Source organism: Cupressus sempervirens, chromosome 4 (assembly GCF_028749045.1).
Source record: "Cupressus sempervirens isolate cs-2001-9-10 chromosome 4, ASM2874904v1, whole genome shotgun sequence".
NCBI classification, from domain to species: Eukaryota; Viridiplantae; Streptophyta; class Pinopsida; order Cupressales; family Cupressaceae; genus Cupressus; species Cupressus sempervirens.
The window spans coordinates 35,065,888-35,137,976 of NC_143121.1; positions in this window are offsets into that span (position 1 = coordinate 35,065,888).

The window sequence follows — 72,089 nt, forward strand, 5'->3', positions numbered from 1 at the left end:
CTATTAACAACTCCCACTGCATGTGCAATATCAAGCCTAGTACATACCATAGCATACATCAAACTTCCTACAATTGAAGCATAAGGTACCTTGGGCATCCTTTCTTCCTCTTCTTGTGTCTTGGGAGACATCTTCGTAGTCAAATTCAAATGACTAGATAAAGGTGTGTTAATAGCTTTATCATTCTCTATAGAGAAATGTTGCAATACCTTCACAATATAATCAGCCTGAAATAATGTCAATTTCCTATTCTTCCTATCTTTTCAAATCTTCATACCAAGGATTTGCTTTTCTGCCCCCAAATCTTTCATAGAAAATGCATGTGCTAACTAGCATTTCAACCCCTTAATGTGATCCATGTTAGACCAACAACAAGCATATCATCAACATATATACATAAAATAATGTAGCTATCATCATCCAACCTCTTAAAATAAACACAATGATCTAAATGACACGTACTATATCCATGCTCATGTATAAAATTGTCAAATTTTAGATACCATTGCCGAGGTGCTTGATTCAAGCCATATAAACTTTTCTTCAATCTACACACTAAGTTCTCCTTAACTTTGACCTCAAATCCCTATGGTTGTGCCATATATATCTCTTCACCCAAATCATAATGAAAGAAGGTTCTTTTAACATCAAGCTACTTCAAATTAAAATCTTCAGTAGCCACAATACTTAAAATAGTGCGAATAGAAGTCATTTTTACAATAGGAGAAAATATCTCATCAAAATCATTGCCTTTTTTCTATGCAAACCCTTTTACCACTAACCCAAATTTATATCATTTCTTACCTCCATCCTCTTCTTTTAACCTACTAACCCATTTATTTCATAAAGCTCTTTTATCGATGGGCAACTTACATAAGTCCCATGTCTTATTCTTCAGTAAAGAGTCCATTTCATCTTTCATTGTAGACTCCCACTAAATCTTTGTATCCACCTACATAGCTTCATCATAACATTTAGGTTCACTAGCATCTATTAGTAAAATAGAGTATAAAGAAGGAGAGATTTTTTCTAGAGGTCTACTTAGCCTTGTTGACCATCTAACATTCATTAGGGTGTGGTATTTTTTGTTGCAATTGTTGCAGATCATGAGGAATTGCTAGAACATCATGTTTTGGACTATTATCTAGAATTACATAATCATCTTCTTTCTTCTCATGTTGCTGCAAAAGATCTTTGTATAACACTTTCTCATTGAATATGGCATCCCTTCTTCTCACAATTTTATAATTTGTAAAATCCCAAACCTTATAACCAAATTCATTAATGCCATATCTAAAAAAACCACATTTCTTTGACTTATCTTCTAGCTTGGTTCTATTTTTAGAATGAGAAAATGCTTCACACCTGAAGGTTTTGAGAAAATAATAACTCACCTTCTTACTAGTCCATTCTTCTTCTAGAATACCATAAATTAAAGGAGTAGAGTGACCTCTACTAATCAAATATACAATAGTATTGATAGTCTTTGCCTACATGTTTAAGGGAAACCCAACATACAACCTTATACTTCTTGCATGCTCCATTATAGTCCCATTCATGCATTCAACCACTCCATTTTCCTATGGAGTCCTTCAAACAATTTTTTATCAATGAATACAATTAGTGGAGCAATAATCTTCAAATTCATGACTGCAATACTCACCACCATTATCAGATTTGAGACATTTTATTTTCTTACTAGTCTCATTTTCAACCAAGCATAAAACATTTCTTAAAAGTTTGAAATACATCAAATTTCTATCTAAGAAAATAAACCCATATTTTTCTTGTTGTATCATCATTAAATATAACATAATAATGAGAGCCACTAAGGAAGGATACCTGAGTTGGTTCTCATACATCTGTATGCACAAGCTCTAATCTCTCACTTTTATTTTCCTTCATAGTCTTCACAAAACTCACTCTGTTTTGTTTTTCATACACACAACTTTCACATAAATCCATATTAACACATTTTAGACCTAGTAAAACTTGACTTGAATGAAGTACTCTCATACCTTTCTCACTCATGCGACCAAATATTTTGTCTCATAGCATTGTATTAGAATCTACAACAATCATTTTTTCTCCCTACTGAACTGCAACAATTGTTCTTGAACATTCATCTTTTTCTCAAAAAATCAAAGTAGAAGGAACAATATGACATGTTAGATTGTGGTGACTGATTAGGGAAGTAAGGAACCCTAAAGTGACAAATTAATTGTATAAAAGGGCTTAGGGTTAGGGATTATTTCAATTTGTGGGTGATGCAAAAATTTCTTCTTGTGGTGGTATTGAGTTGTAAGGGATTATAGATTTAATTAGGCTATAATCATTGGATCATAATAATATTGGAATTTTTTTTGTTGAGGTAGCCCAGGGTTTGGATGAACCATGTTAAATCTTGCTATCTTGTATTCTCTTCTATGTGATTTACTATTTTCTGATATTATTTATATTTACATATAATTTTTATTTTTGACTAAGGTTTAATCCTAGCAAGTGGTATTAGAGCCTAGTTTTTTTCTAGTTATTCTCTATAGGAAAGTCTCATAGTTGAGTGGTAGTGATGACAGATGAGGGTAAGTTGAGGGCTGACAAATTTAATGGGTGGAGTTTTTAGTTATGGAAAATGCAAATGGAGGACTATCTTTATCTGAAAGATTTATGGAAGCCTTTGGAAGGAAAAACTAAGAACCAAGGAACTATAACAAATGAGGACTAGGAAATTTTAGACTAAAATGAACTTGGAAGGATTTTATTATGCTTCACACCATTTATGACATTTAACATTACAAAAGTGAAGATGATGGAAGAGTTGATGGAAGCCCTAGAAAAATAATATGAAAAGCCCTTTGCTTCAAATAAGGTATTTCTCATGAAGTATTTATTTAATATGAAAATGACAAAAGGTGGATCTATTGCTGATTATTTAAGTGATTTTAATACTATTACTAATTAGTTATCTTCTATAGGTATTAATTTTGATGAAAAAATTAGGGTTCTCTTGATTTTGTGTTCTTTGCCTAAAAGTTGGAATGGCTTGGTAATGGTTGTGAGTAATTTTTTCTAGATCTAATACCCTAAAATATGATGATGTGATCAGTGTTATTTTGAGGGAGGAAACTTGTAGGAAAACCTTAGGTTGATGTACATTAGGAAGTGCTTTGAATGCACAAAGCAGAGATAGAATGAGTGACAGAGGAAAAAATTCTCAAAATCATGGGAAATTAAGAGAAAAATCAAAGGGGAAGAGGTCTTAATCAAGAGGACGAAAAGTATACTAGTACTATGGGAAAGGAGGGTATAAAAAGAAATATTGTTGGACTCAAAAGAAAAATGAAGAAGAAAAGCAAGATGGAGACAAGGAGGCAAACGTGGTAAGTAATAAATCTAAAGAGAATGCTTTGCTTCTTTCTTTAGAAAGTGTTGATGATTCATGGGTTTTAGATTCTAGTGCTTCATTTCATGCTACACCTCATAGATGTGATTTCCTTGATTATGTCCAAGGGTGGGGGATAATGTTAGATTTTTGGAAAGGGAAAAGTTAAGATTAAGTTGTTGAATGAGAATCACTGGCTACTACATGAGGTAAGACATGTTCCAAGGTTGAATAGGAATTTAACTTCAGTAGGGCAAATTGGTGATGAGGATTGTGTAGTTACTTTTAATGATAAAAATTGGACAATTTCAAAAGGTTTTCTTGTAGTAGGAAAAGGTGTGAAAGTAGGCACCTTATATCTTTGTATAGGTCATATTGTTCCTTCTATTTTTATTGTTTAAGAGAAAAATGAACATTTAAGAATAGTTGTTGTAGTTGAGCAGGGAGAACAAATAGCTATTATAGATTTTGATATAGTGCTATGGAACAATAGACTATGAGATTACTTCATTCAAAGTAATTTTTATGAGGTATGAAATGTGTTAATATGGATTTCTATGAAAGTTATGTGTATGAAAAAAAAAAGAGTGAGTTTTGCGAAGACTAGGAAGGAAAATAAAAGTGAGAAATTAGAGCTTGTGAATATAGATGTATGGGGACTGGATCAGGTATCTTCCCTTAGTGGCTCTCATTATTATGTTACATTTATTGATGCTGCAACTAGAAAAGTATGGGCTTATTTCCTTAAACAAAAATATGATGCATTTTAAACTTTTAAGAAATGGAAATGTTTGGTTGAAAACGAGACTAGTAAGAAATTAAAATGTCTCAGATCTGATAATAGTGGTGACTATTGTAGTCATGAATTTGAAGATTATTTCTTTGATAATGGTATTCATAGATAGAAAGTTGTTCCAAGGACTCCATAGGAAAATGGAGTGGCTAAACGCATGAACAAGACTATAATGGAGCATGCAAGAAACATCAGGTTGCATGCAAGGTTGCCCTTAAACATGTGGGAAAAGGTTATCATTATTGTTGTATATTTGATTCATAGAGGTCCCACTACTCCTTTGGGATGTGGTATTCTAGAGGAAGCATGACTGGTAAGAAGGTGAGTTATTCTTTTCCCAACTTCAGTTGTGAAGCATTTTCTCATATAGATTCTGAAAATAGAACCAAGTAGGATGGTAAGTCAAAGAAATGTGTATTTTCTAGATATAGAATTAATGAATTTTGTTATAGGCTTTGGGATTTATGTGTATTCGTTGGATATGGAATTAATGAATTTGATTATAGGCTTTGGGATTTTGAAAATTGTAAAATTGTAAGAAGTAGGGATGTCATATTCAATGAGAAAGTGTTGTACAAAGATCTTTTGCAAAAAAATGAGAAGAAAGAAGATGATTATGTAGTGTTGGATGATACTCCAAAAGGTGATGTTCTAGCAATTCCTCATTATATGAAACAACAAAAATAACAAATACCCCACACACCAGTGAATGTTAGATGGTCATCAAGGCTAAGTAGACCTCTAGAAAGATTTTCTCCTTCTTTGTGCTCTATTTTACTAACTGATGCTAGTGAAATTGAATGTTATGATAAAGCTACACAAGTGGATAATAAGATTTAGTGGGAGTCTGCAATGAAAGACAAAATGAACTCTTTTTTGAAAAATAAGACATGGGATTTATGCAAGTTGCTTGCAAGTAAAAGGGCTTTACAAAATAAATGGGTTTATAGGTTGAAAAAAGAGGATGGAGGTAAGAAAATATTTAAAGCTAGGTTAGTTGTAAAAGGATTTTCATAGAAAAAGGGCATTGATTTTGATGAGATATTTTTTCCTATTGTTTTTTATTAGATAAATAGGTTTTACAGGGATCCTAAAACTTGAGAGTTAATACAAATCAGGCTGAAAATAAGTGTTAGAAGTCTGGCCACAAAAGAAACAAGTCTAAAGGCTGAAATAGCACAAGGCCCAGCCAAATAAACAAAGGCCAAAGAAAAGGCCAAACCAAAAAGACAAAATGAAAGAGTCAAAAGCTACAATAAAAATCCAGCCAAAAAGGCAAATAACAGGAACTACTCCTCAATCTTTCTTTCCAGCTCTTGCATGACCTGTACAACCTCTTGTGCCATCTTGTTCTCCTTGGCCTCCTACTGGTGAGTCCTAAGATCTTCCTAGTCCATAGTAGAAAAGGTGATACCAGTGGTATTATCTTCATCAGATCTGGTTTTGCCCCTATCTTTTTTTTCCACATCCCCCTGCATGCCTCTATCTTTAAGCCACACAGTTAAAGATAAAATGTATTTATTGATCGAGTTGAGAAGTGAGATCATCTGGCTTGACAGATTGTGATTATAATTTTCCATATTGTGGATCCCCCTTTTCGCCAGGCTATTCCTATCATCATAATCTATCCCTTTCTCAAGGCCCTTAAGATTCTTGGCTCCTTCCATTTGAACCACCTTCTCCTTAACCTCCTCTAGCTCATGAAAAAGCCACTTGATTGACCTGAAATTATCAACCATGCTATTATAGGCATTGCTCAAGAGGTTCATCCCAGATTCCTTGGCATTATTAGAGATAGCCACTATCATAGGGTTAATGAGCTCTTCAAGATGTGCTTCCTCTTGATTGTCCACTAAGATCTGGAGGTTCATCACTTCCCTAAAAATACCCATTTTTGAGGTCCTCACATTAAAATTTCTCCATGCTTTCTTCCTATCTTTGGCTAGCACCTCCCCACACTTAGCACCAAAACTATCCCGAGTCTGCTCCTCTACATGGGCCTGGGGATGGATAGGGGAGAGAGGGATCAAGGAAGAGTCTAGGTCCTACTAAAACCTCTCATCCTCCATGCCCACCCTCTTGCATTTCTTCCCACCTTGGGAATCCATTTTTTCCTCCTACCTTTCCTTTTCCTCATCTTCAGACTCCATCACCTCCTCTTCATCATTGGTGTTTTGTTCCTCCTTCTTAGTCTTCTTCTGACCATGATCTCTAGGGCTAATTCTTCTAGTGATGATGGGGGAGGGAGACTTCTTAACATTTGGAAAATCTTTTTAACCCACAAAGGTAAGCCCTCCTTCCTCAAAACTAATGCTCTGAATATCATCCAAGTCAAAGGAATAGCTAGAGCTATTGATTTCCTCATTCCTAGCTTGCAATAGGATGTTACTAATTGTCTAAGCCTTGAAGTGCTCATAAATGAGCAGTAACAGCCCCTCATGTAGAGTAGGGTTAGTAGAGGGTTTCTTTTTGAAGATTGACACTGCCTTGCTCATAGAATTCAATAAATAGAAAGGTGAAAAAACTTTTCTATAATGACAAAAATGATTCAGAAGAACAAAATGGTGGGTACGAACACGATCAAACCTAGGGTCAAGAGTAATGTACTCAATGAAAATGCACAGAACGTACCTCCAAATTTTTATTATAGCCTCTGGATCATAAAACATATCAACATTTTTCAGGGCATTCAGCTCCTTAGGATTGTTGGCAAAGTCGTTCACAACACTAGCTAAAAGCTTTTTATCCCTAAAGAACTTAAAGCCCACAATTGGAATCTTAGTCATAGCCAAGATCACCTCCTCTGTTATTAGAAAATCTATCCCATTCACCTTGACTCTACCATCCTTCCACAAATTGACCATGTTGTTAGTCACATTTTTGTTGTAGCCATGCAACTTCATGATATACCTTGAAATCTTTCCCTAAACCAACTTCTCCCAAAATTTCTCCCTGCTTCTCCATTTCTCCATTTTTCCCACCAGTTCTTTTCTACACCTTTCTCCTGCAATTTTAGTACTTTTCTCTCCCACAATTCTCATAAGCATAGCTCTCTAAAACCTCACCACTTGATAGGGTTCTCTGTGTTTTTAAGGGTTGTTGAATAAATAGTTCTTTTCTTTGCTCAAATTATGAATGCAACAAAAGACTCATGAAGTGTGTTGAATAAAATGTAATAATTCCCACTTCTTGCATTTACCAATGTAGCCTTTATGAGTTGTACCCTTTCCCCATAAGCCTTTCCTATTCATAATAGTAGTTTGATCTCCTCCCTACTCCTTTGGATCTTATCTAGCTCGATCAGACTCTTAACATTCATCGAAAAACTCTTTGCTGGTTGCCAAGTCATTTTTTGGTTGGATTGGACACCATTATTTGCAAGCCAATCTGCCACCGGGTTTGCTTCCCGAAAAACATGAGTGACATGGACTCTTTCAAATTTAGCAAGAGTCTCATGTGTCTCATTAATAAGATTTGCAATCTACAAAGAATAATAGGATTTTCCATTTAAACTCTTAATAATATTATTCAAGTCGCCTTCAAGCCATAATATTTTCTCCTATTGTTAAAATGACTTCTATTTGCACTATTTTAATTATTATGGCTACTCAAGATTTTCATTTAGAGTAGCTTGATGTTAAAACAACCTTATTTTATGGTAATTTGGATGATGAGATATACATGGCATAGCCACAAGGATTTGAGGTCAAAGGTAAGAAAAACTTAGTGTGTAGATTGAAAAAAAGTTTATATGGCTTGAAGCAAGCACCTCGACAATGGTATCTAAAATTTGACACTTTTATGCATGAGCATGGATATAGTAGGTTTCATTTAGATCTTTGTGTTTATTTTAAGAGGTTGGATGATGAAAACCACATTAATTTTAATTTATACATTGATGATATGCTTGTAGCTGCATCTAACATGGATCATATTAAGGGGCTCAAATGCTAGTTAGCACATGCATTTTCTATGAAGGATTTTGGGGCAACAAAAAAAATTCTTGATATGAAGATTTGTAGAGATAGAAAGAATAAGAAATTTATATTATCTCAAGTTGATTATATTGCAAAGGTGTTGCAATGTTTCTCTATGGAGAATGTTAAAGTTGTTAGAACACCCTTACCTGGTCATTTGAAGTTGACTAAGGAGATGTGTCTCAAGATACAAGAAGAGAAGGATAAGATGTCCAAAGTACCTTATGCTTCATCTATAAGAAGCTTGATGTATGCTATGGTATGTATTAGGCCATATATTGTACATGCATTGGGAGTCATTATTAGGTATACGCATCATCTAGGAATTGAGCATTTGAATGTAGTAAAATGGATATTGATACTAGGTGGAGTACTATAGGTTATGTATTTACTATTGGTGGGGTATCTATGAGCTAGGTTTCTAGGTTATAGAAGGTTAATGCTTTATCCACTATAGAGGTAGAGTATGTTGCTGCTACAAAAGTAGCCAAGAAGATGATATGGCTTGAGTTCTTCTTAGAAGAATTGGTGTTAGGAATAAGGTGTCTCAACCTTGGATAATTCCTATTCTTAATATTTGTTTTGTAAATGCATTTTTGCAAATAATGTAATTATTTATGAGTGTACATGTCTAGTTGGCATGTTGATGTGTCACTCCACTTGCATGTGTCGACATCTTGAATTGTGTCTAAGTAAATCATGACTAAAATGGTTATAATAGATTCCTATGATGCATAAGAGCTATCTTTGGAAGATTTAATTGTGTGGAAGGAAATCATGACTAAAATGGTTATGACAGATTCCTATGATGCGTAAGAGCTATCTTTGGAAGATTTAATTGTTTGTAATAAAATCATGATTGAAATAGTTATGACGGATTCCTATGACACGTAAGAGCTATCTTTGGAATATTTAATTGTGTGTAATGGAATTAAGACTGAAACAGTTATGACAGATTCCTATGATGCGTAAGAGCTATCTTTGGAAGATTCCCTAAAAATGGAAAGCACATTATATAAGCACTTTGAGGGATATAGATAGGTAAAGAGGGTGTGAGTATTATATTTTTGGTTGCTACTAGATAAGTCTTCCATGTCTTGAAAGAGCTTGCACTATAAGTGTGTTGTAATCTTTGAGTTGAAGATAATGCATTGTGTAGGTTTTGGTAGGGTGGGGTTGTTTTACCAAAAGGTTTTTCCCCACTAGAATATCTTTGAGTTTATGTGTTATTATTTATCTATCTATTTTTGTATTCATGGTTAATTGCACTATTGTTGTTTTACCGAAAGTGAATATGAAATTGAAAGGATTTTAAAAGAATTTGCATAATACTTTCCTTAAGAGATTAGTGTAGGAAGTTATTTCCACACCTCATTTTTCTTACAAGTGGTCTTGATCAAATTTTGATCCTAATTGTTGGGTAGGGTTTTTTGAGCTAATCTTAAGTTTGAGTGGGAGTTTTGTGCAGAGCATTTTGAATCTTATGTGCAAATTGAGATGGCTAGTTCATCATATGAAAAAATGGAGGTGGAGAAATTTGATGGCAATAATTTTGAGTTGTAGAAACTCAAGATGGAAGACTTTCTTGAAGATCATGATCTATGGAAGGTAACCTCACTTGATGTGAGACCTATAACAATATCTCAAGTAGATTGGGATCTCAAGGATTAGAAAGATAAGGGTCTCATTAGACTCTACTCACTGATTCAGTTTTCCTGAATATTCTTGATGGGAAGACTGCAAATAGTTTGTGGACACAACTTGGGTCTATGTATCAGGCCAAATCTCTGGTGAAAAAGTTGTTCCTAAGGAAGAAGTTGTATTCTTTAAGAATGGAGGAAGGAGGATTTGTTATAGATCATCTAAATGCTTTTAATTTTTTGATTGCACAGTTGACATCATTTGGTGTCAAGATAGAGGAGGAGGATCGATGTATGACCCTGTTATGTTCCTTGCTAGATTCATGGGACCATCTTGTGATGGCTCATGAAAGTAATTTAGTCACTTTCAGAATGGATGATGTGGTATCTTTTCTATTATTTGAGGAGAAGTAGAGAAATTCATTAGATTTAGTTAAGGAAACTCTTTTTGTTTGTGATAGATCCAACAACTACATTCATCTAATGATGCGTGGTTGATAGAATTAGATGCTTCTTTCCACATGACCTCTCATCAAATTTGGTTCCCAAAGTATGAATTTTTTGATGGTGGAAAGGTGTACTTGGGTTATGATTCTCACCTAAATATAGTTGGACAAGGACAGGTCACTATCAAATTCGTTGATGGATGAGTAAAGGGGAACAATGGGGTAATGCGCATCCCTGATTTGGCATGAAACCTATTATCTATAAGTATGTTGAATGATGTAGGTGTGCAAGTTGTTTTTCTAAAGATGATGAGAGGAGCTATGAAGCTTCCTAAGGGCACTAGGAGAGGTACTTTTTTTTAGCTTGATGCATGCATTTCTTAATGTAATAGTTCTTATATTTCAAGGAAGAGAGTAGCTATCACTTCATCCCCACCATCATAACAAGAAATAAAGAAGACTGTGGTTATTGGTTTTGATGGCAGTGCAACATGTGTACCTAAGGGTGCAAACACATTGGAAGGAAAGCTTCTTGTAGAAAAGACAATGTTGTGGCATATGAGAGTTTTCCACATTGGGGAGAAGGGTCTCAGAACCCTAAAGAATAAAAACATCATTGAGGGGTTAATTATTACAATCTTAAGTTTGAATTCTATGAACATTGTGTCTATGGTTAAAAAAATTGTGTTCAATTTTATGCTAGTTCTCACAAATCTACTAATGTTTTGGATCTTATTCATTCTAATATGTTTGGTCCTATAAAAGTTCCTTCAATCTCCAAGTCTATGTTTTTTTGTATCTTTCATAGATGATTATAGTAGAAGTACATGGATTTATTTCCTAAAAAGTAAGACACAAGTCTTTAGTTAGTTCAAGGAATTTAAAGCCCTTGTGGAGAATTAGACGAGTAAGAAGATTAAGTGTGTGAGAACTAACAATGGTGGTGAGTTTTTCTTAGCAGAGTTTGAATAGTTTTGTAAAAAAGAAGGTATCAAGAGGTATAAGACAACACCTTCTACCCCACAAAAAAATGGATTTATAGAAAGAATGAATAGGTCACTGATGGAGAAGGCTAGGAGTATGCTTAGTAGAGCTAGTCTTCAACAAAAGTTTTTGGCTGAAGTTGTGGCCATTGCTTGCTATTTGGATAATAGATGTCCTACATTAGCTCTTGTTGGTAAGACACCCATGGAGGTTTGGTCTAGTAAGAAGCCTTTAATTAGACATATTTGTATTTTTGGTTGTGAAGCTTATGCACATGTTCCAAAGGAGAAAATATCCTAGTTGGAAAACAAAGCTATCAAATGTATTTCCATTAGATATGGTGTTGGTATAAAAGGATACAAGCTTTGGGACCTTGTGACTAGTAAGGACTTGTATACCAAAAATGTTATTTTTAGAGAGCTAATGTCTTCTCCTATTGTGCTACAACCAGATGAAAAAGAAAATAAGGAAGATATTGTTCAGTTGCCTCCTACCCCTAAGAAGATTGAACAAAAAGACCACGTTGGGTCTAATGATGAGGAGATCTCTAGTAGCTCTAATAGTTCAAGAAGAACCTCAACCTCAGCCCTTGTGGAGGTCCATGAGAGTAAGAAAGGAGCTAGAAAGGTTTGGTTATTCTATCTTGGATTCTAGTTGTGCTTTTTCTTTGATTACTAACACTAATGAGCCTAGATCTGTGAAAGTGGCTTTGGATATGGTAGTTGTACATTCCTAGATTGAGGCCCTGGATGATGAGATGGCTTCATTGGATAAAAACAAAACTTGGGACCTTGTACCTTTGCATAAAGGATGGAAACCTATTGGTAGCAAATGGATTTTCAAGAAGAAATTATGTGTAGATGCTAGTGTTGAAAGGTAGAAAGATAGATTGGTTGTGAAGGGGTATTCACAAGTAGAGGGAATAGATTATGGTGAAATATTCTCTCCTATTGTAAAGTTGACATCCATTAGATTTCTATTATCCCTTGTTGCATCATATGATTTAGAGATAGAATAGATGGATGTGAAGACAACTTTCTTTCATGGTGATTTGGAGGAAGAGATTTATATGTCACGGCCTAAGAACTACATTGTTAAAGGTAAAGAATATTTGGTTTTTAGATTAAAGAAGTCTCTATATGGTTTGAAACAATCTCCTAGGATGTAGTACCTTAAGTTTGACACCTTTGTGTTTTCAATTGGATTTAGAAGCTCAAAATTAGATCAGTGTGTTTATTTCAAATTTGAAAATGATTGCCTTCTTATTGTTGCATTATATGTTGATGATGTGTTGTTTGGGAAGGGTAAGGGTTTGATTTATGATTTTAAACCTCAATTGTTAGCATAGTTTGAGATGAAAGATCTTGGGGTAGCAAGGTACATCTTGGGTATGAAAATCAATAGAGATAGGTCTAACAAAAACTTTTGGTTGAGTCAGAGTAAGTATGTGAAGTCTATGTTGGAAAGGTCCAGCATGGAAAATTGTAGACCATTGTGTGTTTATATTTCTATGGGAACAAAGTTATCTAAAAGTGATTATCCAAAATCTCCCAGTGAGGTGGAGGACATGAGTAGAGTACCTTATGCTAGTGTAGTTGGTAGTCTTATGTATGCTATGGTTTTTACTAGACCAGATATTGCCCAAGTAGTGGGATTTTTGAGCCAGTTTATGGCTAATCCTAGATGGGTACATTGGGATGCAATTAAGTGAGTATTTAGATATTTGAGGGGTACATAAGATTACTCCATTTTTTTATCATGGTAACTCTTTTGAAACTCCACATTCAATTTGTATTGTGGGTTTGTGGATTCAAATTGGATAGGTGATATTGACAATAGGAGATCACCAGTGCTTATGTGTTCACTATATTTGGTGGTGCCATCAGTTGGATGAGTAAGTGACAACCTATGGTTTCTTTGTCCATTGTAGAAGCTAAATACATGGATGCTACTCATTCTTGTAAGGAATCCATTTGGATTAGGAGATTATGTTATGATATTGGTGTTGATGTAGGATAGATTACTATTTTCTATGATAGTCAGAGCGCTATTTTCCTTGCAAAGAATCCAACTTTCCATGCCAGAACAAAGCACATTGATGTGCAATTTCACTTTGTGAGAGATATGGTGGAAGATGGAAAGGTAAATTTGGAGAAGGCAAATACTATAAAGAATTATGTAGATGTATTGGAAAAACTAGTGGGTATAGAGAATTTTAGATGGTGTTCAGAGTCTATGGGACTTTTGGCCTATAGTAGTTAGTTCTTGTTATGTTCCTATTGCTCTTACAAAGTGTTTGACAAGTTAAAGAATGTGAGGAATAAGGTGTATCAACCTTGGATAATTCCTATTCTTATTATTTATTTTGTAAATGTACTTTTTGCAAATAACATAATTAAGTGTGAGTGTACATGTCTAGTTGGCATGTTGATGTGTCAATTCACTTACATGTGTCAACATCTTGAATTGTGTATAAGAAAATCATGACTGAAATGGTTATGACAGATTATTATGACACGTAAAAGCTATCTTTGGAAGATTTAATTGTGTTTAAGGAAATCATGACTAAAATGGTTATGATGGATTCCTATGACACGTAAGAGCTATCTTTGGAATATTTAATTATGTGTAAGGAAATCATGACTAAAGTAGTTATGATGGATTCCTATGACACTTAAGAGATATCTTCAAAAGATGCCTTGAAAATGGAAAGCACATTATATAAGCACATTGAGGGCTATAGATAGGGAAAGAGGGTGTGAGTAGTGTATTGTTGGTTGCTATAGGATGATTTTTCTATATCTTGAAAGAGCTTACACTGTAAGTGTGTTGTAATCTTTGAGTTGAAGATAATACATTGTGTAGGTTTTGGAGGGGTGGGGATGTTTTACCAAAAGGTTTTTTGCCACTGGCATATCTTTGGGTTTATGTGTTATTATTTCTATATCTATTTTCTATATTCATAGTTGATTGCAATGTTGTTATTTTACTATAAATGAATCTAAAATTGTAAGGATTTTAAAAGAATTTGCACAATATGTTCCATAAGAGATTAGTGTAGGAATTTTTTTCTGCACCTAAGCTTCCTTACAATTGGGACACCCTCAGAGGCCCTTTCCTACCCTTTCCTATTGACTGAGGAGCCTAGACATCCTATCCTCGGGTTTATGCATTATGGCTTTGAAGCCTAATTTATCACTAAACCCCCTAGCTACATTGCTCTTAATAATTCTTTCCTTCTCCATGGCAAGTATGAGCGTTCTTATTTGGTGAACATGGACATCCCCAATAATAGAGTCCCTAAGGCCCTTAACAAAATATTGTGTGAGGAGTGCTTCATCATGATGATAACTTGAATATTGACTCAACCAAAGAAACCACTTCTTGTACTGATCCACCAACATATTCCCCTACTTGAGTTCATGAAATTCATTAGTATGGGCCTCTCAGTACTATGGAGAAAGGAATTTCTCTTTGAATATCTCCTCAAAGATCTCCCAAGTGAGATCCACCACATCGATATGAAGCTTCTTGCTCTTCATATCCCACCAAATAGATCCATGGTCTCTCAGTTGTGTGATAGCACAATGGGCCTTCACATTGCTTCCATAGGGTAATAAAGAGAAGCAACACCCCATATCTAGCAACCAAGCCTTAGCCTTGAGCCCCATCCCTTGGCCATAAAACATTGGTGGTTTAAACCTTTGAATTTTCCACATGATTTGTTGGTCATATTTTAGCCTTATGTTTTTTCTTTAATATGTCATTCTATGAAATTTCTAGGTTTTTATGAACAAATTAGGGTTTTGTCTTATAAAAATTGGTTAACCCTAGGAAAAACCCTAATTAAAATAATATTTTTGCCCTAAGTGATCCCCTTAGGTCATAGGTTTCACCTTTGAAGATCGAGTGGGAAAATCATTTTTGAAAAAGGTATATATTTTTGGGAACCTTTTAAAGAATATTCATTTTTGCTTCATTGTTCCCTGAAAGGCTCCTCGTGTTAGATCTTTTTAAGATCTATGGTGGTCTCTATGTCACATGTGGGAATTATAATAATTTTAAGAATCATGACATGGTGACCTCCCACACTAGTGAAAAATGGTGGGACCAAATCTAAAGACAGGCACGAGGATTTTGGTCTATCATAAATGAGCTTCGCTAGTATGATAGAGTATTAGATGTGTTAGGCACAATAAAGGAGGTACCAGGGAAAGAACATGCCATTTTTACTTTTCATGATGCCAAATCTCTGTAGAGTCATGGTGGTCACTATATCACCACTGGAACTTGTGAGAACTTCACGGGTAGAAACATGGTGACCTGTCGCAAAAGTGAAATGCAACGGGGCCACCATTGAAGACGGGAGCCGTAAAGTTTCTTTGTCATTAATAATCTATGTCATCATTATGGAACATTAGATGTGTAGTAAATAAATTATCATAACAAGAATATTCTTATTTCATGATGCTAGATTTCTTTGAAGTATACAATGGTCGCTATGTCACCACTGGTAATTGTGAGAACTTCACTGGTAGTGACATGGAAACCTCCCATGAAAGGAAAACATGGTGGGATATATTTTCAAAAAGAAACACCAAAAGGATTAACTATAATGAATGACTATGCTAGTGTGTCAAGGTGGTCTACTATCACATTTCGTGTGGATTGGCACTCAGAAGAGAACTCATGTTGATTGACATCGTTAGATCTTCTTAGATCAATGGTGGGTGCCATGTCACTATAGGAACTTGCTCGATCTTTAGTGCATGTGACATGGAAACCAAAGGAAAAATGAGAAGGATCCACCATAGTTGAATTAAAACACTTGTAAAATGTACATTGTTAGATCAAGGATGTATCAATGATGGTTGCTATGTCGCATGCAAAGGTTTCTCAATATTTATGCATAGAAACATAGAAAGAGTGTGACACATGTCCACAAGCATCAGTGGGTCTAGAATAAGTTGCCAGAACTGGAAGGAAAAGCTTATGTGGAGAAACTTGATTGGGTTGACTGCCAACCTAGCAAATTGAAAGTGACTCATTCATGATTTTATTGCTAGATCTTCAAATTTTTTAAATCAATGGCATGTTTTCAAAATTAGAAGGTGATGGCACCCTATTTCTCCTTACAATTCATTTATGTAATTGAAAGCTCCCCATGTGAACTAGAACCAGAGATTTATTGCAAATATATTGCCATTTCTTCTCTATGCAAACAAATTTTAGAATTTTAGAGAACTAAGAAACATTGAAGAATTGTTCCTTGTGTGATTAAAGTGTGAAAGAACTTCTAGTATCCATAGTGTGTGCAGAATTACAATGAAAGAATAACAAACAACCAAGTAACTATCCAAATCCATTAGATAGTAAAGAATTCTGGTATTTTGTGTCACTAGTAAACATGCCTTCAAATAAAGTTTTCTCAAGAAAGGTAGATTATGCAAGTATAAATATACATATTGACCTTCTTGAACTATTGCCTAAGTCTATAAATGAGCCTGCCCAAATGAAAAAGCTAATTTTTGTGAATCTTAGGCTCAAGATTGCAGATGGCTTATATGATAGAGAGAATTGGGTTAGGGATGTTAATACTACTAAAATAGGGCTCCATCTTTTTTAAAAGTTGTTTTTACAAAAAATATTGTGTTCTCTTCATAGAAACATTTGAAATTTTGATTTGGGAAAACTACTGGTCCTTGGTCTTTTCATGGATGCTGACCTACTCATGGCCATTGCCCAAAATTATGATCCAGCAACTAGGATAGTGAGAAGAATAGATGGGGAATGCTTGGTAAGAATAAATGTTGAAGAAATTCAAAAAAATGTTGGTTTAGAGCCATTTTCAGATTATCATGTAACTATTGACATGCTAGGACTAAAGAAATAATACATGTCGAAGAGGGATAAGATTGAGTAGGGTGCACTGAGGGCACACTTGGGCTCAATTGAAAATTTTCTAGTAGTTACAACATCTACTAGAGAGCCTTTTAAGAAGGAATTTTTCACTTCTAGGGAAATAGAAATATATATGACTTTATGTAGGGTTTTTGGTGAGAATGAGCAAAATTTTGTGCCAATAAAATTTATGTATATGTTGACTCAGATCTCTTCTTTTGGTGTCAATATTATTTTTGATTTTGCATCTTATATAGTAGAAGAGATCCACATAGGATTAGTTGGAATTACAAAGAGCAAGGTGGAAAAGACTTTTGGCCATTATTCACTACTGCACATGTTCCTATTTAAAGGGGTTACATATTTTGAAAAGGAGATGCTCCTAAACCAAAAGTATGAAGAAGAGGCTCTGCCAATCCAGTTGCAGAGTGCAAACATGACCTAAGATGAAGAGGAGGCTAGTTTTGTTAGGTTTGATAGGTATTTTTCCTCTAGATTTTTAAGCCTCTTATTAAGGGACAATCCTAGAGTCCCCAAGGCATTGATGGATTTTATCAAACCTATGGATAATGCTTTTGATTTGAAAGTGTCCCATAATAGGCCAAATATCATACCATACCATGTTTCAAGTTTTTAGGGTTTATGGTTTCCAAGGGACTTCCCATGTACTACCCTACTAGGTGCCTTTAAAGGTAGGAATAGTTGAGATATTGTGGAAGATAGGGGGATTGGAGGAAGCACAATTGGTTAGAAGAAACAAAGGCTCAATTTCCCCACTTGTATTGTGGCCCACCATTTCATAATCACAAAGGGTGGTTGGTTATTCTTGTATAAATTCTTTGACCAGTACAAGATGGTTGTCTCTTATCCCTATTTTTGTGACACTGAGGGATTCTTTGACGTGTTCAAAAAAAAGGGCTAAAGTTGGTGTAAAAGTCCACCAATTCTATTTTATTGAAGATATAATATGAAATGAGTTCTCTTTGCAAGAGCAAGAGATCAAGAAAGGAAAAGGGAGAGTTTATTCTAGAGTTTTGGATTTCATTCTTTTTTTTAATAATAATTACAAGCCTTTAGTTGATGCAAAAATAGAGTTAGATAGGTTAAATAAACTAATGACCACTTTTTCTAAAATTATGGAGCTCATAAATGAAAAGAAACTATTCTTTATCAATTATTTTCTAGAAAAAGACAAAGAGGTCATGAGGAGATTATCTTTTACTCCTACAATAGGATCAGGGCATTTGATTGTTCAAAAGAGACTTGGCTATAACGTGATCCAAAATAAAATAGCCATTGTAGATAAAGGAAAATAGATAATGGGATCAACACATGTTATTCCTGAGGAAAGACCTGATGAGCCCTCGCCCAAGAGGTAGAAAATAAAAAAGGAACAAACACCTCAAATTGAGGAATATTCACCCACTCAGTCCCCATTACAAATAGGAGATGAATAACTCACTAGAGAGTAGGTGGAGCAGTTGGGATCCCAAGGGGGAGTATTCATTACTCAAGCAAAATTAGAAGGGGGAAATCCTTAGGAACCTCCAATGCCAAACCTTGAGTTAATTGTGGTAGATTACAAAGGAAGGGAGTTGGACCCTATAATGGAATAGGCTTGCCATGAATTCATCTCTAATGATGATTTTATCAAATCCAGAGCCTTTTACCAATTTTCTTGGAGAGAAAACATTGGAGTGTTTGAGGAAAGATGTAGCAAATTGAAAATAGAGCATCCAAATATGGATGAGGCAGATGTGAAAAACTAATTTAAAGAAGAGATCATGCAAGAATTCAAGATCTTGACCCTTGAAGAAGTGAGACAAATGATAAAAGCATGTAGGGTATTATTGCTACCCAATTGGGATATTCCATATGCTATGGTTTTTAATTCTATTACAGATAAAATGAGTGTAGAGGAAAAGGGGAAGAAAGAGATGAAAGGTGCTAAATTCAATAAAGACCATGCTCCACTAGTGATTTGGTCAATGACAAAAGGATCCAGGATTGGCTCTTCTAAGCTTGAAGTTACTTGCTTGATAGGAAGCTTGATTGTGAAGAGAGTTGAAGAAACTACCACTGAAGAGGTAGAAAAGCTAGGAGTTGAATTAGCCAACCTCACCTTAGCCATAGCTCAAAGAGACAAGAGAAAAAAATTAGAGCTATAGGAAAATTATGAGAAAGTCTTGGCTGCATACAATAAAAAATTTCAAAAGAGGATTGAATTAGAGAATAAAGTGATGGGATGACTCGCCAGGCCAAGAATCACATATCCTCTCCCACCAGTGGAGCCTTTTAAATTCACTCCTCTCATTGAAATCTCAAAGACACCACAAAGGTCATAGTATTATACTGCAGAAGTCTTTGAAGAATAAAAAAGCAAATTATGGGCACTGCATGTGGAACTAGATGTACAATATGAGGATAAGAAAAATAAAGCTCTCATATAGTTAGTTAATAAAATTGATTGGCCCTCATTTTATGAGCAATTAACAAAGACAGTAAATATATGGGATGAGATAAAGGAAAATGATGAAGCGTTGAAGCCAATTGTTAACAAATGGAGTAAAAGGAGTAGAAAGGTTACTCTTTTATGTTTTTTTGTCATCAGTTTATCATATGAACATATAGAAAAGACTTATGACATTGCCAATGATCTCTCAGAATTTGATGATAAAAGAGTTGAGTTACAAAGGAGAATTGTCAGTTATCTGGACAAGTACAAGAGTGTTAAATTTGATTTATTCCCACATGCTTTAGATAAAAAGAATAAATTGAAAAATAAGGAGGAATGGGCCCAAGAACTAGATGACCTATTTTTTCTAAGGATGAATAGAGTCATAAATGAGAATGGAAATGCATGGTGGCCTATTACAACTGAAGAAATTGTAAAGGTTCAATTATTCTTTGATTTTTTAAGACAATATTTTAATGAAATTGACAAAGTTGCAAAATATGTGATGAAAAAGTAGCAACATCTTCAACAATTTAACTAGCTAGATGACACACTTTTTGACAATGGATGGTAGAATTCATTGATGCAAAGCAGTTAGAACATGTTGAAACTCATGATGAAGATATGGAACAAGATGAAGTACAAATTATTGACACATCAGTAAGAAAAGAAGAGAGCAAAGATGAGCAACTAATTTTAGTTACAAGCATAGAAACCCTGACTAGTGACTTGGTAGAAGAGAAATCATATATTAATATTGTCTTATCAGTTCATGATGATATACATGGAGAGCCTCAAGTGGAAGTTAGCTTGCAACAAGAAAAGCTAGGTATGTCACAATCAATCCCATTGGCTACAAACTCTAAGGAGAAACAACAATAATAAGGCCAATCATCAAAAATTTCACTCACAAAGGAATGCAACGAAAAGTGTAACAGAAAGTGGTCCTACAAAAGAATGTTATGATGTAAAGTTTTCTTGTTGCACAAAATTTTTGTCTTTTATACTGAAATTGTAGATATTTTCCTATCCTAAGGATAGCTATCAATTCCTCTATAGCCTAAAGCTTGTTCCAAGTGAGATTCCAAGGCTAGAGGAAGGGTCTGAGTCATTTACAATTTTTAGTATTACTTAGTATTGGTCAGTCCAGTTTCTAGGTGCAAATTTTATGATTTTTTTCTTTGCAAATATCTAAGAATACATTGATTATAATAGGATTTTAATGCCTTGTCCTAAGTTATTTTGAGTTCTATTACAATTGATATATAATTTTCAAAGGAAATTAATACAAAGATGAATTGTCCCCATATCTTTTCTTCCTGAATCTTGTCTCCATTTTTATCACCTAGTTATCTTGAAATTGTATGAGCAAAGTTGGTATCAATTGAATGCAATTAAATCAAGTTGTGTGTCATTTCACTATTGCTTTTAATTCAATAAATTAAGTAAATGCTTCAATGAAGTTGATAGGATTTCCATGGTAGTAGGAAGGATGTGTATAAGAATGAGTTTCAATAAGAATTGTTGATAACATTGATTGTAATGTAGTCAATTAGGTCTGGAAATTGGGTAGACTTTGAATTCCAATAGATGAGGCACTGATCTATTAGTTCAATCTATAGATGGAGAAACCATGAATTAAAATCAAATCAAATCAATTTTACTTTAATGTTTGAAGAATGTCAAACATGGTCAGCAATTGTTTACGTTTAACCTCTGAGTCTTAGTTATCTGCTATTGCCCATAATTACTTGTAAATCTAAGAAGAATTGTGACCTATCTGCTATAAGGGATGTGTATTTTGTAAAATTTCATGGAATGAGTGAAATATTCATGTAGTGTCAGATTGAACATCTTTTATCCCTCAGGTACACTTGTCTTGGTTTTGCAGAGCCAAAAGAGTAGAAAATCTTGAATGATTTTGTTGAAGTTAGGTCCAGATCTGGAGAATAGATAACTATTTATGGGAAATAGCTAATCCTTAGGTTATTTTGATCTTTATTATCTTGGTATTAAGTATTTTGTTGCTTGATTGTGTAAAATCTCCAACATGATCTCCACCTAGGTGAAGTCATCATCATCACAACCACAACCCCTCCATCAGTGCCCTCTACCACTAGGTGGAGTACAAGAATGTTGATTCCCATAGCCATGTTCCTCTTCTTCCCTATGATCTGACCGATGGGAATTTCCATGATGATATCCCTCTTCTTTCCCGTGGTCACATTGGTTTTCCTCTACACAAGGTCCCAACTGAGCTATGATCTCCTGTAGTAAAGGCATCAATGCCCCAATGCCACCCTGATCATTATTACCCTACTCTTCCCCACCAATGTGACATTCTTCCCCTTAGTGTTCTTCTTCATAGTTATTCCACTGATTACTACCTTGACCACTAGGTCTATGTGTAGGAGGAATCACTAAGGAAGCAACATGATAAGGTCAAATTCATACGTCACAAGCATGAACCACAAAAAGATATCAAAATAATAAACATAAGATAACAACATACACACTAAAAATAATAACATAGTGGGAGCATAACATAGAGATCCCAATGTTGAAACATGATCTCTTATAACAAATGTAATGCCTCACTCATAGATCCCTAGAAAAAAGATAAATAAAAGACAACATATTTTTAAAAAAAGTATGGATGCATGTGAAAATCAACATAAAAGGACAAAAAAGATTGCAATAGAAGACTTAACCAACAATCCTGACAACCAACAAATCTCCAAGTGCTACTACGAACTGACATGCTCAAAGTGAAAGACAAGAACTAAGGATGACAAAAGAACATAAATCTCTGATTTGTCAAAGCTTGGAAAATAAAAGAAATCCTAAAGGTTACTCAAAAAAACTAACTTTATTATCAAAAAAACAACTGAGATACCCCCTATTTTTTGTGTGAGGAAAAGAAACCATAGTCTCATGCAATGAAGTTCACCTTCATGTGAGGAAGAGCACCATGCCATGTGAGGAACTACCCTCTCGTGCGAGGAAACATTTTGGAATAGCCAATAATTTTCTCCCCTCTAGTGCTAAGGTTCATGCAAGAGAATTCCTACAGCTACATGATGAAGTGCCAAGGCTAATGTAGGAGAGAGTACAATCTTGTGTGAGCTTCCACCATACTTTGTGTGAGAGAATTTCTTCTAGTGAGAGAGGACACATTCTCATGCAAGAAAACACTTCTCTGATGTGAGAAAGTATAACAATAAATACAGAAAATGAAGGAAAAAAAGGTAGGAAAAATGATTCCTCCACACCGAGGAGTACTAGATCCATAAATTGAGGCTTGGACACTCAAACACAACAACAACAACAAAAACAAGCCAGAAGAACAAACTAACCATCTAAACCATAATAGTATAAGGAATGTATTAAAAGAAACATTACAATGTACAAAAATGACTAAACTCTTGTGCGGTACCTCCTAATTGTCATAGCATCATGGTATTTTGAAGGTCCTAGCCATCCCCCATGCATAACATCCCAAACTACCAACTAGATAGTTGAAGTTGTTTAATGAGTGTGTCACTACTAAAATGTAATAACATGATAAGAACAAGGAAATTTAACATGCTAAACCAATAAGTAATAGATACTCCAACTAAGTGAGTCACATCATCTAATCATATACTAAACATCATAATCTAAGAATGCATCAAATAAACTAATCATCATTTAAACATGATATCCAAGCATTCTAATGAAAGCATAAATCACAAGGAAGCATACCCCAAAATCTTGAACATACCAAGTGAACATCAAGCATCAGTCATAACTAAAAATATATTTTTTGTGTACAATGGTCCCTAGTAGTGGTATAGATAGTTGTGCCTCCCAACCATGTGAAACCCATAGGTTCACTTCTATTTTTCTGATGGAGATGATGATCTAACCACAAGAACACATAAAGAAAATGTCCATGGCTAATACTCATGCCAAATAGTAAACATGATTGCAACCATGATCATGAGACAATGCAAGTACAAAAGGTCCTGGTTAGACACTTAATCGGTCACTATGTAGGGGCTCATTGGAGGGTAAGTACCTTGGCATTGGGTAGCCCAAGGTAGTATTGGTAGCTCACACTCCCTAGGGAGGAGCACAATCCTATGTCTTCAGACTTAATCAGGTGCTCACATAACATTTTACTATCTTAAATTTATTACCTAGTTAATTTATTTAGTTATCACTTGTTTAGAACTTCTTCACGCTAACCTCTAGGATATAGTCACCAGGCTATGAGAGAATCCCCCTCCATGCTACCCTACCCTACCCATACTCATCCAATGATGAGTGCCCATAGACATGCATATTCCCAACCCAACCTCAAATGGACATACTCACCAAAATACAAATGGGATTTTAGGCCTCACAAGTCACTTGATAAATGCACATGTGTGTGCTCATGGTGTGGCACACCACCATCACAAAGATCATAAAACATGGGTTGTATGAAAACACAAGCAAAAATAACACTCAACTAAATACAAGTTTGGGAGCATAGATGTAGCATGCATCCCAATGCAACATAAAAGTGCAACAATGGTTTGACTAAGATCCTATAGATCATCCAAGTCTACAAATAACATCATGCAAAGAAAACCTAATAAAACTGGGTGACACACAAATTGAGGGAAAAGCCTCAAAACTCAAAAAAATTGAAATTAAAACCATTTGGTCTTAGGGCACAAAGGCCACCAAAATCCAATAAAATTTAGGTTCAGACACTCTATGCAAAAAAACAAGCATAGTAGTGCAAAACTCCAAACTCTCATCCCAAAAATTAGGGAAACGTTCATACCTAACCAACTGGGTAGAACTAGAAATAAAAAATGGAGGGGAGCACTAGTTCTTAGCCTACTAACATATAGCTAATACAAATAGAAGAGAAAAAAAAAACTAAAACATAAAAATAGGAGAGTCGTACCTGATAGTCAAAAGGCTAAAACAAGCATTATCCAAATAAAATAAATATTCTACAGAAGTTGTCCAAACTTGTGGCAAACCAAAGTCTCCCCAATCTAGATCTAATGAGACTTATCTTTCAAAGATCCCAAGCCCATAGCTCCCACAATGAACAAAAATGCAATCCTCCAAAAGAGGATTTTGGAAAAAGCTCTCAATTTTCTAATTTCCAAAAGTGAGAAGTGAGGAAGAAATTTCCTCTTTGGATACTTATTCACTTTTTGATTGAATAATTGATTAGGGTAAATAACTAGGTAACCTAGTTAAACCCTAAATCAACCCAAATGAAAATAGACTATTCCAAGTAATTGGAATTCATCTATGGAAAAGGTGCCAAAAACTAAATTAATTAAAATAAAGCCTAAAAACCCATAAACCAAAATCACATAATTTCTTAACAACTTTTGTGACAATGCAAACCTTTAAATGCATAGACACATTAACAGGTCTAATCACATAAATAAAATGAGTTTGGATTTATTAAATCACCAAAAGGTTTAGTTTAAACAATCAAATATGATACATCAACCATATAGGGATGACATTGGTTTAATATGAATGGCTATAAGACTAACTCCATGTAGCACTGCTAGGGATATAAATCATGCACACTAAAACACATGATCAAGTGCAATTGCATATATAATAATATAGGAAAAGAAATAAATGCATTAAATAACCTAATTTAACCATTTATTTAATTATACTGAATTTATCCATTTACATCACTCACATGTACATAAAGCATAACAAATAAAGAATGAAGTAAATTACCATAATATTAAATCCAACATATAATATAATCAAAGATATGTCCAAATATCAGATAACTAGATATCATCATAAAACATACTATCATCTCAAAAGGCGTCATCATCCAAATATGATTAACTAAACAACATAGTAATCTAACATCTATGATACTAGAAATTAAAGTATAACATCTGTTGGTGTTTTTAAAAGGATTATAACCACTAAGCAACAAAATGCTTAATACCAAGATGATAATACTCATACAATCTAAAGGTCAGCCAATTATTATTAACAATTGCATGTGTAAAGCATTTGGACCCAACTTCAACAAAACCAAAGGTGGTTTTCTACACTTTTGGCTCTGCAAAACCAGGGTGGGTATACCCAGGGATGATTCAAGACTGGGAAACCTGTATGAGGATTATTTTTAGTTTCATTTTGATTCTCATCTCAAAATCCTCAAAAACATAGATAATTCTTAATAACTTGATAAACACATCCCATATAACAGATATGTCCAAAATTTCTTCTATAGATCTGCAAATGTTCTCAACAATAGTGGCTAACTGAAGCTAAAACATTCCATGCAGACAAGTATTGGCCAACCTTTGAAGATCTACAAGAAATAAAAGTAAAATTTGATTTGATGTTGCATTTTGATAACCATTTATGATATATTTCTCCTTTAGCTGAATCAATTTGATTAGTGCCTAATCCATTCGGGTTCAAAGTCTATAGCAAATTCTTAGATCTAATTTGTTGCCTTACAACAAATTCTATTAGCAATTCTTATCAGAATTCATCATTCAAAACCCTTTCCACTACTGAAGAAACCTTATCACATTTACCAAAGCTTTTATTTAATCCATTGAATTAACAGCAGTGATAAACAGATATACAACCTAACTGGATTGCATTCAATTGCACAAGCCTTTACTTATACAATATCAAGATAACCAAGTAATAAAAAGGAGACAAGATTTAGAAAAGAAAGATATGGGGATAGTTCACAATTTCTATTTATTTTCTTTGAAAATTGTATACCATTTACAATAGACTCAGAACGACCTTCAGAAAGAAACACAACTCAGTCTATATTCATGTATCCTTAGAGAATTGACAGAGAAAATACATCATGAATTTGCTTTCAAAAATTTGGACCAAAGATAGAATAAGCATATTACTTAGAAAAATAGAATTTAGACCTTTTTGTAGCCTTGGAATCTCACTTAAATAATGTGAGATGCAACAAGCTTCAGGCTAAAAGAAAGTGACAGGTGTCTTCTAAAAGATACTGACATACATCTATCATAAAAGACAAAAGAAAATAACAAAAAGGCTATTACATCAAACATTCCTTGGTGGGTCACTTTCTGTTATGCTTCTCAATTGTTGAGACAAGAAAATATGATCTGATTCTTCGTTTATTCTTCATCCTCGGAGTAAGTGGCCATAAGGTTAAAAAGTGATGTATCATCTTCAACTACCTGCAAACTTACTTTGATCTAGGGATTTTCCATGTCTTTATTACTAACTATGAGGGTAACTTTTACTTTTGTATCTTCCTCCTCATCATCTTCTGACATTTGTACTAAGAACTAATTTTTACATTCATTATAAGCAGCATCATCTAGCCAAAAAAAATTTAGAGCCTCTCTTTGTATAATCACTAAAGAATTTTCCAATTCCTCTAAATCATCAAGCTCTTTTCTAATGGCATTATAAAATAACTATATCTTTACCAACTCTTCGTTTGTCCTTGCCCAAAACTAGTGACCAGTTTCACTCATGATGTTCTTGATCCTTTCATAAAATATTTCATCTAACTCTTTTTTCCACTTTTCTTTTTCCTTTATTGTGTCAACAGATTCTAAAGCACAAGGAAATAAAATGAATTTTTTAGCAATATACTTGGAAAAACAATGTGTTAATCTTTTTTGCAAAGAATCCCTTTTATCATCAAAATCTTCTAACTTATTTAATAAATCAAAAATTTTCTCTACTTGATGACAAGGCATTTGGATGGAAAATATACACATGAATGTGATATCATTGTTTCTCTCCCTCCACTTCTATGCCAGAGGAGTCAATTTAACCTCATCTCTGTTCAACTCATCCATGAGAGTTGTAATTCTTGTCAACTGATCAAAGAAGTTTGACCATTGTATTTTATCCCTCAAATACATCACACCCTGCTTTAATTTTCCTTCATATTGATTCTTTAATTCTACCTGCAACTCATGTAATTTGGTTTTTTTCTTCTTCAAAGTCCTTTGCAGTATAGAATTGGGGCCTTTTAGGGGTATCTGGTATTTCAACAATAGGGGTTGCTCCAACAAATGACTATGAAGGGTATGCAATTCTAGGTGCACTAGATTCTCCCACCTTTCTCTTCCCAAGTATCTTCTCCATTTGAGACACCTGATTCTCCAAATTTTGTATGTGTGTGCCCCTCTCTTTATATGCCTTCAGCACTTCTTCAAATCAAGCATTTAGCTGAGCAAGTTTATCTTCTTCCTGGCCAGATACCACATCGCCAAATTTTAGGATTTCTGAAGCCATCCCCATTATCTATTTACTACCAACCTCACCAGCCCTGTATATTGTTAATGCACTAGTATGTTTTGCAGTAGTGATTCCCTGCATCCTAGTTTTATCCCTTTTCTCAATTGACCAAATTACAAGGGCTTGGTGATCATCACTAAATTTGACTCCTCTATGAGCCTATAATATCTTTTCTTTAGTTTGTAACTGGACATCCTTTTGTTTTCTTATTGAATCAAAAACCATAGCATTCACTATATCTCATTCAGGTAAGATAAGGACTCCTAATTGTTTAACTAATTGCCTCCCAACCTCAAGTGCAAAATTGGGCAAAATCATTCAAAAATTTAGATTTTACCTCTTCTTTAATAATAGAGTCTGGCTTATCTAGTTGCTTTTCTTTTATTTTTTTACAAGTATTTTCAAAATGGCCTATATTCAACTTCCACAAAAATTGTGCAAATGCTCTAGATTTCACAAAATTTTCATCATTTACAAACCTCTTAGAGGCTTGGGAAACTATAGGATCAATTTCCTTACCTCTATAATCAGCAACAGTAAGCTCCAAGGAAGGTGCAAGGGGTTCTTGTGGTTCCCCAATCTCCAGATCTATGGAAGTAACAATTATATCCCCTTCTCCTCCAATTTGTCTCAATTGTTCCCCTAAAGATGCTTCATCATCTATCCTGATTGGGGATTGGCTCGAGGAGTATTGTTCTGGCAGAGAAGAAGAAGATCCCTATTCTAGCTTCTACCTTTTTGGAGCACTGGTTGTAGATGGACTTCTTGGTCTTTTTCTTTGATGAAGAGGACCCTATTGCACACTTTGAATCATTACATAACCTAACCTTTTCCGCAAGGTATATTGGCCAGGAGCTACTATGTTTTTACTATTAATTCTTTTTTGCACTTCTGCAGCCTTGTCTGGGTATGCCCTAATGTATGTAGCCTTTTTTTCATTCATAGACTGTGTTATCTCAACAAAATTATTCATCAAGGCCTGCATCTTGGCTCCCAAGTATTTCTTTTCTTTCAATGGGTCATAGTGGGGATCAAAAGCATTAATGAATTCAAGAGTTTTGCTAAACACCATCCACTTTTCCTTTCTCAATTCTTGTTCTTGCAAGGTGAAAATGTTTCTAATCACGTCTTTAGGATAATAGACTTGTTGGACCATGCGAGAAGCTTTTATTCTCTCCCTGAAGATATTATAGAAACCTTTAGGATCAATAAATCTAGCATGAGATTCTGCCATGTTATATTTTTCTAAAAAAAAGTTTAGATGTTTCCAACCTTTCCTTACAAGGACAAAATCATGGGCCACATTGACAATTGGAAAAAATGTGCCCTTCCTAGTCAACTCTCTCTCATCTATGGTACTTATCTTCCATAATAGCTTAGCTATTCCTATCTTCAAAGACACATGAAATGGTAGCACATGAGGTTTTCCCAAAAAACCATACACTCTTATTACTATTGAAACATTGTAGGGAATTATATGCCCCCAGTTATGATTGACAAGTAGCCCTTTAACATGGTCCTTGGGTCTGACCAATTCTAACAATGTTTGTGGGATTCTAGGGCTATCTCCTCTTAAAAGCAGTCTAAGCTTTGATGCAAAATACCTATCAAACCTCACATAACTAGCACCTATGGCTTCTGAGGTCATATCCACACTCCACAATTGTACTAGATTCTTCTCCCCCTCCCTGGATGTTTCCAATTCCATACTTGTGGAGAAAAAGGTAAATCCTTTGTACAAGCACATATGAATAAGCAATGAATACCAACAGAATGGTTTATCTACTTTTCCTTTTGCTATCCCAACCAAACCATTGTGAATTTCTCTTGCAAGAAATGTTACAAAATCTAGGATAGAGCTCATTCCAAATTGAAGATTTTATGCCATGATGAGGACAATTAAGCTTGGAATTTGTTCTACCTCATCTATTCCAAAAATCTTACAAAGAGAAACATATAATGCCTTAGCCCTAATGTTAAAATGTCTTTTTAATAGTGGCTCTGGGGTGCTGATAGTAATTACAAACAAATTACCAACCTTGGCAGCATGATCCTGTAGTGGCCCTCTTGTCAAGTAGTTTTTTTGTGCATCATACCTTGCTTGTAGGTTATCCATGTCAATGGTCTCACTTATTCAAACTAAACAAACCAATGAAATTCTTTCTCTTCGTTCTTTGTCATCTAACAACTGCCACAGAGGACATATCATTATTACTTTTTTGCAAAAGGCAAGCCCATGATGTCACCATTGCCACGCGTTGTGAGCCCACTTCCCCACATTATTTAAAGACTGCACATTTTGAAAATGCGAGAACGCGAGAACCGTAGATCTAAACAAGATCCACAGTTGATGAATATTGATCATAAGGTGAAGTTTCATTGATTTAGACAACCAATGATAGCACAGGAAAATAAAACGTGTCTTGATCAATCTGACAAATTTGCAAAAAGTGTCCTAACCCATGCTAACATACCAGACCTTTTGTGGTGCACTAAAACTCAAAAACCATCAAGGGCTACATGTCACAAATCTATTTTCTTGCATTATTTAAAGACCTCGCGACTTGAAAATGCGAGAATATAAAATTTGTTGATCTTGAGAAAATCAATGGTGTTGAAAAACATTTCAACTTGGCATCCTTTTTGAAATAAAATATCCAATTAAAGCACATAAAAGGTTTATCATAAGGATAAAAAGGTATTTTGATGCAAACAAATCTTTAAGATAAAATGCTGCACCAAAATATTTGAAACAATACCTTTTGAAAATTTTGAAAACTAGGGCAACAGAAAACAAAGGTATAAGGGTTTTTACACACTTAGGGCCTTTTCAAGGATGATATGAGAGACAAACCCTGAGAATTTAAAAGGAAAATACAACCCATAGAATAGGACATAACTAGGGTAATCTAACAATTTTTCAAGATTTCAAAAGATAAAACCCTAATCTGCAAGAATCAAAGATTTAACTAATTTTTCACCCAAATATTAGAATTTTTTTCTATACTATGAAAAATCACACCAACAACATCTAACCCTAAGGTCATCTCAAAAGTTTTAAAAAAAAAAACACGAGTAACAAGTATCTCTTAGATCAAAATATAACAAGGTAAAAAATGCAAACATGAGAGGCACTACAGAGAAGATGAAGACACATCTTCTATGGATGGGTCTAGGATATGGGTTGATCACTAAGAATGATAAGAACATAGTTGAAGAAAACAAGCTTGAAGAATGTGGTGAAGCTGAAAGAGATTTGTTCATGTGTAACATGCTTACTAGAGAAGCACTTCTGTTATCTCTTCCTAAAACTATGTATATTCGGGTAAAATTATTGAGGTTATCTTGTGAAATTTGAAAATTCTTGGAATATAATTTTGAAATTGATAAACATGCTAAAATGATTAGATTACAAAATTGGATATTGTTAGAAAGAAGCTCGACATGTTAATGCTCGATATATCCAATAGTCTTATAAAACCACATGACCTAGTTAAGCCATGTCCCAAATCCTACATGGGATTCTAGCCCACTGCCAACAATCCCCCTCCCAATGTCACTCATCATGGCTTGTGATATTTGAACCTATGACCAAGCTCTAATACAATTTTTTAGAAATAGGGAATACTAAGAGGAAGGGGTGGGGGTGAATCGGTATTCTGCAAGCTTAAACCCAAAACTAGATATTATTAATTTCCTTATAACTTTCATATGAAAGAAAACTAATTATACTCAATATTAAACATAAAAATAAAATAAGAGAACTTATAACACCATATTTTGTTAACTAGGAAAACCCTGGCCAAGGGAAAACCCCAGCAGGGATGGTACCCACAAAATGATACACTAATCAAAAGTATCTAGCTAAAGATAATGACCCTATTTGAAGTCTATTACATTCATATAGTATCTTAGTGTTCATTAGAGGACTCAGACCTTGTTAGAAGCTTCAAATCTTCTAGGAGTTGTTATATACATCTATAGAATGTATGCAAGAAGAGCCCACTACCCAAACATGCAATATATAATGTAATTCATTGATACAAAAACATCTTGCTTGTTGTTGATATCTTCAATATCTGATATAATACTTGTTTCTCTTTGTAAAACTCATAATCCTCTGTTCATACATTATAACATTCATTTCATAAAGTTTAGATAGTCTTCCTTAGAAGTAGACTCGACTTTGCATTTACAAACTTTCCTTTATACCTTTGTAATTCTCAAAATACTATCCAGTGGGCCTTCAAACTTTCACACAGTTTACAAAATAAAAATAAACTCTTTCTCTCTTAGGTTTAGCATCTTGGATGTCATCCCTAATTAGTCAAGTAATTATTTTGTACACAAAATAATTCCTTAACTCACAATCAACCATTTCCTATCATGATCTATTATGTGTGTATATTTTTGCAATTGATAAACCTATTATATCTTCTTCTATACTTATAATATTGACTCACACACTTGAACATATCATCCTCACACTCTATTATTTCCATACCTAATTGTGCATGTGCCAAAATTGCCTCAGTCAACTATACATATCAAACTTGCATCCACTCTACCAGATAAACTAACTGATACTTAGAGAATTTTCTAAGTATGAATGCCATAACTTCATCTTCAAGGTTTTTTATTTTTCATACTGAAGATATGTTTCCATAAATGACAACATTTAATATCTCCCTTAGCCAAATTTCCAACAATATCCCCCTTTCACATTGATGGAAACATATGGGAAAATTGACTAAGTCCTAAAAACTTACAACATCAAAGCTTTACAAAATTGGTCTTACCAAGATTTTCAAAATTCAAAACTTGTGGATCATTACATTTTAACCATCTTTTCTCATATCTCCTAATTATATTGCATAACTCCCCCTTTGACTATAGTTTTAGCTAATATATTACTCCCCCTATCTTATATCTCAATACATTTTTTCACACATATACCTATATAAAATTTTCCTTATCTCTCCCCCTTTGACATTAACGAAAAAGGTGTCAAATATATATATATATATATAATTCAAAATTTGGATATATACCTATGCATTAGGTAGATAGCAATACTACACAATTATCAAAACTTGTCTTTAGATTCTTGAAATTCTTCTCCCATGAATCTTTAACTCCTTTAGATATATTGAGAAGGGTACAAAGTCCATAGGATGCAATTACATCTGCATTCAAGTCTAAATAGACAAACTTCTCAAAAGATGTCTTTTCCTTAAGGCATTCCTCTACTTGTCTTTCCAAAGTTGTTATTTTTAAAAACATATTTCCTCTGAGAAGTGAAAATCTTTCACTAATTCTCTCTTTATTTTTTAGAAATTTTTAAAATAACTAAGAGGGGTAGTGAATTAGTTACTCAAGGTCCATGTACCACTTGAAAAACAAAACATTAAACACATCACTATTATGCTTATCCTACATATCCTACCATTGCTCTATCTCTACTGTAAAAATGTCATAAACTTTAACTTGCATTTATTAATGAAAACATCATCACATATAAAATATTAATAAGACATTCATCATAGTTTGATGTTAGAATTTTATGTGGAAACCCAATTTGAGAAAAACCACTAGCAACATGTCACTCTTTATCACTCTTTTGAAGTGAGCTCTATTAGGAGCCAACCCTATTAAAGGTGGAAATACACACTATTAATGTGACCTGGTTAGAGGATTTAATCACCTTATTAGAAATGTCAAATGACTATTAGGTCAAACTCTAATAAAAATATTTTGATACAAACTATTTATAATGATAAGAAAGAAAATAATAGGTTTTGATTTGTGTGGTTACAACTAACTTTTTCTAGTTCATATCTATGTTTAGTCCTTATGTTGGTTCCTTGATAAGCCTTTCATTGTCACCTCTGATCTTGATCTACTCTAACACCCTTCAAGCAATTAGTCCACTCTTCTCATTAACACTTAAAGCCTTCTGCTCAAATTCACTTATCAACAACAACATCATATCTACAAGCTTTTCTATTTTAGTTTTGTATCCACTTACTTGTGTGTTTTTGATCAACCTTTCTTTGTATGACTTCCTTCACATAGAAACTCACACACACACACATTGGTTGGGGCTAGACTAGGCACCAAATGTTCATTTGTGTATCACCTTAAATAGGAAATCTATACTTTGCCAGTTTCTACATCCACCGTAAATCTTAGGATTTAAGATCATATTCAATTTGATCCAATATATCTATAAATCTTCTTGATCATACTCTACAAACTTCTCTAGAATCCTTCAATTAGATCATTACCTAATTATCACCTTGAATTCAGCGATCCAATTCATAGATATCTTATCTTCAACACATTTTACATCTATTAAGAAATCAACTGAGTTAGCTTGATCTTATGATTTCTTTGAATTTGATCTTCTACTGTCACTCGATAATCACTAAATTCTCACATTCAATCAATACTAAAATACTCAGTCATTCTAAAGATTTCTAGCCCAGCATCAACTAGGTTGCTTAGTCAATGCTAATTCTTGGTCATCACTAGATTTTCTTGACACTAACTATGGCTCGATTGATACTAGCATTACTCAACACTCCTTAGTATTTTACTCTTTTTCTTGACTTGGCTTAGCTTCCTTGACATAAACAATTACTTTTCTTTATCAAAACCCATCTAATCAAATTGATGTAGGAGCATCTTGCTATAGAAAATAAAGAGGGAATTTTTTTTTAAAAAAGTGGAGGAGAGAGAAAGTGATGAAAATTAGAAGAAAATAAATTTAAATAAATAAAAATTGGAGAAAAGAGAGAAAAGACATTTAATAGGTGGCATTATTAAATGTAACTTGTGGCTAGAGGGTTTATTTAATGTAAATTGCTAAACTGACTTGTGGCTTTAGGGTTTATTTAATGTAACTTGCTAGTGGCTAAATTGTGGCATGGTTTAGTATAAGTAGAGGGCCTTGTCTTGTCATTATTCATTTATTCATTTGGAGGAGTGAGTGTAAAGAGTAGCTGAAGAGCACATTTTTCCTAAGTCTGTGGATAGAGCATCAAATCTGAGGCAATTTATAACAAGATTGTGATTAATCATCCAGCTTGGAGAAGAGCATGGAAGATGGAGTAGCTAAGTGAAGTTTTCCAGAGTCTCTGGATAGAGCATTGAATGTGAGATAGTTTACACTTGGATCTTGGACAAATTTTGAGAAGGGCTAGTAGTTGAGGCTTGGAAAATAAGAATATTTCTTGGTGGGCTTGCGAGTACAAGTTGAGATCTTTCTTGGAGGTTTCGACCAAAGTGTGGATCTAGAATAGCTAGTGTTTGGGTTGGATCTTGAGGGATCTTGCAAAATTACTATTGTAATTGCTTTGTATTTGGCCATAACTAGGAAGGCCTTACAACTTGACACATTGCATGTAAATAGTTATTTCATGAATAAAGAATTGTGATTTGGTGTTAGATCTTGCATTTTTGTTTTGTTTCCATTGTGTGGTTATTTTCTAGGGGCTAGGACATCTTTTCTGGGGATTCTCCTGCCTTGCACTGTATCAAAAATGTCTATTGTAACTTCTTTTTCATTACTTCAACCTTTCCTCTAGGTGTTATAGTTATGAGTAACACTCAAATCCTCTTCATAAATCAAATAGATATGACATTTAGATTAGGTATTAATATGTCTCATCCATAGATTCTACATCAATGACAAAACAATAATTATTCCAATTGTAAGTTTCCAACAATCTCCCTCTTTGGCATTGATGGCAACATCTCAAATATCTAAAATACTAACAATATCTTAGTTACCATAAAATCCAAAAAAATTTACTTCCATGGGTGACCACTATCCTTAGTTTTATTATGATTCACATCCATTCAAATTTTCAAACTCCCTCTATCAATTTTCTCTCTTTCATGATTCTCTTCATTTGAGATTTACCTTGCTTTTCTTTGTTATCTTGTCACTTCTTAGTAATCTCTCCCTCTTCCATCTTAGATTCTAAATAATGTCTCCCTCTTTGACAACAAGGCCAAAGATGTATATTTGTCTCAACTTCAAATTCTTCATACATATAAATTATGTAGATTTTACATGTCTGGTTCATACTTCTCATCTGTTTATGATTGATATTTTATTTTGTACTAAAGTATTATACCTTAGTCATGTCTCAAAGTATAGTTGTATTGCACCAATATGTAGAATTTTTTGTTTAGCACATATGATGTAATGCACCTTAGCTTCTTAATTAGCCTTAGGAGGATAACCCCTAATTTATCTCTAAGACATTCATCAGCATCTTTGGGTAATAGTTTTGTAAATATGTTAGCAATTTGTTCCTTTGTATTCACATATTCTAGCTTTACTTCTTTTTCTTGAACTAATTCTCTCAAGTAGTGATACTTGATAGAAATGTCCTTTGTCTTAGTGTGCATCACTAGATTCTTTGAAATGTTAATAGGACTTGTGTTATCACAATAGATAATTTTTATCACAAAAGTCTTCACCCTTGCATGAAGTATTTACCTAAAGGAAACCTTGTGAAACATGGAAACATACTCCAAGTTGTGGGACTTGAATAGTGAGGTTGAGTCTCTAGAGAGGGTCAGCTTCCATTGCTATTAGGGCAAACCTAACTACACTTGGAGAAGCAAATAGGAGAAAGCATGCATAAAACATCTACTTAATCTATCCTAAGGAGGTGATGCACCAAAATAGAGTGTTCAACCTAGTTTTTTCCCATAAATGCATAGCTAAACTATCATGACATCAAAAATATATAGTTTTAGACTTGTTATAATCCAATAACCACACGCAAATTAGATAATTTACAAGCACGCCAGAACAACACCAAAGGAAATGGAGAAGAGTCCATTGTTACAAGGATTTAGAAATGAGTCTTTATAGATTAGACATAACCTTTGGATTTCTTTACAACATATCCAATGCGTTCAAGACTGTCAGAGGATGATTGGATACAATCTAGACAATAATTTGATCTACTACATCTTTAGAGGTGGGAAAATCATCAAAACCATGACCTAGAAGAAACCCTGAAGTCACAGAAATGATTCCATTAATGCTCTAACTAGGTAAATGGATAACTAGTTGGTGGATGGATGTCATTTGTATTGTTACTAGTCTTGTATTCATTTAGAGTGGTTGAGATCGATCAGATCACATGGGAAAACCAACTTCTTTCATTCTTGGCTTGACAAATCATCAAAGTTAGCATGTCAACTAGGTCATGCACCTAGAATGAGCCTTGTGGACCAATGGTTTTGTTTCTTTTTTCCAACTCACAAAGTCTTTGAGTGTTTGACCACCCTCCTAGTTCTACTAATCGCTTGCCTCATGAAATCATGGATTTAATCGCAACTAACTGTCAACTGCTACCACCACTTACCACCTAGGTTTACAAGGACACGTATCCTCATGTTGCTTCCCCACATTGTCTAAAAATATTGCATCTTCAAAATGCAAGAAAACAATGATGTTCAATCACCAAATTATCAATAATCATGAGAGCCTTTAGTATTACAGTGTTTTCCTTCAATATTTTTGGTCCCACTGAAAACTCAATATACACCTCATAGAAAATGTAATCTTCCTTGTGAATCAAAATGAACTATTTGACACATATTCCACCTTAGCTTCACCTATTTACCTCTAGAAAAGATGACACCACATGACCATGAGTCAAGATATTGCTTCCCCACATTACTTAAAGTTTGAGAAATGTCAAAATGTGGGAAAGTGACTGTCGTAGATCTGCACAAGATTTGGTGGTAGAGAAAGTTGTAGGGCCAGAAAAATAAACTTAGGTTCATATGGAAATATTAAAGCTTTTTTTGTTTATTTTCAATTTGAATATTTGAATATTTAAATATGGAATGTGACTGAATTACCAAGTTGTCATCATTTGAATTCAAATATTTGACAGGAAGGCATTTTGGTTAACATTTCTAGCAACTTAGAGAGAATGCAAGTCTATTATGTATTGAGAAGTGACCATAAAACATCCATTGGGATATGGAGTCATAAAATACATGAATATCCTCTTTGTAAGAAACTAGAACACTAAAGAACTATGACTCCATATAACTACAACAAACTTAAGAAATTCAGCCTTTGTGCAACCTCCTCAAAACTAGTTATTCAAGAGGTACAACACCATGTGCAACCCTACACTTCTTGGAAAATAGGAAAGAACTGAAGGGAGAACTACGCTAATTATATACATGAAAACTCTATTCCATTAGAAGCATTTGCCTATTTACAACTGATAATCACATAGGGACCACACCATAATGCATCAAATTTTGAGTTCCTCCCTAGTTTTTCTCTATCTACATCCCATTTTAGAATAAGATCTCCTTCCTTAAAATTCCTATACTTAGCCTTCCTATCAAAACACCTTTTCATCTGCTACTTTTGTGCTTCCAAGGTCTAGATTGCTTGATTTATTTTCTCCTCCAACTCCATCAACTCTACTATTCTTGTTGTTATAGCATCATTTTCAACTAACTCAAGTTGTTGAGACAATTCAAGAGTAGGAAATTCCAATGAAATAGGAAGCCTATCTTCCTTTCCATAAACCAACATGAATGGGGAATTTCCTACATCCCTCTTAGGTGTTATCCTATCAACCCATAGAGGTGTTTTCAACTTATGGTGCCAACACCTCTAATTATCCTTTATGGTTCTTTTCATTATTTTGATCAAATTCTTATTGGATGACTCAACTATTCCATTACCTTGAGGGTAGTAATTGGAAGTACTCAAATAGATACCATGATCTACTACTTGTGCACAAATCTAAGCTCCAAAAAATGATTTTGCATTATCTAAAATGATGGTGAAAGGAGTATCAAACCTTGTGATGATTCCATCTAAGAACTGAACAACTAAATTCTCAGTAGCATCCTTTAATACAATTGCCTCCATCTACTTGGTAAAAAAATTTGCAGTAGCCAGAATCCATTTATGGCTAGAACTAGGAGGGTTAATAGGAACTATGTAATCTAATTCCCATTAGGCAAAAGGTTGATCCACCTAAATAGGATGAAGTGGAAGGGCTGCAAGTCTTTGCTTACTTGAAAAGAAGGAACATTTTTCACACTTTCTCACATACCTATGACAATCATGGAACAAGGATGGCCAATAGTAACGTACCCTAATTATCTTCATGGTAGAAGTTCTTCCTAAAAAGTGGCCACCACCAAGACCATAATGAAGCTCCTTAATCATTCTCTCTTGTTGATCTACATCAATACATCTTAGCAAAGCTTCATTGAAGTCCTTCCTAAATAGAATATCATCATCTATGGTATAAGGAATTGACTACAGTATGAACTATCTTCTTTTAGCTCCATCTAATCCCTAAGGATATCCATTTTATGATAAGAAGGCCATCATGTCATTTATCCCACTCCTTGAATTATCATCTCTCACTTCTTTCTGATCTATAAATACCAAGGTAACTTCTTCATCTAATTCTTGAGATAAGACCACCTACTTGTACAATCATTTCCCTCTTACCAACTTGGTAATTTGGATGTCCACATCATACTCCATCAATTTAGTGATCCAACCTGCTCTTTTCTCATTAATATCCTTGCTCAAAAGGAAGTCCTTTACACTTGTAGGAGGCACTAGAAAATGGATCTTATTGTGGGATAGAAGATGTTTGAATTTCCTCAAAGCTATGACTATAAGGGCTTTCTTTTCCACATAACTATTATTATATTCACACTCCTTAAGCCCTTCACTAAAGAAGATAATAGGTTGTTCTTCATTCTTATCATTCAATCAAGTAAAAACAACAAAAATAATTGACTCACCGCTAAGGTGTAGAGAATGAAATCCTTCTCAAAATTTGGATTGATGAGAGTAGGAGCTAAGGCTATGACTGCTTTGATCTCTTCAAAAAATGCTTTCCCTTCCTTGGTCCATGCAAAGACCATGTTCTTTTTTAGCATAGATGTAAAAGGTTTCACCATGGTAGCTAAATTAGTAATAAATATCCTCACAAAATTTATCCTACCAAGAAAACTTTGTAGACCTTTCTTGTGGTTGGGAAGAGAGGGAAAGAATTGATTTTGTTCTCTTTGGATAAATAGTTAGACCATCCTTGGATATAATGTGTCCTAACAACTTTCCTTGGTTAGTGGAAAAGACACACTTACTTGGGTTCAAGGATACTTCATACTCTCTACATCTAATAAACACCTATCTTAGATGGTTGAAACGATCTATAAAATTCTTTGAGCATATTGTAATGTCATCAAGATAGACCAATATAATTTTTTCTATCATATTCTTAAAGGTAATCTCCATTGCATTTTGGAAAGTGGCACCTGCATTTTTTAGCCCAAATGGCAACTTACTATAAGCATAGATGCCCCATTTTGTGGTAAATGTAGTCTTGTATCTATTAGCTTCATTGACCAACACTTCATTGTAACCTGAAAATCCATCTAGGAATGAGAACCTTTCTAAACCATTGACCCTAGATAAGGTTTGTTCCATGGAAGGAAGGGAATGTTGATCCTTAAGGGAGGCTTGGTTAAGGTCCCTAAAGTCTACATATAGTTTGATCTCTCCACTCTTCTTCCTAAAAATGACAAGGTTTTCTACCCAAGAGGAATGCTTAATTGGGAAAATGATGTTGACCACTAATAGCTTGGATAAATCCTTTCTCATTAATGGTTTAATCCTGGGATTCACTAGCCTCTACTTTTGTCCTACTGGTTTGGCATCTTCTTTTAAATCTATGGTATGCCAAAATAGACTCGAGTCAAAATCCTTTAGGTCATCATATGTCCATGAAAACACATCACTAAATTCTTGACATAGATGAATGAAATATTCTTGTTCTACTTTAGTACATGCCTTTCCCATGTTTAGATTCCTTCCATTAGCTACTATGACTAGTATGTGATCATCTTTTCTTGCACCAAGGTTCATGCCTCTATCTCTTGCTAGATCATCAGGAGAAAAAACACTTTCTAAGATAATCAGACACTTATGTACCTCATTGGAACTAAGATTGATGATCTAATCCCCATATTGGCCATGCAACCTTGATTGATTTCTATCTGAGAACTCAACTTCATTCTACAAGAAACTCACAATTTATGCATTAGATTCAAACACTTACCAATTGATATTATTGTCAAGAATAGCAGGCCTAACCACCACTCTAATATTTTTCTTCTTTTCATCTTCAAGGCTCCTTGGCACATCATAAGATGGACCCACTACTACAAGTCTATGAGATGCATGTCTATTTTCTCTCCTAGGCATACTTTGAATATTAAATGCATTGAAACCTTCAAGAAAATGCCATACTCTATGTTTATAAGACTTGAGCAAACCATTCTTGGTGATATTTTGGTCTCTCACATGATAGAAAATCAACTTAATATCCTCATATATGGTTAAGGCTTGAATTTCTCTTTTGTGAGCAAGTTGAAGACCTTCAATAAATGCCTCATACTATGCTATGTTATTAGTATAACTAAATTGAAGCCTAAATGAGAAGTAGTACCTTTCTAGTGCCAGAGAAACCAATATCATACCTGTAGACACCTAAATTTGATTACACTATTTTAGTAATCCTATTTAGTTATCTAAAAAGGCATTATTAATTAAATTTCTATTTAATTAATCCTTTGGCATCCCCTAGTTGATTAATTTATTTAATCATCCATAGTCCTAATTGATAAATCAAATAATCTATTATTTATCAATTAAATCCTATTCTTCTATCTAATTCCAAAAATCCCCATTTATTAAATAAATCTATTTGATAAATGAAATCCTCAAATTCAAAAACCCCTAACCTATTTCTAATCCTCCATTTAGCCTAATCCACCCCATACACCCATACTAACCAAGCTTAGCCACTAACTCACCCACCCTCATTAATGCCATCCACTTGCACATCTCTAACATCCCTAATCTAATCCTAAACCCAAGCCTAATCCACCCCCTAATGTTGTCACATTCCTTAAACAAGTTTAAGACTTTCCTAATCCAAACCAAAGTCTCCCCTCAAAAAAACCCAACCACTAAGTCATGAGTGCTCTTACAAAACATAAAGACTCTTACAAGCCCACTCATGACTCTTACATCCATCTTACACACTCTTCCCTCTTCCACACTCATTCCTCTTACATCCCTCTTACATACTCAACCCCACTCATCATGACTTTAACCAACCCTTAACCCTACCCTCTCACACTCCTCCTCCTTGTGACAAGTGTCACCTTCCCATTGGTGCTAAACAAGCACAATCCATGTGCTCCCCTTTGAGTGCATCTTAGCCCTCCTTAAGCCTTCATCCATCCTTGCATCTAAGCCCTCCATCCCTCTACCCCTTAGCCTATAAATTGAATCCCATCCCAAGCCATTTCATCAACAATATTTGAGCTAAAGTTACCATGCTATTTTGAGAACCAAAGCCATCAACCATACCCTTATAATGCCAAATTGAGAGCTCACAAAGCTACCAATTTGCCATTACCCATCTCCATTGAAGCAGCTTTTGAGCATCTTGAGCATACATCCACAACAAAAGGACACATCTACAGAATCAAGAAAGCATGGAGTGTTTTCTCTTGTGAGGGTTTGCACTTCTTATTTTCTTTCTTAGTCTAAGCATATTTGTGAATTTAGTTTTCGGTTTGTGAATGTTTACTTCATTTTTTAATGTTCTTTGCATACTGATTCTGGTTCTACAATACCAACCCCTAATCCATTTTTTATTTCTTGATCCATCAAAGTACATGCTCCATATCCCACTTGTATCCTCTTAGTTCTTCATAAGGTTAAGGATAAGGGCATTCTTCTCTAATATAAAATAAGTACCAAGGCTTGTCTCCAAGGTTTTTGATATAGGATTGAATTGATATGTATTATCCCACTCATCCAAGAGGAAATTAGGTGTCCCTACCAAAGAAGTGGCAGGCTCTTGCACTATATCATTTTCATTACTTTAGGATAGTACAATTCATGTTGATGAGATTAGGAGATTAGGGTTTAATATGATTGATGGATAAGGGTTCTACTCTAATTGAAGCTTTAGTTTCATATCATTTTCTTAAAAACATGTATGACCAATCAGAGGATATGTAGCCACCTATTTGGGTAGTGAAATCTATTGAAAGAGAGATGGCAAAGTGTGGCTTAACTTCAAAAACTAATATATCTTGAACTATAGTACAACCAAGGCATGCATGTAGGGCCATTTCAACATTCCTAAGGATTCCTATAGTCTTGACAATAATGCCATCCAACTACAATACATCCCTAACAAAGTACTCATATTTCATTTATAAGACATCAACAACTCACTTGGGCATCACTGAACTATTAGCCCTTGAATCAATCATGAAATTGCAGACCAACTTATCCCCTATAATCATAGAAACATAAAATGGAGGATTTCTAACCTTCTTACTTGTTTCTACCTCCTTCGATGGTTGTACAAAACTTGTGGCACTCTCCATGCTAGGTGGTTGATCCTTTGGTTTAATGCTCTCCAATTCCTACTATAACAACTTCTTTTGCATAGGTTTAGTAGCAAAAACATCCCACATGGAAATGTTTACATTTGTTTTCTTCATATGTTCTATCACACTGAATGATGCATTAAGTACTTTGGTAGAAACCTTGGGGGTTGCATGTGTAGGAAGTTGAGATGGAACAACTTGAGGGTCATTCACATCTCTTCTATTATTATTTTTCCTTTGTTGCTAAGGAGCATTTGATTGATCATTTACTACTTGTACATGAGGTATTTCATGTGATGTTCATTCTTGATTGGGAAGGGGAGGAATAACATCATCAAAAATTCTTCTCTTTCTCCTAGTGTTGTGAGAAATGGGTACTTGATTCACATGACAATGCTCTTCTACTTGATGGATCATGAAGGAATAATCACCTTGTCACTATGGATGAGAAGCATCAATAGGTTGATTAGCATTGTATTGTTGATCCACTACTTTTTCTTGTGTAGTTAATGCCAACTAAGAATCTTCCCTCTGACACATACAATATCCATAGGAGTAGTTACAAGAAGGGAAAAAGTCTCTTGAGCACAATAATTTTGAGGGACTAAATCCCTATTTATGTTGGTATTCGTAGTATGGGTGTTATCAATAAGTCTATTCTAATTTGTAGGGGACATGACTCTAGATTGAGGATCTATTATGTATGGGACCTTGATACTAAAGTTGGGTAGGCTTATTATTTTGAGCTTGTTGCCTCTTCATAGTTTCCAACTCATTACTCATTTTTTGCAATACTGTACCATTTTCCTCCATCCTCTTTTCTTGATCCTACAACCTATTATCGATACTTTGCATCAATGTCTTCATCATTGCTTCAATCTTATCAACCCCATTAGAATATGTCGAGGCTATTGGGACCATAGAAAGGGACTAACTTCTAGAGAAAGTGTGAATAGGGGCTACAATTAGCTAATGATTGGGAATGTCAGGAAAGAAAGACATTGGAGGCCTTGGAGCTAACTTCCCTCCTTGTATCAAGATATTGTCCACTCTTATGGCAACCTCATAAGCATTTGGTAAAGTGTCTCTTCCCATAGATTGTAGGTGGTAGAAATATCACTATTGAAGGCTCTGAGGTAAGACAAGAATGCATTACCAGTAGAAGGATTTATTACAGAGGGTATTCTATCCCATGTCTTTTGAAATCTATAATTAAAATCTATCATATATTCATTGGGCACTCTCTTGATGGTTGTTAGCTACTCCAAAGGTGATAGGTTGTCCTCAACATGCTCACAAATTCCTACTCCTAACCCATCCCAATTAGTAATAGAGTTATGAGGAAAACCTCTATAACATTGTAATGCTTTGCATTTCAAGGACAAAGGAAGAAGCTTAACAACAATATCATCCTCTACAATGCCATGTATATTATAGACATTTGAAAACTCTTGAATATGTTCCATAGGGGAGATGGAAGTTTCACCAATGAAATTAGGTATACTTTTGAGAGATGACACTAGAATATCATGTTTTTGAGCCAAAAGGAAAGGATTCCCACCATTAAAGGTGGAAAATTCATGTGCCCTAGGCTAAGCCATATGGAATAATGACCTATTTATATGAAAAGACAAAAACCTAGGCTGTGAGATATCAACAGGAGGAGTGGAAAGAGATATTGCAGGTGTATGTGCTACTATTGTACTCTTGACTGGTGATAGAGACAATCTATTTCTCTTATTTCTAGGGTTTGAAAATGAAAGCTCAATGTATTGAAAATTACCTCTAGAATACCCTTGTATGAGCTTTGGGCATGAATCATAGCAACTCGGTCTAGAAACTAGATATATTGTAGGATAGAGTCACCAAGTACTTGAAAATGAACCTCTTGAAGGTTTTAAAATACTAAGAGCAACACTATCTTCTCAGCATGTATTGAAAATTCTCTTCTTTAACACTAGTGAACTTATGAGGCTTCAAGAGTTACTCCCACTGGGCAAGCCAAAAACTATTGTCCCAAAATTGTGTACCCTTTCCTAAAGTTTTTACCTAAAGGCAACCTTGTGAAACATGGAAACATACTCCAAGTTTGGGACTTGAATAGTGAGGTTGAGTCTCTAGAGAGGGCCAACTTCTTTTGCTATCAGGGTACACCTAACTAAACTTGGAGAAGAAAAGGGGAGAAAGTATACATAAAACACCTACTTAATCTATCCTAAGGAGTTTATGCACCAAAATAGAGTGTTCAACCTAGTCTCTACCCATAAATGCACAACTAAACTATCATGACATAAAAAAAAATTACAAATTTAGACTTTTCATAATCTAATAACCACATGTAAATCAGATAACCAAATGAGTGAGTCAAGGAAGAAGAGTTTCACTATATATCATTCATAGGCTAAGGGAGATATAGTCATGCAAATCATAGATATCCATGATACATTGATGAGAGGTAAATTGTAAGAATTTGGTATAGCTTTGATACCATGTAAGAATTTTCCTAAGGGAAAAATTCACCCAAGAACTAATAACTCAAACACAAGCACACAATAGACCAAGAGAGAGAGAGTATGATCAGAATGATGATATATTCAATATGCCATGATGAGAGTACACTAGGAGTGCTTGTACATAAAGGCCTTTGAGGTACATTTTGAATGCCTTGTAATCTGTTGGTGTTTGAAAATGATGGAGGGTTTTCAATTATTCCAATGAGAATATGACATATCTAGGGGCTAACTCCCATTCTCAACATGCCATTTCAGACACCAGGCCAACTATAAGGCATGACCCTTCTTCTACTTTAGGCTCTGCAAGACCTAGGTGGGTAGACCTCAGATTTAATTGATATCGTACCAATGCAAAACATATCCCTAAATCTATTTATTGTATATGAAACCCCTTATATCTCCTAATTACTCATGAAATGACATAGATCTATAGTAGCTAAATGCAAAACCATGAATCTCATAAGATGAGTGAGGGTTAAACTATTCTAGCTCTTCAACATAAAATTGTAAAGATGATTTGAATTTGATTTGATTTTATGTGGGTGGGGAAAGTGGATGAAAACCATGTATAGATGACAACTTAATGACCCTGTAGCTAATCAGTACTTGATCCATTGGGAAAATTCATGAATCTCCCTCATGTATTTTGGATATCTGATACTTATTTATATATTCAGATATATGATCTATCCATTCACCTTGTAAATAGACATCAATGTTCGATCTAAATCTCATTCTTACCTAATATCCCCCTCAATAAAACTGCAACCCTGTTAAATCTCTGAAGCATTTACATAATTCCTTGAATTACAAGCAAAAATGAAGCAACATACAGTCTTAAGGGACTACACTTATGATCTAGGCTCTTTGTTCAAAGACCATAAAGCATCACAACTCAACTGAGAAAGGAGACAAGATTTAGACTGAAACTAAACACCTACTGCTCACTATATTAATTTCCTTGAAATAACACATGAAATGACTCACAAATCACCTAATAAACTAGACTGTACAATAACATATGCTATCATACAAGAGAGAAAATGGTAGGAATGAGAAACTGATGGGATGGGAAGGGGGTATCATAGCCAAAGAAAAGCTTCATGGTTTGGAACCAGCACATCCCAGGTTTTCCATTTAGAATACATCAATTCCAGGGCCAGTCCTACTAACTATCTTCATACCAGAGAAACTTTCCAAATTTTCCAACCCCTACCATAGATGAAAGAAAGAAGGAAATATCAAGAGGGAAATTCTCAGATTGAATCTGCAACTAACAAGTGTCCCCTCTGAATTCCTTCCTAAGAAGATCAAAAGCCTCTCTCTACTTTCTCTCTGTAACTAAAAATCAAATCCCCATGATTCTGACTCTTAGAAGCATAAAGAATATCAAATATTTGGTAAAAAATATAACTGATTTTTGATGTCACAATTGAACTCAAAGTAAAAAGCGAAAAATTAATTATATGACCTTTAGGAACCAAGAAAACATCATAGAATTGATTTTCTTTACTTTCACATCTCACCAAGCCTTAATATCTATCCTTTAACCAATTCTTCTAATCAATGATGAGTTTTGCCTATTCTGCTAAGAATGCCCCAAATTTTACAATTTGGCTTAAAGCTCAAACCGATGAGCACTTGTGCACAAACCGACTTCAGAAATGGATAGTTCATCTTTTGCTAATTTCAACGGTATATTGGAGTGCATATTTTGCCTACGAGAAACCCACTAAAAGTCAATTTGAAAAATAGTCCCCTGCTACAAGTGTCTAGTCTACACTTCAATTTTGCAAAAAATTAGAATATTCTAATGTTTGAACTTTGGAATATTATCCTTTTGAAATTAAAATACTTGAACATGCATTTTTGAGAGAATATATTAAAAAAATTATCTTTTCAAATATTTCATATTTTCCCTCTCCTTCAATTTGGGTCAACAAGCTTTGACCAACCTTTTAACACATGGTAGCCTCTGATTGCTCATCCTACCACCTCATCACCATGTGGTGCTCACCCGCTTGCCCTCATTTCTTAACGACCTTGCAACTCCATTTTGTGAGCAAGCGCTAGCCATCGACAGCTCCATCTTTGGCCCCTGTTGACCAAGCCTTTTCTACCATGTGGTGGCCTCTGATTGGCTGACCACTATTCATCAGATGCCACATCACTATCCACTCTGGGCCTAGTGCCACATGTTTCCTTCCCGCATTCCCACACTATTTGATGACCTTGCAATTTTAGAATGCGAGATTGTACCGTCTGTCAAATTGTGACATATGTCGCGATCTAAGCACTTCCCGCCTGAGCTGCTCTACGATGCCACCTAACCATGCTAGGACCCATCGCCACATAGTGGCAGCCCACTTTCCTACAATCTTTAACCTATGAGCAACTTGTTTTTGTAGGCATGCACGCATCACACGATTTGGACACTTGGTGACATCTAGTTGCATTTACATGTTTGGCACCACATCATCACATCATCACATCTGCGCACTTGTTTAAAATTATCTTCAATTTGTGCGCCAATTGGATGTCCAAGTTAGGCCCCACACTCAAGCCTAGCCTTTCTAAAAGGCACTTTCTTTAAGACATTGTATGATGTGTTAAGAAAAGCACTTAAACAATAAAATTTCCCCCCCCACAAGCAATGTCGGATATATGAGTTTTTTGACTATTCTTCACGCCTACTAATGTTCTCTTTATATGTTGTCGATGTCCATTCTTGCAATTGCATGGACCTACACAAAAAAGGCTTCCTTCTCCATTGTATGGGTTGCCTCTTATTTGTATAGGTTCTTCATCATCAACATGGGCGCTCTGACTTCAAGCATGGAGTTTATTCTTTTTAATTGTGTGGGCCTTTTCTCTATGTTTAGCACCTTCTTAATGTTGTGGTCTGCTATTTTTCTCCCATGCCATTACTTGCATGGAACTTTCCTCCTCTATCTCTTAGCGCTAACCTCTATTAGCACACCTTTTCTCTCACCTGCATGGGATTTTCATGGCAGCTTTCCCTATTCATTGTGTGTTCCTCCTTAGCTAATGGCAATTGATCTGCCTTTAACTGGCCAGCTCCCTGATATTGCTAACTATTTCTTACTGATGTGTGGAAAAATTGGTGTCTTCCTCTCTTGACTTAGCCGTGGGTTCTTTCAATGGATGAATTGTCCCCATGGTGTCTTCTTTTCAGTGGTTTCTTTATGTCTACTATTGACTCTTCCCTAGTTGACTCTTGCTGTTGGACACCCCCCCCCCCCCCCATGCTTTGTTAATTAGCAAGCCCCACTTCCAATTAAATCATTGACTGGTAGCTTGCAACTTCCCCTCCTTAGTCTCCTACGAACAATTGAGATTTACATTTCTAAGATGGAGAAGATGAGACTATGGCTTCAATCTTTCTGCAAGCATGGGTTCTCCCTAGGCATGGGTGTCCTTTTTAATGTGCATCCATCTGGGAGCACAATCTTTCTTAACAAATCAAAATCATGGTGGCCAGGCTTGTTACTGACATATATTGGGTAGCCCCCAATATCATGGCTCGAGAAACTCCAATATTGACTTCTATTTGACATGGGCAGCAAAGGGGAATGTGGATTGTCTTTATACCAAATCAACATTTTGGTATTGATTTATACCTTGAAAAGATGCATGCATGAGAATCTCTGTGATGGCGCCATACCTTCAGATGGGTATGAACTTCTCTTTAATCTTTCTTGAATAAAATAGTTTGCATCATATCCGAGGAGCTTTCTTGTATCAAGCAATCATGTCTTCGAACCAGTCTTTTCTCATAAAATGCACATATGATTGAAATTGTTGGTTAAAGTGTCCATTGGTTAAAGTAAAATGTTAAAGTTGATGGAGGAAAGCAAGGCATAGGTAGTAGCAGTAAGTTTGAGTTGGACATTGTTGAAATTTTTTGCTCACCTGATGCTAGAAATATTCTTTGGCTATGTCATAACATGAGATAGAGAATATTTTTTGCATTATATTCACATTGTTTACCTTGGAAATGGTGATAAATCTTTGGTCCAAAAAATAATGGGACAACTCTATTGTTGAAATATTGGAGTCCCTGTATCTCTAACACCACTGGACCTGCATTGGGTCTTCAAGCTTTGAAGTACATCAGCTACCTTGCTCTGGTATGTGAGAGTGCTTGAGATCCTTAAATAGATCATCTATTATTGTCATGCTAGAAATGAAGTCTTATGCATTTCCTGTGCACTGCTACTCTTCTTCAATGTATTTATCCTTTTTTATTCTTCTTCTTTTTAATTTTCTTTGTAACATTCTTAACTGATTTACAATTCTTTCTTGAAATCCTCAACTTTCACAATTTGCTTTCAGTCTAATGTAATTAGTCGAACCCCCAAAGTGGGTCTGACTAAAAAAAAAATGTTTTCATGCAACTGAATTGTCAAACTGGCACACTGATAATTTAGAACTGATTATAATTAGATTTGATCACTGACTGATCGTTAAAAATTCAATTTATCACCTTTTGCCAACTGTCAAATTTGTGCTAGGAACTCCTTTGACTGGCTTCAAAAATTGACCCGAATAGATAACTTGGCTTTTGCACATTGAATTTCTGTTCCGCATACTTTTACCCTACCAAATCTCATCTCATAATGAATTCTCAGTCAAAATATATTGACTATTAAAGTTGACTTCTCAGAATTACTTGAGAGAAAACATGTTAGAAAACACGAAATTAGGTTTGGATTTTGAAAACTGGGAAATGGACACTTGGAAAGACGAAAATTGGGGCACTAGTTCTTTGTCATGAGGAGAGTATAAATTTTTAATTTGGGCTTATGAAAAATAACAGGGCACAAATGGCGATCAGTCAAAGTGGGCTACTCAGATTTTACAAACTAGAAACACTGATAGAAAATAATTTTTGCAAATGGAATTAACTTGGAAAAGTGTGCAGACAGATTCCTCTTGATTTGAAAATTGGCACACTTAAAGTATTTTCAAATGTGAACATAGTGGTACAATCCATTCAATTCAAGAAATCACAAATTTCAAGATATAACATCACAAATAGGGGTTCCAATCAATCTGCAAATGCTGACACAAGTTAAAGATAGAAATTGTGTTTGGAATCACATTTGAAAACTGATCAAATGGATTTTTCATAAGCTGAAACTTGAAACATAACAAGTCTCTGACATCTACAATGCAACGTAAAAGGAATTTTCACATTTTGGTCAACTGGCCGAGAGTTATAACACATCAAATAGGGCTTCCCAAAAATTTGCACAATGGCACAAATGCACAAAACATAACTGACCAACTTTGAGGGATTCAAAACCTAATCAAATGGACTTGAAACGACTCAAAATCTAAAACATAGGTTCTCAGGTATGGATACTAGACACTCCCAAAGTAGTGAATCACAAAACATTTATGGGTACGAGATATTCAATGACGAACACAACCTCCTGTCATTGTTTGACACCTAAGGTAAAATTGCAGATTTGACAATTGCTTAAAAAAAGACTTCACAGGATGGCTCAGAATGATAATTTAACTTCATGGAACAAGTGGATGTGCTGAATGGAAGGTGCTAGAAGCATTAAACACCTCATAGAGCTTAGAGGTACAGTTGGGCACATAGGCATTTAAAAGAATTTATAGGGCTCAAATTTCTCAATGGTACTCAAAATTGACCTTGCAATTTTTAGTTCCAACATAATCAACACCATGATGTGTCATACAACCAGGCATATGTCCACCAAATATGGGTTATCCTCCATTAAGCACAAAATTATGTGCGATGATGTGAGGATAAGCCTACAAAGGTGTGACATGCAAATTAGTGTTGTAGACACCATGTGCTAAAATAGAGTTGCTTACTCCTGTATTGCCAATATGACAACTCAAAAAGGTGCTCAAACTCCTAAGTGTCTCACAAATATAAATAATAAAATAATGCATTAAATTAATTAAACTTAAGTAAGTGTAAATAGTGAATACTAATTTACACCAACATAAATGAATCTTACATTGTACATCAATGGCTAAAAGGGATAAGGAAGAATATCATGAAGTTTAGAGGAAAAGGGAATTTACAGTATGCATGCTAAAGAAATGCCAAATGAAATAGATAAGAGTCCATTGTTACAAGGATTTATAAATGTGTCTTTATAGCTTAGACATAAACTCTAGATTTCTTCATAACTTATCCAATGCATTCAAGACTATTAGAGGAAAATTGAATGTGATCTAGACAATAAATTTGATTTGGTACATCTTTGGAGGCGAAAAAATCATTAAAGCCCTCACTTGGAAGAAACACTGAAGTGATAGAAATGATGTCATTAACACTTTGACTAGGTAAATGGATAACCAGTTGGTGGAGGGATGTCCTTTTCATTGTTACTAGTCTTGCATTCATTCAAAGTGGTTGAGATCAATTAGATCACATGGGAAAACCAATTTCTTTCATTCTTGGCTTGAAAAATCATCAAAGTTAGTAGGTCAACTAGGTCATGCAACTAGAATGAGCCACATGGACCAATGATTTTGTTTCTTTTTTCTAGCTCACAAAGTCTTTGAGTGTTTGACCACCCTTTTGGTTCTACTAACTGCTTGCCTCATAAAACCACAGACTTAACCACAACTAACTATCAACTGATATTGCTGCTTACAACCTAGGTTCACAAGGACATGTTTCCTCATGTCACTTCCCTGCATTTTCTAAAAACCTTGCATCTTCAAAATTTTAGAAAGTGATGATCGTTGATCACCAAATGATCAATGATCATGAGAGCCTTTGGTATTACAGTGCTTTCCTTGAATATTTTTAGGCCCACTAAACACTCATCATCAACCTCATAGAACATATAATCTTCCTAGCAAATCAACAAGAACTAACACATATTCCACCTCAGATCTTCCTATTGACCTTTGGAAAAGATGACCCGTCATGACCACATGCCAAGGTGTTGCTTCCCTGCATTCATAAAGTTTGACCAATGTCAGAATGCAGGAAGGTGACCATAGTATATTTGCTCAAGATTTGATGGTGGAGAAAGTTGCGGGGCCAAAAAAATAAACTTAGATTTATATGGAAATATTAAAGTTTATTTCATATTATAGTTTGAATATTTAAATATTTAAATATGAAATGTGACCTTTGGACCAAGCTATCATCATTTGATTTCAAATATTTGGTAGGAAGGCATTTTGGTTAACCATAACTATTGGATCTATAATCTCTTCTTGCATGTCTTTCAACAATTTCTTAATCCATATTATATTTGAAAAATTCAGTGTAGCTACCACATACTTAGCTTCAACTTTTGATTGGGAAATACAATTATGTTTCTTGCTTGTCCATGACACCAATCTCTTTCCTAGAAAGAATGCACCTCCACTAGTGTTTTTCTTGTCATCAATATTTCTTGGCCAATCTAAGTCAGTAAAAAAATTCAATTCAAATCTATTACTTCTCTTGTAGTATAACCCATAGTCTTATGTATCTTTTAGATATCTCATTATCCTTTTTACAACCATCATGTGATTCTCTTTAGAATTTTCTAAAAATCTTGCAACTATCCCAACTACTAATGCAATATCTAGTCTGCTATGAATAACATATTGCAAATTTCCTATCATGGATCTATATAGAGTCTAGTTCACATCAGTATAATCATCATTCTTAGATAGCTTATGTCATGTAGACATAGGTGTGCTCACTGAACTTTAATCTTCGATACCAAAAGTCTTCAATATGTCCTTGATGTATTTGGTTTGTGAAATAAAAATACCAAACTTCATTTGACATACTTGTAAACCAAAAAAGAATTTGATTTCACCAAACATAGACATTTCAAATTCTTTTTTAATTTCACCAACAAATGATTCTCTTCATCCAACTATGATATCATCAACAAATATCTAAGATATCAGTACTTTATTGTTCTTACCATTTTTCAAATATAGATTATTGTTATCGTTTGTCCTCTCAAAACCAATTTTTGCTAAATAGTTATGTAACCTTTCATACCATGCTCTTGGTTCTTTCTTCAATCCATAAAGAGATTGTTCAGTCAGTTACTCAAGGTCTATATGTACCGCTTGAACAAATTAACATTAAACACATCATAATTTTTTTTTATCCTATTGTTGCTCGATCTCTACTTAAAAAATTTCATAAATTTAACTTACATTGCATAATGAAAACATCATCACATGTAAAATATTCATAAGAAATTCATCATAGTTTGACAATAGAATTTTACATGGAAACCCAATTTGGAAAAAAACACCAACAACATGTCACTCTTTTTCACTCTTTCCAATTAAGATTTGTTAGGAGCTAACCCTATTAAAGGTTACAATACACATTGTTAAATGTGACCTGGTTAGAGGATTTGATCACCCTATTAGGAGTGGCCTTGTAAGAGAACTTTGATCATTCCATTTAGTTAAAGGATTTACATAGACTGTTAAGTCTTTAAATTACTGTTAGGTTAGCCTCTATTAAAAGGATTGCAATACAAACTATTTATAATGATAAGAAAGAAAACAATAGGTTTTGATCCGTGTGATTACAACTGACTTTATTTCGTTCATATTTTTGTTTAGTCCTTATGTTGGTTCATTGATAAGCCTTTCATTGTAACTTTTGATCTTGATCTTCTTGGACACCCTTCAAGCAATCAGTCGACTCTTCTCATCAACACTTAAGCCTTCTTCTCAAATTCACTTATCAATAACAACATCACATCTGCAATCTTTTCTCTTTTAGCTTTACATCCACTTACTTGTGTGTTTCTAATCAACCTTTTTCTATATGACTTCCTTCAAATTCAAACTCACACACACACAGAGGTTGGGGATAGACTGGACACCAAAAGTTTGGTTATGTATAACCTTAAATAGGAAATACGTGCTTTATTATTTTCTACAATCACCATAGATCTTAGGGTTTATAATCATATTCAAATCAATTCAATGTATCTATACTTCTTGATTGTCCTCTAGAAACTTCTCTAGAATCCTTTTGTTAGGTCTTTACCTAATCATCACTGTGAATTTAATGATCCAACTCATCAATATTATCTTCAACATGTTTTACATCTACCAAGAAATCTACTAAGTCAGCTTGATCTTATGATTTCTTTGAATTTGATATTTTACTATCACTCGACAATCACTGAATTCTAACACTTGGTCAATACTAAAATATTCGATCATTGTAAAGCTTTTTGGCTTGGTATCAACTAGCTTTCTCTATCGATGCTAATTCTTGATCAACACCAGATTTGCTTGACACTAACTGTGGGTTGGTTGACACTAGCATTACTCCGTACTCCTTAGTATTTTACTCTTTTTTCTCAGCTTGGCTTAGCTTCCTTGAAATAAACAATAACTTTACTTTATTAAAGTATATCTAATCAAATGTCCATTGTAATTTCCTTTTCATAACTTTAACCTTTCCTCTAGGTGTTATAGTTGTGAGTAACACTCAAATCCTCTTCATCAATCAAATCTATATGACATCTAGATTAGGTTGCAATATGTCTTATCCATAGATTTGAGATTGATGACAAAACAAAAACTTTTCCAATTGTAAGTTTTAAACATTTTCCTTAAAACATTCCTCTACTTTCTTTCTAGAGTTGTTATTTTTAAAGACAAATTTTCTTTGAGAAGTGAAAATATTTTAGTAAATCTCTCTTTATTCATCTCAATAAGAATTATCTCATCATAAGTCTTTCCAATCTTTGTCTCAATATCTTCAATTTTCTAATTGGGATGTTGAAGTTGATTTACCAGTACTGCAAGTTCTTCATGCTTCTTCTTTAGCTCTTCATCTTTATCTTTAGTGAACTTAAATGTTAATTCACATCTTACATTTAATGCCTTTCCTTCTTGTTCACATCTTCTTAACTCCTTAATACATGGATCAAGAGCTCCCAAATTAGTTCTGATATTCTAATAGATAGTGTCAAACATCTATGCATCATGTTTGTCATGTGCTTGAATAGTTGCAATATCGAATAGGTTGGTGAATCTCACATCAAAAGTGTGTACTATAGATTTTTCTCTATCCCAGGGATCTTCCTCAATCATCTTTATAGCTAAGGTTTCATGAAGTCTCTTTTTTGTGTCCATCAATAAATTTTGTAGATTCTTTACCTTTCTATTTTTCTCAATGATCTTGTTGATTGATGAGATCACTTTAGTCTGATTATCATTGTTTAATTTTCTTAACATTGCTAAGGTAAGTGGTTTCCAAAAAGAACAAGGTACACTAATGTGTTTCTCATGTTCCTCCTTTTTCTTTGTTTCCTCTTCTTCTTTTCTTTTCTTCTCTTCTTCTTCCTTTTTCTTCTCCTCCTCTTCTTCTCCTTCTTTTCTTCTCTTCTTCCAATTTCTTCCTTTCTACTTCTTTCTTCTTATCTTCCACTTACTTCCTTTTCTTTTCCTACTCTTCCTTTCTCTTATTTTATTCCTCTATCTTATCCTTCCTTTCTTCCTCTAATCTTTTCTCTTCCTCCTTTCTTCTTTTATTCTCTTCTTCTACTTTATTTCTATTTTCTTTTGCCCCTAGCTTCTTCTTTTCATCATCATCTTCTTCTAAACTTGTATAGCTAGTCAAATTATCAACATATATGTCTATTTCAAGAAGTTAAGATGATGGAAGATGAATATATAAGAAGTTATATTGGTAGAATATCAAAAATTGTTGTAAGAATCAAGGCTTGTGAAGGAAGTAAAGAAGAAAATGAGATCATATGGAAAATCTTGAAAACTTTAACACCACCATTCAAGAAGACAACACAGATGATTGAGCAAATGATATGTTGTACTGATAAATTATCTAGGGAGACTCTTCTCAAAAGATTAGAAGTAGAAAAAATAAGTTTGACATAGTTTGGAGATTTTCTTGGAGTGGAGACTTCCTTTAGTGCATTGAGTGTTCAACCTACCCTATCTAGGAGTGCAAGCACCAATGGATATTATGCTAGTAGCAGTAGATCAAGATCTGAAGAAGATTGAAAGATTGAAAAAGGAATTGACCTACTTGTGAGAAGAGAACTAGATGGTAAGAAAGCCTTTAAATGTTTGAGTTGTTGTGAGTTTGGTCATTATTCTTCTCAATTCCCTAAAAGAGTAAAGAAGTGAAAAAAATATTTTCAAGTCTAGAAAGCCTAGAGAATATTTGCATGAAAATGATGATGATGAACTAGATAAAAGAGTTCTGAGTGAAATTTGTGATGAGTTAGGATTCATTGCTATAAAATAAGAAAGATCCTTAGTGTCATAAGTTGAGAAGGGAGTTTATTGGATCATAGATAGTGGTTGTTCAAATTATATGATAGGAGATATGAATAAATTTTTTGAGTTCAATAATTATGATGGAGGAACTCTTAGAGTTGGAAACAAGTTAGCTTATCACATAAAGGGAATGTGATTTATTGCTCTTTATGGAAACACTAACATTAATGATTTTTATTTTGTTGATGGATTGAAACATATTCTATTTAGTGTTGGACAACTAGTTGAAAAGGGAGATAAGTTACAATTCACATAAAAGATATGTGTTATCAAGGATAAGAATGGCAAGATTATTGGTATAGGTAGAAGATCCTAAGGTAATTTTTTTCACCTGAATCCTACTGAGATGACATGTTTAGTTGCTAAGTTTGAAAACACTTGGTTATGTCATAAGAGGTTTTTTCACATAAACATTGATAATAATGTGAAAGCAAGCACTACATTTGTAGTAAAAGAATTTCCTAAAATTGTGAAGCCTACAAATGTTGTATGCAAGGAATGTGTTATGGCTAAATAGAGGAAAAGTTATTTTCCTAGAAAGAATTTCACTACAACAAAAATGTTGGATATTTTTCACACATATTTGAGTGGTCCTACAATGACAAGAGGTTCTATGGTGAAAGGTACCTCATGATTCTTGTTAATGATTTTACTAGAATAATGTGGGTAGCATTTCTTAAAGAAAGTTCTAAAGTATTTGAGAAGTTTAAGTTATTCAATAATAGATTTGAGAATGAATTTGGATTGAAGATTAAATTTCTAAGATCTAATAGAGGTGGAGAATTTACTTCAAATGAGTTTAACACTTTTTGGGAAGTGAATGGTACTATGAGATAGATTTCAGCCACTAAAACACCTGGGAAGAATGGCATAGCTGAGCAGAAGAAACATATTTGTAAAAAAAGAAATAAGATCTATGATGTATCAAAGAAATTTTGGAGAGAAGCAATATATATGATTAACAAATTAAAGATAAGAAAAGGTATAAACAAGACTCTTTATGAATTGTGGTTTGGACGTGCACTATATTTGTAGTATTATAGAATTTTTGAAAGTAAATTTTACATTAAGAGAGATGATGATATTGGTAAGTTTGAGTCAAGGAGCAATGAAGGTATGTTCCTATTAGGATCAACCATGGACATAAATAAAAAATACATGCAAATATAACCAATATCAAAAAATAATAAATCGCACATAAGAGAACACAAGACATAAAGATTTGACGTGGTTCACCCAATCCCTGGGCTATGTTCACCAACAACAAGTCTAATATTATTATCATCCAGTTATTATAATCTACAATCCCTTACAACTCAATACTACCACAAGAAGTTACAATCTTAGCAACGTGATGAAATCGCAAACCCTAAGCCATTTTATATAAGATTTTGACACTTACAAAATTAGGGTTAGAATAAGTTGTCCAATAGAAAAATAGAAACTGATGCCTTTTACAATAGTAGAGTCATTTTTGGCTTTGAGGGCACTACCCTTGAAAACCCACGCAGGGGCATTTCCCCTTTACCCCACCATATACTGCAACAAGAAATGCACTTGGGGTGTTGCTCTAGGACCCTACAAGGGGTGCTACCTCAAACCCTCATAGAAATCATTTGGGGGGGAAACCATATCAAATAAAACTCCGAGTCTGACTAGGGTCTACATCACAACAATTCCTTGGTTATTCATTGAAAATAAAATCTTATAGATGTTTTAATCAAAGGACTGAGACTATTGTTGAGAGAGCAAATGTTAAAGTATATGAGAAGTTTGGAGTTCAAGAAAGAATACCTGATTAAAATTATGATGAAGAAGTCAATCCTAAGACTAACCAACAAAATATTTCAAATTTTTTTATGAAACTAAAAATGATTTATAGAATGAGATTCAAGTTGTGGAACAAAGAGAGGAACCAATGGAAAAAGCAAGAGTTGAAACAGTAACACTAAACAAGAATTTGACAAAGAATCACCCTATTGGAAAAAAAATGTTAGAAGTAAAGATAGAGGAGTTATAAAAAGAAACAAGGTACATGAAGAGTTGTGTTTGATTTCTCAAGTTGAATTTAAAAGTGTTGATGAAACTTGCAAGGATGATCATTGGATTCAAGTAATGAAGGAAGAATTGGAGAAGATTGAGAAGAATAACACTTGGGAATCGGCTCCAAGACCTAAAGACAACAATATTATTAAAACCAAATGGTTTTTCAAAAACAAGATGAATGAACAAGGTGGAGTTGTGAGAAACAATGCAAGATTGGTATGCAAGGAATATTCATAGAAAGAAGGTATAGATTATGAGGATACATTTTCACCTATTGCCAAAATTGAAGTGATAAGATTTTTTTTTTGCTTATGTAGCTAATAATAAATTCAAAGTGTATTAGATGGATGTGAAGGAAACATTTCTAAGGAGTGAGTTAGAAGAATAAGTCTACATTGAGTAGCCCGAAGGTTTTTCTATGATAGAACAAGTAGATACAATATGTAAGTTGAAGAAAGCATTGTATGGACTAAAACAAGCACCTAGAGCCTAGTATGCAAGATTAGACAAGCATCTTGTAAATTTGGGATATATTAAAGGTATCACACACAGTAACCTACATTTGAGAAAATATGATAATGACATATTGATTATTGTGGTATTTGTTAATGACATAATATTTGGAGTTAATGATGAAGGAATTGAAGCATTTTGCAACAGACATGAAGAAAGAATTTGAGATGAGCATGATTGGTGAGATGAAATATTTTTTGGGTTTAAAGATTGTGCATAATGATAAGGGTGTTTTAATTTCTCGAACTAAGTGTTTGAAATAAAAGTGTTAAAAAGATTTAGTTTAGAGAGTTGTAAACCTATTGGTACACCTATGGTAAGTGGTCACTAGTTATCTACCAAATATGAGACACTTGTAGTTGAGAAAAAAAAATATAGTCAATTGGTATAGTAGCAAGATTTCAAGTTGATCCTAAGGAATCACATTATATAGAAGTAAAAAGAATTTTCAGCTATTTGAAGGGTACACTTGATTTTGGATTGTGGTATGACAAATAAATGACTTTAACTTATGCATACATTAATGCAGATTGGGAAAGAAGTTTGGATGATAGAAAAAATACAAGTGGTGGAGCATTTTTTCTTGGAGGAAAATTGGTTTCTTGGATGAGCAAGAAACATGATTGTATTTTACAGAGTTCTTTACAAGAAGAGTATGTTATAATAGAAAATAGTTGCAATTAGATAATTTGGATGAATGAATGTTGAAGGATATTGGAATAGAGTTTTCAGAACCTATGTATCATTCATTGTGATAACACAAGTACAGTGAGTATGTCAAAGAATCATGTGTTACACTCAAAGACAAAGTACATATCCATTAAGTGTCACTTTTTGAGACAGAAATTTGCAAAGAAGGAAATCATATTGGAGTATGTAAACATGAAAGAGAACATTGGGGATATATTTACAAAACCTTTACCAAAGGATGCATTTGATTATTCGAGAGGTATGATTGGGGTTATGCCCCAGCCTACTTTTGAGTAATTGATGCAAAGAGCTCCATTAGTCTAGTTGTAATAGTGAACTAGTTTATTGTCTGGACTGAATGCTTGATGCTTCCTCTATGGGGGAGTATCTATGTTTGAGATGAGTAATGATGGACTCTAGGTAGTTGGTATTTCAATAGTGTCTTTGAACACTTGAGCTGATTGAAGCTACTGAGCAATAGATTGACATGATGTACCTTTGTCATTAATGTCAATGGTAGAGAGAATACATGAAAAACATCTCATGTGAATGAGGGAGAGAATGAACTCCTAAGTATGGGGAGATAATGTATACAAAATTAATGAGGAAGAGATATGTAAATGGGGTAGATGCATTGATTGGAAGATGATTGATGAAGATGATTTGAAAAATGAGACCATCAACAATAGCACATTTGTATTTAGTATTCATGGAACTTAGTTTTTTTTCATCTATGTTGCCATCAATGCCGAAGGGGAAGATTATTAGAATGAATGTTGATAATATTCCTATGGGGGAGTATCCTAGCATTGTTGAATCACTTGAGAGATTTTTACAGTGGTTACATGTTGCATTCATGACTGAATTTGTCATTGATGTCTACATATTGGTGATCCTAAGAAGATTAATAGAGTAGCATATAGAGATTGAGGTTGCACAATTAGAAGGTGGAAAATCAAGTTATGCGGAGTTGAGGACATGTTCTACAAAGTTCCTTGATGTTTTAGTTAAGAGTGCATGTGCAAAGTCAAAGACTAGCATGACAATTATTCATAATTTATTGAAGATTATTTTTTGATAGAGTTCCTAAGAAGTAGTTTGTGATGTTTAGATTATATCTCCTAATAAAGATAGAATCTTGATAAGCACAGTTAGATAGAGGTAGAATAAATTTTGAATATGGTGTGGTTGATTAAAGTCATAATTTGCATGTGTGAAGAAATTGAGAAGACAGTGAGTTGACAATTTTGATAATTTTGGAATTGAGATGCAATGTGTATCAATGATGTCTTATATTGTAATTATAATTGAGAGAGGCTCAAGGATGACTCAAAAATGTAATCTAGGACTTGGTATAAAGGGAGGTTTCTTTCCTTGGTTGTAACATGCGAATTGTGTATGAAATGAAATGCAAAGTATAATGCAAGCAAGCAACCTAAGGGATTCATGTGATGGGAGTTTGTAGATCTGGTATTAAGATATGAGAAGTATTTGGTGTAGCAGAGGCACAATAAAAGAGAAAAGTGTTTATATTTGGCAAAGAGTGCTAGTGAATAGTTGATCTTTTGGTATTGTTATGAAAGGAATAATACAAAGGCCACTTTGATAGTGAGTTTGATGGTCTTGGTCCTAAAGTTGTTTGGACAATAGGTTCTTTTGCCTTCTAAAACTCCTAATAAAGTTGGAATCTCCTCATAGGGATTCAAAGTCTCCTAACATGGACTAATATATACTAAATGAATTTAATTGGCTCCTAACTAGGTTCATCATCTTAAAAGGAACTTATATAAATTAGTACATCATTTTGTGGGTACCATCCCCAACGGGGTTTTCCCTCTTATCAATGGTTTCCCTAGTTAACATATATGTGTAGACACCTAAATCATTTAGAAAATAAAGTATTTTTATTTTCTGAAAAAATTCCTGATGACATCATCATTAATTATTTAATCAATTTATTTATTTTTATGCCATTAAATCCCTTTATCTTAATAAAAAATATTTAATTAAGGAATCCCTCCCAAAAATGTTTAAATCTTATTTAAACATTATTTCCTTATTTATTAATTATTTAATTAATAAATTGACCAAAAAACCCAAAATAAATATTAAAAAAAAAATTTGCCCAAAACTTGGCCAATTTCCTTAAGACCAGTAACCTCTTCCAAAATCTTCTAATCCTTCTTTAATTTTGATTAAAGGCTAATCCCACCATTTCCTTCCCCTAATCCCAACTCAAAATATTTAATTAAGATTAAATATTAATCCTCATGTTTATTAAAAAAGTTTTAATAAGTATCTCCTCAACCCAAAGCCTTGAAATAAATAGAACTTTATTTATTTCCTAAAAATCTAATTTATCCTCATCCTAAGAAGTTCTAGACTCTTCTAGAAAGTCTTCATCCTCATCCTAGGAAGTTCTAGACTATTCTAGAAAGTCTTTATCCTCATCCAAAGTCTAGGCTCTTCTAGAAGATGTCTTTAAACCTAATCTTAATCCCTTCCTAACCTTGTCACATTCCCTAAACATGGGTTAAGACTTACTAACCCAAGTCAAAGTTAACAAATATCTCCTCCTTCACCCACCCTTATTAAATGCCATCCACTTGCCTATCCCTAAGCTAATCCTAAACCATCCTAATCCATCCTCTAATCATTTTCACAATCCTAAACCATCCTAATCCATCCTCTAAGCAAGCTTAAAACCTTCCTAATCAATCCCAAGTCAAAATTCCTCTCATCTCCCTCAAAATATCCCAAGCATAAAACTTTATGAAGCCCACTAGGCCATAAATGACTCTTCCAAGCCCTTTCATTGCTCTTACAAGCCATTATGAGGGTCTTTATGAAGATTTTATCCCTTGAGCCTCCTTTGTTGACTCATCCTTCCCCTTTCCTCCATCCTCTCACCCTATGACATGTGTCACTCCCTGATTGGTTGTAAGGAAGCACAATCCATGTGCTCTCCTCTCATGCAATCTGAGCCCTCCATGAGCTTTTCGCCATCCTTGCATTTTAGCCCTTAATCCCTCAAGCCTCTTGCCTATAAATTGGATACATAAGCCCTTTTTGAAACATAAGCTTGAGCATACATGCTATCTATTTAGACAAAGCCACTCAACAAGAGAGCTTCTTATTAAGAGAGCCCATTAATGGCTCATATTCTCAATTGAGAGCTCATCTTAGTCTATCTTGAAGTTTATGAATTTTGTTTAGTTTGTAGAAGCTTTATTTAAATTTTGTTTTTATTAGCATACTAACATTTCTCATATACATTTTGGCACGCCCAGTGGGACCCCGCATGGGTCATCTTCATTAGCTTTTTGAGTCAAGTTTTGTATGTCATTTGCTAATTTTGGCTAATTTTTCTTGTTTTTGTGATTGGTAGGATTGTATAAATTGGTTTTGTATGTCCACATGAGCATGAAGAAGAAAAAGGAATTATTAGTCTATCTCATAGTGTTTGTAGATTTTTCAAGCTTATAGGTTCACAAAGCACTTGGAATTCTTCTTCCTCTTGTTGTCTATATTCTTCTTATTCCATCTACTTCTTCTTCTTCTTCTTGTGGGAGATCTTGGCCATTTTTTTTTATAAGGAAGAAAAATCATACACACTTCTTTTTAGTGCTTAAAATGAACCTCCAAATCATACTTAAATCTATTAAGAACTAAAAATTTGCAAAAAAAAAAAATCTTTTAACAAGTGAAACTAAACCAATCCAATCATTTGCATCCTTGCAACATCAAGGTTTTAGATGCATTCATGCAAAGTTAGGAACACTTCATTTTTGGGAATTTAAAAAGAACTTCAAGTTTCCATTTCATTCTTCGATCGATTTTACTTTTATTAACGCTTCAAGTTGGAATTGAACATTTGCATCCTGAACATGTGTGTTTGCAGGGTCTAGATCTGAAAAACTTAAGCATCAGTTGGAAAAGAATTCTATCTTTTAGCCCAAGATCATCCAAGTCTTCTCTCCCCTTGTCATCTTTCGAGGCCATCTTGGGTGCATAAGATTAGGATCCAATATCTTGTTTAAATTTTAGAACGCCTCCTTAGGGATTTCATCACCCCTTGGGACGACCTCAACTCCAGCATTCTGGTGGATTATAAAGATTAGGAGGTGAATCCAAAGACACCTCTCTTGGGATCAAGATTTTGTCACTCAAGCTAAGCCTCAAGAAACTTTATACCCTTGAGAAGTGAAAGAGGAGAAGTGGGTTACCACACCTCTCAGTTGTGTGACATCTTTTTATTTTCATCTACAGATTTGGGCCTCATGTACCTTGGGTATATTGAGGACTCCCTAGCTAAACATATTGTCAGCCTTGCAGACAACCATCTAGGGTGTTAATGTGTTTGAAGTGACGGATCAAAAAATTTGTAAAACATACACACTCCTTGGCGCAAGTATCACATTCTGAGAATCAAAAAATTCTATTTGGTTGTTCCTATCTATTGCTTGATTTTTTACTTGTTGAATGAATGTTTGCCAAACTTGGTCAATCCTAGCTTAGGGCATACTTAGTGTAGTCACTACCTGTTCCAAAAATTGAACGAGTTGAAGCAAAACAACCAAAATCTCTCTAAGCCAAGTAGATTCAGGAATTTATGTCAGAACAACCCAAACCCAAACAGAAGTTTCACAAATCCAAACTCAAGCCATCTTAGGCATACCAAGAAATTGCAACTAAGAAAAAGGAAGTAACACCAAGCCCTCGAATTGCCAAACTCCAAAAATTAGAAGACAAAGCTGTCGACGAAGCCCTTCAAGATGCCTAGTTGGATCGCACTATCAAATTTAAAAAGCATCCAGGAGTTAACCCTGCTTATGCCTTACCAACCAGGCATGATTTCTATGATTAGGCCCCCTTGTTCCTCCACATCTTCTTGCATAAGCTCCACTTTAGAGTCATCCTTGTAGGTAAGCCAACCACCCTTAGTCATCCCCTTAAGAATTTTAGCTCACCCATCTCATTTAGATCTTTGCTTTAGAACCAAACCAATCCCCTCAAACCTAGCTAGCATCCCAAAAGCCTAAACTTCACATCCAAGCCTTCAAAATTGTTGTCACCTTGCCAAATTTTTCCATTCCTACCATCTTACAAATCCACCAATCTCACCAATGTTATCCCCTTGACAGAGCTTTTTCTGGGGTAATCTAGCTTTGTCACTTGTTATCCCTCATCACCTTGAGCTAAAGGTTGGGATCCACAAGTGGTCAATCTCGTGTTTTTCCTAAAGGATCATCAGTCTATCCTTAAGTTGACACAATCACCACCAAGCTTGCACATAGGAAAGCAGACCTTTCATGATTTGGCCACATATCTTTGAAGTTAGAATTCCCAACCCAATCCTCATTAGGTTTGTCATATAGCTTTGCCTCAACCCAGGAAATCATTTGCATAGAAAAGCCTTCCCCCTTGGCATCCATCAACCTTGTTGCATCTCATCACTAGGAACATTTTCATGCCACCCATCACTTGCCTAGCCAAGAAGAAGAAAGAAACAATGGAACCCTATCATTTGGATTAAATAGCATTGCTCCCCTTGAGCACTCAACCATCCTTTAGCCCAGAGAACACTATACCATCACCTACTTACATTGAAGCTTTCATGAACCAACCAAGAAATATAGTATTGGTGAACGCCATTATAGACAAGAACAAAGAAACAATCATGGCTAACTTTCAAAGGGACAATATAGGATCCTTTGACTTTGGAAGACCTCCTCCCTTATCAGATCCATCTCACTCATTGTTTGGACAACTACCACTCCCAATAGGCTCTTATGATTCAAATTATCCTCAATATGTGCCAAAAGAAGAGCCTCAAGCCAATCCTTATGATCCAATAGACCCAAACATACCAGCCTCCACTCAAGTTGAAATCTCCCTTCCGCAAGCCAATCCAGCCACCATCACTCCACCATTGGTCCATACCACTCCATCCCAAACCCCCTTCACCCAAAACACCTCATCATTCACTCCCTTCACTATTGCTATTGCTGCTCTCCAACCCAGCCTTCCAAATCCACCCATCTCCCAAATCAGTGCTAGCATCTTTGGCCAACCTTAGCAATATAAAATTGGGATGCCACCCATGGGGCCAAGAAATCAACCTTTCATCACCCCTAGCTTGTTTACCTTAGCTTAGAGCACAATTCCATCATTTCCACTAGGTCCTTGGAGCTCAGTGCCATCAGCCAAAAATCCACAAGCTATTGCCCTCACTCCACAAAGCTATCAAACCCCACAAGCTACTACCAATGTTTTTCCAAGCTCTCCAGTGACCCAAGCTCCTGCCACCACTCTACCAAGCTTTCAAATCTAGCCACCAAGCTATCAAACCCCATCAATTCCATTCCTAAGCTTTCAATTCCCACCACCTCCACCACCAACTAATCCATTACCTCCTATTACTAACTATTTTTCTATGCCACTTCTAGGAGGAAATCCACCACCACCAACCACCAATTACTTGGCCTCCTTTGCCATGATACCCTCCCAAATGGGGGCACAACCCACATAAATTGGTCAAACTCCTCAAATCCCAAGTCAAGTTCCACAAGCTCCTCGATCCTTTCTCCAAGCTTCACAACGATCTTATACCTTACCTCCACAAAGAAATCCATTTATCCCACAGCTAGCCTACGTCCCTCAATCCCTATCCCAAATCCCATATCAGTAGCAAGCCTCACAACACATGCAACAATATGTGCCTCCTCCACCTCAACAACCCATCATCCACCATTCAGTTGCCCAAGCCATGTACAATCCCTACCATCCCATACCTCAAAGCCATCCATGTTCCATCACCCCATCTAGCACATATCTACCTCAGGGCACTCTTACATTGGGTGCACCCCAACCATCACCCATTAATTTAGAATGGGAAGCCATGAAGACAACTTTGAAGAACATCCAAGAGGAAAATGATCCAAAAACCTTCAAGTTTGAAAATGTGTGTCCTTACCGATTTGACAGAGCCATTACCATGACACCATTTCCTGAACACTTTGAGATACCCAAGTTTGACAAATTTAGAGGAAAAGGAGACCCTGTCACACATATCAAAGAATTTTACATGCACTACCAAGAAGTGGCATACAGTGACATCTTCCTCTTGCATCTCTTTCCCAAAAGCTTGGTCGGACCAGCTCTTGAATGGTTTTATAGAATCCCATATGGAAAAATTAAAACCTTTGCTGAATTGTCTGAGGCATTTGTAGTCCAATATGCCCATCTTGTTGAAACAGAGCTCTCAATAGTTAATCTTTTCCACACTAAGAAAAAAGGTGGAGAAAGCCTTCCTGAATATCTACAAAGATGGCAAACCCTTACCACCCACATATCTTGCACCTTGCTAGAACACCATTTGGTGAAAATGTTTATTGATAATGCCCATCCCAGCTTGGATCACCACATGACCATGAACTATTTGTAGACCTACAAAGATATCAAAGAAAAAGGAATGATCCTTAAGCAAGGACTCATTAAAGATGGTGTGGTCAAGATTTACAAGGAAACCAACCAAAATCAATCACATTCCAATGACAAGTCTAGGTATTGGAACAAAAACAAGCACATTGCAACAGACGACGTCACTGACACTAGACATGTGAATATTGTTGGTCCTTCCCAAAATTAGTCCAACCCACCTTATCAACCAAACAATCAACAAACTATCAACTACCAACACCAGAATCACCAAAGCTATCAAGGCCACAATCCAAGACCCAACTTTCAAGGGTTTAGCAATCAAGCTAATGCCATCAATGTAGCTGCAAGACCAAAACCCAAGTTCCAACCTGCACCTAGAAATTATACACCCCTTGGTGAGCCATTGGATGTCATTTTTGAGAAATTGACTAAGGAAAACCTCATCAAATTTCCCCCTACCCAGCAAATTGACCCAAGCCAATCCAAAGCTGCATGGTACAAAGACAATGAGTACTACAAATTTCATAGGGTAAAAGGTCACACCACCCTCAGATGCATGAAACTAAAAGATTATGTGCAAGACCTCATTGATCAGAAAGAAATCACCGTTGGTGCCCAAACCTCTCCCAATGTAGGCTTATAGATCTATCAAAATGCTTTTCCCCCTCACAACAACCAAAATCCTAGAAAAGCACCTATCCAAACCAACAACAACAACACCAACAACTGCCAGCCAAACCAACAGCATGGGAAGAACAATGACCACACTTCATCCTATATAGATTATGGTAGCCTCATAGGTTGTATATCCAAGAAAGAGCCTTCTATCAATGTTATCAATATCCAAGGACCAAACAATTAGTGTGCAGCAATCACTCGAAGAGTGCAATTTAACATCGCAGGCTCACCAGTTTCACCAACACCATTAGCTCCATCAAAAAGCCAGTACAATATCTTGGAACACCTTGGGAACATGCCAGCCCAAATCTCCATTTTAGACCTTCTCCGCACTAGTCTTGTGTACAATAACATCCTTGACAATGCTCTCATAGAATCTCATGTCCCTTCAGATATCAATGCTATTGATTTTCGTAATCTCATTGGACACCTATCTTCCTCATGTGCCCTATCATTTAAACCCATTAACATACTCGTGGTCGAGCTAGATCACACCCTTCTGCTCTACATAGCCATTATGGTATCCAATTTTTTCGTAAAAAGAGTAATGATAGATAATGGATCAGCCTTGAATATTTGCACCCTAAAATTCATAAAACAAGTTGGGTATACTGAGGCAGATATCATCAGTGAGGTTATCACCATCAAAGCTTATGAAAACTTGGAAAGAACCACTGAAGGAACTATTTTGCTACCAATCAAGGTTGGGCCAATCATCCAAGAAACACTCTACCATGTTATTGATCTAAACCTACCATTTAACATCCTCCTCAGTTGCCCATGGATTCATGCCATGAAAGCCGTTCCATCCACTTACCATCAATGTGTCAAATTTTTGCATCAGGGCACTGAGGTAACCATCCATGTCAATCTAGAACCCTTTCCTTACTGCAGTGCAGTTGAAGCTTCATATGCAAACCATTTCCCTAAAATTGATATCGACACAACCATCGCTAGCTCATCCCACACTTGTAATGACCCAGAAGCCATCCTCACCTCCACCCTATCTACCATGAAGATCAATAACAAAGGTTGTGGAGAGTATAGTCTGTTAGATGCATTTGTTGTCAAGGCACTCCCAGTTGATCCACATGCCCATGGATGATCGACATATCACAAAGCTAAGGAGATTCCACCTCCTCAATACAAATAGTTTGGCCCAACAACCTTTGTATCCTCGAAAATCCCTCTTCATGAGGAGCTCACTCTAGATATCAACAATTGGTTACATAAGGATGCACCTACAAGAAATCAAGCATGCCTTGATCACTTCAGCCAAAAGTATCCCCAAGAACATAAGCTCATCAATGAAAAATGTAACTATCAAGGTGGTGGTCTAGGACCAGAAGAAAAAGGCATGCAGCGTCCCATCAATGCATACAAGTGGGAATCAAAGTCAGGTCTTGGCTTTGGCATACCCACAACTGGGGGCACCAATGAGAATGGTCATGCTTTTTCAAACATTCACCACAACCTTGTCGAAATTGAAGACATTCTTGAGGAAGTTGAAAAGAGAGCCTACAACAATATCCCAGACCAAATCTTCCTTGGAGACTCTGTTCTCCAAGAACTATCCATCCATTTCATTGACCTACCACTTGCCCATCCACAACTCATAGATTGGGACCAACCAAGCATCATACACATTGATGAGTTCACATCAGGAAGCACTTCTAAGATTCATGGGAGCCAAAACTCCTCACAAGCAAACAAAGCCAGATTCTACCTATATCTATAAGCTAGATCCCAAGGGGTATTTTGGAGAAAATATCCAACCTAGTTTCGATACACCCAAAACTAGAACTAAGGTGAATCTGGGAGTAGCTAAGGCAGCGAAGAGAACCCCTCAACAAGAAAATCTAGAATCACAAGTAGAACATGAGGATTTAGCATTGCCTCCTCAAGATAATTGACCAGAGGTGTCTTCTATTCTAATTGAGGATACTAGAGAAGTCAACATCGGTTCTTCAGAGATCCCCAAACTTGTTCACATTGTTGCATCCCTATCACAAGACCAAGATGACCTCCTCTTTGAGGTCTTAAGAGAGAACATTGGCCGATTTGTATGGTCATATCAGGACATGCTAGGACTTGATCCAAAGCTTGTAGTTCATCATCTTGCAGTCGATCCAAAGATCAAGCCCCTCAGACAAAAACTTAGAAAAATGTACACCAAGGTGGCATTACTGGTCAAAACTGAATTAGAAATAATGTTAGTTGCTAAGGTTATTCGACCTATCTACTACTCAAAGTGGATCTCCAACATGGTCCCTGTCACTAAGCCTTCTGGTGACATCAGAATCTGCACTGATTTTAGAGATCTTAACAAAGATTATCCAAAAGATGATTTTCCCTTGCCCAACATACATATGATTGTAGATCTTACAGCTGGACATGAAATTTTGTCCCTCATGGATCAATTTTTTGGGTATAATCAAATCAAGATTACAAAAGAGGATCAGTATAAGATAGCATTCACTACCCCTTGGGGAACCTTTTGCTACAACATGATGCCTTTTGACCTAAAGAATGATGGGGCTACCTATCAAAGAGCTATGATAGCCATTTTCCATGATCTTATCCATAGCATTTTGGAGGATTATGTGGATGATATCTTGGTTAAATCTCATACTTTCATGGATCATCTTGCTGGCCTGGAGAAAGTCTTTGATAGGTTAGCCAAATATCATCTCATGCTGAATTCCAAGAAATTTGTCTTTGGGGTCACATCTGGCAAGCTTCTAGGCTTTAACATTTCTAAACAAGGTATAGAGATTGACCCCAAGAAGGTTAAAGCTATCTTAGACATGCCTCCTCCCCAGACACTGCAACAACTTCACACTCTTCAGGGAAAGCTTCAATCCATTTGGTGCTTCATCTCCCAGCTTGCAGATAAGTGTACGCCATTTGCACACTTATAGAAGAAGGATGAAAACTTCAAGTGGGATCCTTTATGTAAATGCAGCTTCGATCATCTCAAGTAGTATCTCATCAATCCCCCTATCTTGGTTCCACCAATTCCTGGTCGTCCCTTGATCTTGTACATATCAACAATGCCTACTACTCTAGGGGCACTTCTAGCATAGCTTGATGACTACGGCAGAGAAAGAGCCATCTACTACATCAATAGAACCCTAGTTGGTTATGAACTCAATCATACTCCTATGGAAAAAGATTGTTTGGAAGTTGTTTTCTCAACTCAAAAGCTTTTCCACTACATGCTAAGTCATACCATCCAACTAGTCTCCAAAATAGACTCTCTCAAATATATGCTCTCTAGAACAGTAGTTACAGGCCATTTGGCCAAATGGGTTATGCTCCTTAGCGAATTTGACATCTAGTATGTGGAAAGAAAGGCAATCAAAGGGCAAGATATAGTAGATCACCTAGCTAATGTGCCTGGAGTAGATACATATCCTTTGATCACAAAATTTCTAGATGAGCATATTTGTCTAATCGAAGAATAGCCCCCATGGAAACTTTATTTTGATGGCTCATATACATCTCATGGATCAG